The 69,821-nt window shown below is 32.9% G+C and overlaps 2 protein-coding genes across 3 annotated transcripts; both read right to left on the reverse strand.

Moving 5' to 3' along the window:
- Nucleotides 1-14,054: 14,054 nt before the first annotated feature.
- LOC139516021 (fos-related antigen 1-like) lies at nt 14,055-17,537 on the reverse strand. 2 transcript variants are annotated; one of them, XM_071305826.1, is made up of 4 exons: nt 17,235-17,537; nt 16,386-16,730; nt 15,368-15,475; nt 14,055-14,885 (listed from the first exon to the last, which is right to left on the reverse strand). In XM_071305826.1, the coding sequence occupies exons 1-4, from the start codon at nt 17,334-17,336 to the stop codon at nt 14,460-14,462; spliced, it is 981 nt and encodes a 326-aa protein (XP_071161927.1). In that variant the 5' UTR covers nt 17,337-17,537; the 3' UTR covers nt 14,055-14,459. The 2 variants fall into 2 exon arrangements, with proteins under 2 accessions (XP_071161927.1, XP_071161926.1); XM_071305825.1 differs by lacking the exon at nt 17,235-17,537 and adding an exon at nt 16,908-17,033.
- A 27,111-nt stretch (nt 17,538-44,648) lies between these two features.
- Nucleotides 44,649-60,199, reverse strand: LOC139514231 (cyclic AMP-dependent transcription factor ATF-3-like). The gene is made up of 5 exons (XM_071303096.1): nt 60,044-60,199; nt 59,187-59,360; nt 56,224-56,501; nt 49,556-49,663; nt 44,649-47,971 (listed from the first exon to the last, which is right to left on the reverse strand). Exons 2-5 carry the CDS (start codon nt 59,356-59,358, stop codon nt 47,846-47,848), a joined length of 684 nt encoding a protein of 227 aa, XP_071159197.1. The 5' UTR covers nt 59,359-59,360; nt 60,044-60,199; the 3' UTR covers nt 44,649-47,845.
- Nucleotides 60,200-69,821: the final 9,622 nt, after the last annotated feature.

The raw sequence follows: 69,821 nt of genomic DNA on the forward strand, positions 1-69,821 counted from the left end.
TACCCCAAATAGACTTTAAAGGGTATTTACTCTTATTTGGGGTTGTCAAATGAATTTAAGGTTGGATTGCACAATCACAGTACAAATTGGTCTAGTTATTTGCCCAAATCGGCAAAGGAGAAGGTATCTATAATAAGGAGCGTTTTTGGCCCCCTCTCAAAAGATGTCTTAATTCATACCATTGCCAGCTTAAGTATAGAAACCTAAAAAAAAATGATTTTTTTTTTGTTCCGGTAAAAAGAAGGTTGCCTAGCAACCATTTTTACTACATAATATAATTAGCACATACAAATTGCTGTATCTGTACAGATAACCATATTTTCCAGATAAGATGGTTGGTTTTGAGAAGAACTTGAAGTTACAAATAAACAGTCACTTCAATTTGAGTTCACAAATTGCTTAGCAACCACTTAGCAACAGAAATAATCCCGAGCAACGGTTAATAAAAGGTGAGTTGTGTCCTTTTAAGTATGAGTCTAGCAACATAAACATGATAAATTTCATAAAAAACAATTGTTCTTATTTTTTTTACTAAAATTTTTCTTGGGGAGATATTTTTTCAGTAAAAAAAACCATACTGGACTAATAGGGATTTTTTTTAAAATTATTACTTGTAGCAAGAAAACGAGTTCAGTGACACTATTATTTCTTTTTATTTTCTTAAAGCATATGATAAAACCTATATTCCCACAATTATTCAAATTATATCTCAAAGAATTTTTTTTATGCACAGAAGTGTGTTTTTTCAGGAATAATGTAATCAAATTTAGGCAATTTTCAATGACTCGTATCTTGTAAAATAGCACGGTGACCCACCCATCCGTTTTACTATATTTCTAAAAAAAAAAAAAGCATGGTAAAATCTGTATTTTAGCAAATTATAAGAAAATTCTGTCTCAAAAAGTCTATACTTATGATCGGATGAGTTAAATTATTTGAAATCGTGCCTTGATGATAATTTTTAAACTTCTAGTTTCCTTCTGCTATAATATGGTATTTTTGATATTAGGCAAAAAAGCACAGTCTTTAAAGGGCAATAACTGCAATAAAAATCAGCTGATGATTTCGACGAAGAAGATCTAATGCTGCTGATAATCTATTAAATTTAATGTTTCTTTTTCTCTTTTATTGTTTTCAAGATAATAGGCAACACAAAAAAAACATAAATGGGGAATGTGTCCGTGGAACACAGATGATGCAATTTTTTTGATGATGGACAATTTAAACTTGCATTTTATTCTGTTATTCTATTTAAGCCATGTAAGCCATCATGGGATACATTTTAATGTACATTATAACTCTAATGATGATTGTGTCCTGTGGAGGAGTCCGGTTAAAAGATATTTTTTCAAAAAATGTTACATTTTAGACACTTTAACCAGATGCTCCGCAGGGGGCAGCTTTATACGACCGCAGAGGTCGAACACTGAACAGTTTGGGCAAATATGGACACAACATTTAAGCTTGATACAGCTCTGAATTTGGATTGTGATTAAATAGTTTACACAACATAGGTTTCTGACACAGAATGAATGTGGTCTAAGAACTTAAACTTAAAAACTTAAATTTTTTAAATTGGACATTTACCTATTATGGTCCACTATCCAAAATCTAAATACATGGTTAGATTCAGCATATCATAGAACCCCAAGAATTCAATTTTTAATGAAATCAAATAATGTTCAATTTAAAACCCTTTAGACCTCAATGTGGACCAATTTGATAACCGGGCCCAAATATTAAAAATCTAAATACATGGTTAGATTCAGCATATTGAAGAACCCCATATATTCATTTTTTGTTGAAATCAAACAAAGTTTAATTTTTGACCCTTTGGACCTTCAACGTCAAGTTCTCTAACCACATAAACCAAATAATCGTCATCACTTTCTTCATCAGAACTTGTCAGAGTGCTATCATGAAGACTTGGCGTTGGTTGTGGATCTGTTTCCCTATTCTTCCTGGGTCTTAATCGTGGTGCAGGAGTAGGTCTAGGCTTCTTCTTTTCTTCATCTTCATCGATGGAAACTGGACCAATAGGCAACATTATGTAAGGTTCTTTTTCTTCCATGTCCGCTTTCCTTCTTTACTGTTAAGACTGGAATAGTGGAGTTAGGCTGGTCTAATATGACGTAACTGTCATTTTCCCTTTTATCAGATAGCTTGTGTTTTCCATCGAAACTCAGAATCTTTACAAGTACAAAAAATGTACTCGGTCGCCTGGATGTAATATGGCTCCACGCACTTTGTTGTCATAATGTTTCTTCTGACGTCCTTGCGCTATCTTTGCTGAATTCGTAGCTAACTCATACGATTTCTTGAGTCTTTCTTTTAAATTCCCAACATACTTTTGTCTTCTGTTCTTTCGTTGTTTCTATTCCTAGTGCAAGATTTATAGGTAGGTGTGGTTCTCTGCCAAACATCAGAGCAAATGGTGAAAATCCTGTCGTTTCCTGTTTAGTGCTGTTGTATGCATGAACAATTGGACCGAGGTATGCTTTCTAATCGGCTTTCTGGTGATTCTGTAATGTGCCAAGCTTATTCAATAATGTGCAATTGAAACGTTCGCATTGACCATTACCCATGGGATGGTATGGTGTTGTTTTTTACTTCTTGACACCAGTTATACTGCAAAGTTCTTTCATTAAACAGCTCTCAAAGTTTCCTCCTTGGTCTGAGTGTATGCGTTCTGGAAGACCATAGTGTACCACGTAGTTATTAAAGAACGCTTCTGCTGTTGTTCTTGCACTCATGTTCTTAGTCGGTATCGCCTGGGCATATCTTGTAAAATGGTCGGTTATTACCAAGATGTGCTGGACACCACCTTTCGAAAGTTCTATAGTGTGAGGAAATCCATACAAACAATTTCCATTGGTTGTGTTGTTCGGATGTTCGTCAATGGAGCTCTTTGGTTGGGTAGCTTAAAAATCCACACTACCACACATATTTGTTTATTTCGTTTGAATTGTTTTAAACTTGTGATTTCGGGGCCTTTTGTAGCTGAATATGCGGTATGTGCTTTGCTCATTGTTGACCGTATGGTGACCTGAAGCTGTAAATTTCTGTGGTATTTGGTCTGTTGTGGAGAGTTGTCTCATTACCAATCATACCACATCTACTTCTTTTTTTTTATATTGAACAAGAAATGTTAACCTTGATCATGGATTTCAATCATTAGGGAACAACCATTTAACTTCCAGGAAGGGGTTGTGTATGGGTTTTTTTTCTTAAAAAATATATTCTAATCCAGTTGATGACAAAAACATTTATTCTGAATGCAGATTTCCACCCTGACAGTGTTAAATATTAAAAAAAAATCTGATTGATACCGTTGAAAAAACAATGTAAATCTTTTCGCGCCTTGCGTGCTTTTTTCTTTCATTAACCACGCTCCTCCCCTTTGAGGCTAAATGGTTGCTCCCTTATCAGTGTGACATTCACAGCTATTTATTTTGATGGAAAATCGCTGAACCATGAGAATGAGGTCAAGGGCGATGGCCATATGACAGATAGGAACATCGCAAAATAGTGTGCCAGATTTGTTGCAGTCAGGCCTTCTGATTTCTGACATATGACGCCTCATTCAAATAGTTCAAGCCGCCATGAATTTCCATCCCTTGGTCTCGCATTTCGACGATTCTAAAATATCAATGTGAATTTATAGACTAAACATGCTAATCCTTCTCACATACATCCAATTTCGCGGGTGTCGCTGTTTTTTATTTCTTATAAAATTCTAAGTTGGTATACGATTTAGTTATATCACATTTGTATGGAATCCAGGCGGCGTTTAGGTCGCACGCCCCCATCCCACCTACGATGGCCCTAAAAAATTAAATGCTTAAAATTGTCTCAAATCAGGGGCGTAGCTAGAAATAAACGATGTGGAAGCAACTACCGCCGAGCGGAGCGAGGCTAAAAAATTTTGGGACCCTATTATGCAGCAATTTTTTTTTTTCGGTTTTCGGTCATATGACGGTTAAAAGAGGAGCTATATGTAGATAAAAATTTATGAATGTAAAACTATTACTAAATCTTCTGAATATAGTAATACATAAACAACACATATTTGTGATACAGAATTTACTCAAAATTATCCAAAATCTGCTCTTCGGGTCTGGGCAGAAACAAACTTCTCTATTACTTTGTCAACATTCACTCTGAAATCCCGATGAATATGCAGTAATGCTATGTAACTTTCGTTGTTCATTGTCGATCGTACATTTGTTTTCAATTACATACGTAGTGCCGTGACTGATAGATCTAAGGGCCATCATGGCATGGTAGCACTCGCGAGATGTTATAAACCAGCGTACGTGTTCGGCATCGAGCGACCTCCCAATTGAATTCGTCAAAATTACATGCTAGGTCAGTTTCGTATGTTTCAGACAATATTGAGATTTGTTCGTTTGTGATATTTCCTACAACACGATGAAGCAGATACAGCACAAAGAAGCGATTTTCTGATAACTTGACGTGACCCCACTCTCCATTTGCCTTATCATATGGTCTATGAACTCAAAAAATAATGAGACTTTCCAATACTGTTTTGGCGTGGTTGCAGGGTGATTGGCTCCGGTAGTCTGTCAACCACATCGCCTCTGCATATTTTCAACGATATCGAAGGGATCTGATAATTCTAATGCCGATTGGTACATCTCATTCCAAACTGATGAACTGTACACTGTAAAATGTGCTCCAAAACTACATATCTTAGACTGAGTATTACAAATTCAAAAGTAAAAATCTTGTAAAAGATACAAGTAACCTTCCGATTTTGTCATAATCTCCAAAAAAAAACCAATTATTTTGAAACTAAATGTCGTTATTTAATGATATTTCATCAATTAAAAAAAGTGACAACATAGTTGTTTCCTTTAACATTCAATTTATAAATTTTTATTTTGCCATTTCTTTTTTTGCATGCCGAATCAATGTGCACGCAACTTCGGAGCTACGATCTTTTTCTGAATGAACAGCTTCATCAACACTTGTAACTAGGTTGTCAAACTAATATCCGGGATAGACGGAAAAGACACCAACAGTCTCCGATTTCGATTGACCAACTCATCTCTCTCTCTTCTGCTTTTTTTTTTTTTTTTTTTTTTTTTTTTTTTTTTTTGTGAAAACGACGTGGATGCACGTGCTGTCGTGCCTCCGGGTAGCTACGCCCCTGCAAATACATTTGTCTTCTTATTATGTCTTATAATAAACACTTAATCAGCCTTAAGAAGATCTATTTTAATCGATTATAAGAAAGATTACACCCCTTGGTAGTGGGTAGTTTCGTTTGCGCGAATTCGTCCTACGTTTGCGCGAGTAGATTGGATTACTTATAAAGATAACCATCTTGTTTTGCATGAAATTCACATATCAAATGTGCGTGTTCAATTGTTAAGATCGTAAACTGTAATTTCAAGTTTGATCACTTACATTTACATAGTTCATTTAAAAACGGTATAGAGAACTTAAATCTCAACTTGCGTTATAACCATCATTTCTATAAATTTCGCAGTTAAGATTTTTTTTTAGTTTTAATAAAGTAGGAATTCAAGTGTTTACATATTCAAATAAATAATAAGTTGTCCTCTGAAAGAAATAGTTTTCCAACAAGCCACCAGACTCCTTTTAAAATGCCGAAGTTTAATTATATTATGCAATTATGCATTTTATTTCTTTGACAAAGCTGGGTTCTACCTTGAAAAATCTAGGACAAGACCGGGTTGTACATATTGCCCAAACCGGCCTCTTCCATTTTGGCATGACCCATTTCTTTCATTTCATACACAGAAATACAAATATCGAGGTGTTCGAAGTAGCTAGTTTGCAATCTCCGTGTCAATATCTTTCTTTTCATACCTTTATTCCTGTACAATGTGAACAATTTAACGAGATATTAAGCAAATTCAAGGCAAGGTTCACTCAATTCGTCATTTGACATGCATTTTTACTTATTTTTCCGTTAATATAGAACGGTAACCGTTGTAGAAAATATTACACCTCACAATAAATAATATTTTCGATATCATAAAAATAACAAATAAATAAACACTAGAACACACCCGCAAAATCGCGGGCATAAACAGCTTGTAAACTGTTGTAGGATGAATTTTTGAAAAAGATATTATGTCTGGAGAATTTCACATTTAGGAATAGAATGCTTCTTTTTGTAAATTTATTGGGGTGTAAAAGCGTTGACCGAAGTACATTTTGTATGAAGCGCGGAAGCGCTTCATTCTAAAAATGTACGCATGGTCAACGCTTTTACAACCCTATAAAGTTACAAAAAGAAGCATTCAATACTTATAATTACATTTTTTTTTAGCTATGATCAAGAAAAAACGAATTTTATATTGTTTTTATTTAATTCACCTGTGCACTTTATTGTGGGACCACGTTCTATCATGAATGAAAAGTTTTATTGAGTGATACAATTGCTTACGGAATAACACGTGATGTGCTGTTAGCTAATCAGAATAAAGTATTATAATGAAACATACATATAAGGTATTAAAAGCCCTCTTTCAAAAGTCCGTTATTTGTTTCCTTTCTGTTAAATTCAATTATTTTCGTGTTTCTGGCCTTATACGACAATTATTCTTCCACTTTGCTTCAATGCATATTTTGGTAAAACTCAAATTAAATTAAAAATTTGCACCGCTTCAAACATGAAATAAATGAAACTGCGTATAGACAATTATTATTCTAATAAAATATGCTTCTAGGACAATCCATCAGTGTTTTTTTTCTCTCCTTAATTAACATGCCAATGGTAGGATTTGAATCTTGTAGAAATGACTAAGGCTAAATTGAGGGGTGGACGGAGGTGCCCTGATCCCGAAATCCCGGGCTAACAACATTAAAATCCTGAGGTGCATATTTTAACGAAATTCATATCCCAACATCACGAAATTCGAGAGAAAAAAATCCCGGATCCTGGAAGGATCAATCCCGAAATCCCGAGCTTAAAATAAATAAACGAAACCACCCTTTTCTCTGTCTATATTAATTTTCCGTCACCGTGCCCAAGGATTTGTATAGTAACATCTTACTATACAAATCCTTGCCGTGCCGGATATTAGATACCATCTAGTCCAAACATTTTTGCCGGTGTGGTTTAGACCAGAGACATATATACACAGAGACATATATACACAGAGATTGGCAACTCCGTGAAATCCCGTAAAAGATCGCGGCCCGGGATGAGATTCTCGTCGATAAATATTAGAACATGTAATCTAGTCAGGGATGAATAACCTCGATAGATAATCAAGAAAAGCAATGGGAAAATTATTTCAGATCATATTATAATTTCTTTTAAAAAAAAATACTTGAAATCGTTATATTCATTTTTATGTATTTATTGAGAAAAATATTTTTTTCTGCATTTCATATAATTTAAAAATTCAAATCTGGTAATGATCAATTGTTATTACAAGAAACTTTTCTTTACCGCATATCTTTGCAATAGTTTGCTCCTTAATTACACAGTGAAATTGTGTGTGTCCGATTTTCCAGTAATTAGTCCCTTAGAGTTGTGACTGTTGATTCACAGGTGTGCGATTACGCAATTTATTGCCCTCCGATCACCTGAATCTTGCCGGAGGTGAAGTTTTATATGGATTATTACTTGGTAATTGTTTTTAAAACTAAACAAATTCTGACATATTATTTTAACCATGACCAGAACTTTATTTTAACAGAAGCACTGGCCAATACTATAGTATTCAATCAGGAAAACAAAAAGTCTTTTAACATGTCAAAAAAGAAATGAAGCAACTTTTTCATATATACAAAATATGTAGCCAGTAGAATTTTGTATAGTGAGAAACTGATTTTATCTGTTTTAATTTAATTTTAATTTTTAATTGTCGATTTGACCTAGAATAAAATTATTTATGGAACCTTTGCATAAATTTGATTTTCCTAAATGCACGTACATTATAGTGGTGTCGAAATCACTATTTTTGCTGCCATGAAATATTGAATATGAATCTGTCATTATTTGTAGTTTTTTTAAGACTTATATTTAATGATAATAAACAAAAATAACTAAACAAAAATAAGCAGTTTCACACAGTTAATTCTAATATTGTGAATATTGTGTATTGCAGTCATGTTACGATATTGGAGATCTAGAGCTTCTTAAAAACACCATAGGCCCATCGGAAATTAGCCGAGACCTGAGGTTGTTTTTTTCATATTTTCAACCACTTTGATGCAATTTACAATTAAAAATCAGTATTCTGGTTGTCGGCCATGTTTTTTTTTTGGCTTCAATATCAAGACAGACCCCTGTCTGTTTACACTTTATAAACTTTTCCGTCTTCAGAGAAATATTGTACCCAGCACATGCATTACTTTCCTATGACAAACTGGATTGGGATATAGAGGTTGTTTTTTTCATATTTTCAACCACTTTGATGCAATTTACAATCAAAAATCAGTATTATAGCTGTCGGCCATGGTGTTTTGCTTCAATATCAAGAGAGACCCCTGTCCGTTTACACTTTATAAACTTTTGCATCTTCAGAGAATTATTGTACCCAGCACATGCATTACTTTTCTATGACTTTGATGCAATTTACAATTAAAAAGAAGTATTTTAGGTGTTGGCCTTGTTCATTTTATTCAATATTTAGAGAGACCTTTGTAAAAGGCTACAGATTATAAACTTGTCAATCTTTAGAGAATAAATGTACCAATAACATGAATAACATTGCTATGACATACTGGATATGTGTACACAAGTTGTATTTTTCATATTTTCACCAACTGTGATGCAATTTACAATTAAAAACAGTATTATAGCTGTCGGTCATTTTAATATTCTTCAATATACAGACAGACCCTGTCCGTGGCTACAGTTTATAAACTTGTCCATCTTTAGAGAAAAATTGTACCCATCACATGATTTAATTTCACAAGACGCTGGATTTGTGTATAAAAATTCATTATTTCCACCACTTTGATGACATTTACAATTTTATATATATATATATTTACATTCAGTATCTGACAGCTTTTTTTTAACAGGATCCTGCATGTTATAAAGAACAAAGATGTTGATCAAATTTTCCTAACAGTGCAGCATACAAGAGATATAATATCATACATGAATGTAGGACTCCCAAGTCTTTCTGATTGAAAATAAGACTCCCTGGCAAACAGGAACAACTATTAGTGATGACTTTATCCAAATGTGATACTTAACAATGGTTTTGTAAGAGAGAAAATTACATGTGCTTATCCTGACTGTAAAAACACCATACGTAACTATTGTAGTTCATATGCCAAACTTGATGTACATGTGTATGCGATTTTTGTGCAATTGATGACGAGACCATTGAACTAAAAACAAATACAAGACTCTGCATTCAATCTATTGAATTTGAAGCAGAAGTAATACAGTGGCAGTTGTGCAGATGGATAAAAAAGCAAATAAATATCTTGTGTTCAACTTCAATTGTCTTCTTTATGTTTACAAAGTATACATGTACATGTATAACAATATGGTGATGTAGTATGATTGTTAATGAGACAATGATTTACATGTATGACTATCATTGGAAGGCCACTCTATAATATCTTTGTACATCATGAGAATGGACAATGCTACCCTTGTAGCATAAAGGTAGCATAATGTAAAAAAAGAGAAACTATTCATTTATCTTACAACACCCCTGTGATATATCTTGACAGTACTAAATAGCAAAATATTTCGTTTCACAAATTCCTTCCTCTCCATGGAAAGTAACATATTTAATTGTTTACATGAAATGACAAAATGTGTAGAAAAAGAAGCAAAAAATGTTCACTCTACTACTGTACACTAGTCGCTCACATTGGTCACCATCTGTGTTTGTTTCAGTCCTTTAACAAATTGTCAATGGTGCTTATTTATATTTATCTGTTTCAGTTTTACATGTCCTCATTCTGTGATCACTATTTCACCTCTCCTGTTTTGAAAAAAAATGTTTATGCTAATATTTTCTGCAATAAATTGAAAAGGCACAGATGCTATGACTAAACAGAAATGTGAGGTATATGTCATTGAGACAACAACCCAACGACAACAATATTCTTTGCACATCTATGAATGTTTAAGAATTCTTGTGAAGGTCAAAAGCACATAACATGTACTTATATATCCATAACCTGGTACATGTATGTACCTATTGATGCATTCCGTCCTAAACATAAGTTGTGTGAAGAGACCAAGCAGTTTATATGCTTATAAAAAAGCTGATATTAAAATGAATTACTGTATAACAAATTCCGGGAATGAGACTATTTTATTTAAAACAGATGACATCTGTTTTCATGCGCGTAGCTACGTTTACGTCAAAACGCCCGGGCGTACACTTGAATTTTGAAAACGAAAAAAAAATAAATAGAATAAGAAAATCTGGTTAAAAGCACATCAGCCATGTGGTTCTTTCTGCAGTGGATTGTAATTGTGAATAAAAAGGGACTGGATTTACTTTAATCAACTAGATCCTATTATATATTTCTTCCAATTTTCTGTCAAAGTCTGAATCTACTTTGAATTCTGCGTACTTTTCATATATTTAATGCAATTCATTATCTGCTGAGATTCGATATGCGGTTTGCATTTTTTGTCGAGCCTGTGATGTATGTCTCAAAAGCGAGTCAAAGCGTCGTAGGCGGCGTCAATTAAGGTTCCGAATGGATAAAGTGTATTGAATGGCACTCCGTGAAATTTTACGAAAGTTGGAAAAAAATGTTAAAATGATCAAAAGAGTATCCAGAGCAATATAATAATGCTTTAATTTTCCTGCATTTAACGGACAAAGGGTATTCTTTCTGCAATTAATAAGTGGTCACAGTTTGGGCTTAAAGTTTGTTAATTTTCAAACACATTAACTACTTTATCGAATTTTATGAAAGTTTGGAAGAGGTTTTTTTATGATTAATGTCTGAAGCAAAAAAAAACATTTGTTTTCGTTCATTTTTCTGATCTTTACCCATAGCCGGACTTTCTTTACGCAATTAATTGTTTTTTTCATGATCAATTTATAAAACTTCATAGATTGTCATGAAATATTGGCACACTTAAATATGATCAAGAAAAATTATAAAAAGAAATTTTTAAATTTTTTTATAAACCTTTTATAAGGGACTGATGAATCGATTCACTTTTGGTGGGAAGAAATCATAGGTGTTCCAGGGAATTTTTATATTGCACCTGTTAGAAATAAATTTTCATGTCCATTAAAAGGTGCTTTTGCCGATTGTATTCTCACTCCCGGCTCCCTTTAAGTATATTTGAAAGTAATATTGATTTAAACGTTTTCTCTAAAACCAATGACCTCTAGCTTCCAGTTCAATACGATAAATAAGTTAAACATATTTCAAAATTAAACATAAAAAATACACCAATTAGATTCAAAAGTATGTTGCTGTTAATGAATTTTTACTGACAGGAATGGTAGATCTCATTCTCGATAACTCGATAGCTTTCGAGGACTTCGTCCCCTGGAACCCACTACCAGCAGGTGCTTTTGACATTGAGCGGTTGACACCCCTCAGACCCCTCGCCAAGGTTCGGGCGTACACGTAAAAATGACCCAGCTACGCCACTGGTTTTAAATAAAAGATATTGGTGGAAAAGGTTTAAACAGAAGCAGGAGATGTCAAGGGGCAATACAAAAAGTACATGGTCGTGTAACAGAGGAAAAAATAACAAATGAAAAGAAAGTAACTGCACCGAAAATTATCTTGAACAACATTAACCCACAAAAGATCAGAAAAAACGTGTGCACAATTTTAAATCTTTCTTATTTCAAACTCAAGTTTCACTACCCGATAGGAAAGAGTAAAGATAAGATGGTGCAGTATTCCGGTGATCTATGAAACAAAACATTAAAATTCTACAGTTCTCATTTTTATGTACTTCTGATACAAATTGTTTTTAATCAGAGTCTGTGATATTATGATAACCAGATGCTCCGCAGGGCGCAGCTTTATACGACCGCAGAGTTTAATACTGTGCAATTGAAAATTTCTTGCTATTGCACAATACTTAATATAATAATTTTGGATCCGGAACTTGAAAACTGGGCCAATAATCAAAAATCTAAGTACATGTTTAGATTCAGCATATCAAAAAAGCACAACAATGTTTGTTAAAATCAAACTAAGTTTAATTTTAGACCCTTTGGACTTTAATGTAGACCAATTTAAAAACGGGTACAAAAATTAAGAATCTACATACACAGTTAGATTTGGCATATCAAAGAACCCCAATTATTCAATTTTTGATGAAATCAAACAAAAGTTTAAATTTGGACCCCCATTTGGACCAACTTGAAAACTGGGCCATTAATAAAAAATCTAAGTATATTTTTAGATTCAGCATGTCAAAGAACCCCCAGGATTCAATTTTTGTAAAAATCTAACTAAGTTTAATTTTGGACCATATTGGACCTTAATGTAGACCAATTTGAAAACGGGACCAAAAATTAAGAATCTACAAACACAGTTAGATTCGGCATATCAAAGAACCCCAATTATTCAATTTTTGATGAAATCAAAACAAAGTTCAATTTTGGACCCTTTGGACCCCTTATTCCTAAACTGTTGACACAAAAACTCCCAAAATCAAACTCAACCTTCCTTTTATGGTCATAAACCTTGTGTTTAAATTTAATAGATTTCTATTTACTTATACTAAAGTTATAGTGCTAAAACCAAGAATAATGCTTATTTGGGCCCCTTTTTGGCCCCTAATTCCTAAACTGTTGGGTCCTCAACTCCCAAAATCAATCCCAACTTTCCTTTTGTGGTCATAAACCTTGTGTCAAAATTTCATAGATTTCTATTTACTTTAACTAAAGTTATAGTGCGAAAACCAAGAAAATGCTTATTAGGGCCCTTTTTGGCCACTAATTCCTAAAATAGTGGGACCAAAAGTCCCAAAATCAATCCCCACCTTCCTTTTGTGGTCATAAACCTTGTGTTAAATTTCATAGATTTCTATTCACTTTTACTAAAGTTAGAGTGCGAAAACTAAAAGTATTCGGACGACGACGCCGACGACGACGCCAACGTGATACCAATATACAACCAAAAACTTTTCAATTTTTGCGGTCGTATAAGAACACCTTTTTAATGACGTGACAACTTGAAGGGTCACACCGTATAACGAGTGTAAAAGTATTTAAATTAAACATGTTAATTACCACGACAATACGTGTATGGTATGATCATAACCATACGAGTATGGTCCGAAAACTCATATGGTCCGGAACATAACCATTAGGCGAAACTGTCGGACTTGCAGGGTTATCTAACCTTTACCATATTTTCATGTTTCAGAAGTTAGCATTATGTTTTCATGGTTAAGTTTCTTTTTCAGATACTATCAGGGATAGTTTATATATGTGGTGTGTGGAATGATTGCAAGGTGAACATTTCGTCTATATAATGCAAGGAGTACATGTTATTCTATATCTATCACCAGAAGTGGTATCACAAATTGAAATTTTGAAATACATTTAAACAATAATACCGAATTATCCCTGCTCACTGTAATGTAGATTGAGCTAATATCCAAGGCTATTCTACATGTATACAGTGGCGGATCCAGGGGGAGGGTTCCGGGGGTTGGAACCCCTCCCCACTTAATTTTGGGCGATCAATGCATTTGAATGGGGACATATAGTTGGAACCCCCTCCTTTTGTCCTGGGTTGGGACCCCCCCCCCTTTTGTAAAATGGCTGGCTCCGCCCTTGTGTATATATGGTCAAAATGGATTTTCATTCAGAATACTACTTCATAATTTGTCGGAAAAAATATATAATAGGTTTTGAACAAATAAAGCATTATGCCTTTATTTATTCTTCCTTTTTCTGTCTTATTCACAAAACATGTGTGTGAGAATTTTCTTTTGTCACAGTACACCAATAGTGTGGCCATTTGAAGTGTCAAATGTAACCTTTTCCAAACAGCACAAGTAATATCATTTATTCTATGATAATAATTACTGCTGGTCCACTTAATAATGCTGTGTATTAATATAATGATACTAATTCAGTTAAATTTATTTATTTGTGAAACATAAATAATAATGAACAGCATATTTGTAGCATTTGATAAGAATCATAACACAAGCACCAACAAATTAAATGTAGAAAAATAAGTAGAAAATTTAAAAATGAACACTAAAAATATCAAAATTCTTCATGCATAGATCTTTGTACAAAAATAAATATTATTTTGCATGTTTATGCTACACACATTAAGTTTGTTTTGCATCCTCTTGAATCCAAGTCATATGTATTTTCATATTTGTATCTTTACACCATAAGCATCATTCGTTTCAACTGTTACTCAATATGATAGTGATGCTCCCGAAACAAAAACTTATTTAACTTGTATGAGTTAATCTCAAAACTGGCAAGACATTGTCCCAAAAGTTTGTGTTAGATTGAAAATTATAATGAAATTAGTGTAGGAGAATTAACATTTTCAGCACTACTGTCACTCGTTGTTCTTGATGCTTCAGTACTGCATGTATTTGGACCATTAGTTATTGGTGTAAGGCCAGTATGATCAACCATATTGTCTAATGTGAAATAAAATCCGTTTGATGGCGTTGTAATTGGAATGCCCATAGCTTTTTCAGATTTAAAAGATAGAGTACTTGGTCTTGTTGAAGCACATGCATTCACACAACTGCCTTCTAATGGTTCAGATTTGATTTTAAGTGTACGGGGACTATACTCTTGCTTATCTTGTTTTTCAACCTTGCACACTGGTGTGTGAGCTTGCAAAATGAATTCCAACTGATCCTTCTCTTGCTGAAGAGACTGAATTTCTATTTCCAAATTATCTCTTTCTTTTTCCAATCCATCAGTTTCCTATGAGAACAATAAAACCTATTAAATCTAGAGCAAAAATTAATCTAGACTAGAAGATGGTCAACCTTTTTTTTCGTTGGTCATATAATTTTATGTCATACTTATAAACATATCCCTCAATTCAAAACCTGAAATAATATTATCCATGTCTGAAATATTCATATTTTGTTGCTCCAAAATAGATTTGATATTTTGTTAAAAATTCCAAAGCTTATTTGGACCCAGGTTTGGACTCATTATCTGTATATTACATGTAAGAAAAGAAACATTTTTTTCTCCATCTTGTTTTATAATAATTAAGTGCATGTGCCATCATCCTTTTCGGTCACTTTGTGAATAGAAGATGGCTTTAGTTATTCTGCATGTCAACAAAGGTATGACACCCTTTCATTAATTGAAATCAATATTTTTAAGTTTTGTCCTATGTCCAGTAAAACTTCTCTTTTTAAAATCATTCCTGCACAAAATTTAATTAAACTTACATTTACAAGTCTATTTGTATGGTCAACCCTTCTTTGGCGACACTTAGCTGCAGCTAGTTTGTTTCTCTCTCGTCTAATCCTTCTCCGTTCTTCTTCCTCTGCTGATAACTATAATAAGAAAGAAACAGGAACGATTAAGAAGGTGAGAGATTGTTCAATCGGTTTGTAAACCACTTTTAATACTCATATAGCTTGTTGGCATGCGTGCCGATGGTGTACATACATTTTTGTATTTCTACTTCTTTATTTGAATGATAGGTTATATTACGAGAAATATACTATAAAAACAAGCAATCAGTCACAAATGAAAATGTTGACATTAAAATGTATGACTCGACATGAGCTTGCGGGCACTTGTTATGTAGACGACACCCGGGAAAATGAAAGTTTTTAAAAATTAATAGCACGTAAAAGTGTCAATAAGACGGATGAACTACGGTTTCTCAAACATGATAAACAGAAACGGAAATTGTAATAGTCTTATCTTGTCGGTTCAACGTCCGCCTCTTATTAACTTGTAGCATGTAACTGGTATTAAAAATATATTAACTTGTAATCCGGATAAAAGTGAGTACACACAGGAACGTGTGATATTTACAGATTTTGATAAAACATTTACGTGTATTAGGGAATATAAAATATGCATGTATTGTTGGAGCTATCAAATTCCAACTGTAACTTGAATTGATTGGTATCTGGCTGCAGCATAATAAAGACAAAATTATATTGCGTCTAACTTGATATAAAGATAGATAATTTGTAAACACTTCGAGATCGGAATTTTCGTGCTCACTAAATCTTTACGATCAATAACATGAATATACACGGCATATATTCCGACATTCAGACCCGTATTTATTCTTACTCTTTGATACCTGGCAGGTGATTTGTTCTTGCTTATGCTTGGCACGGTGAAGCAATGTAATAATTGTCATTTAATCTCTGACAGAATATTCATGGTTCGCATGCTTATAATGCGGACTTGTGAGAGGTACATACGTGATATTTATATACTTACATTTTCATCATTTCTTCTTCGCCCTCCTTTGCGGCCAGGTCCACTTGACATCATATATGAAGTAGTGACATGAGAGTCTCCTGATTCTGACACTCTCGATTTCTTACTAGGAGTCCAATCCGAATCGCTGCTATCGCCATAATCATACCCATCATTTGACCTGTCGTGTAGGTCAACAACTGGTGGTAAAAATCCACTCTGAGTTAAAGGGTTTTGACCTGAATTAACAGGTACTGATTGTAATTCTATGAATGTTTGTTCAAGGTTTGATAATGTTGAAGGCGTAAGAAGCGATGTCGGTGTTGAAGCTGATGTAACACCATAAGATACTGAAGGCACAACATACTGAAAAAAAAGAAGTAACAATATTTGACTATATACCATTAAACTACAATAGCGACACGTTTTACTTGATTACTTTTTTTTCTTCCCGAGATCATATAAAAACCATCTTAAATCATACATTTAATTGTACCTTCATATACGGCTCTGAAATGCACCTTAACAAATTATGATACATACCCGTGAACTATTTCTTCCATAAAAATTAGAAAAATTTTGCCACATTGCGAGTTAAATATTGTAAAGCTTATGTATACATGAAGTTGTACATATATATATACTAAATTATCAGTCAAATTTGTCACGTGTAGTCTAAATTTAGCCGATTCGGCGCATGCGTTTTAGCCTTTATGTCTTTAGGGGGAACAATACAATCAAGTTCTTTTTTTTATTACATTTGTATGCATTAAATTAAAATTAGTAAAAAAATAAAATAAATACTTTGTTTAGTACTTTAATAACACAAATTATGGCTATCAAATAAAAGACACGAAAGTTGATACTTACTGAACTGACTGATGAGGCGTTAGACATGTTGGAAAGAATCTTCGCCACGTATTTTGATTCTTCACTATAGTTTTCTCCTTTTTCGGCTGCACTATTGTACATGTTACTTTAAATCTTATAGTTTTCCTCTTGGTTGAAACTGAATAAATTTGGTAATACGTTAATAAGGCCGATATAAATTTCAAATCTTTTATCCAAGTATATTATGACTCACGACTAGTTGTGATTCGTATATGACAGGGAATATACCAGTTGGTCTTATATACACAAGTGAGTCACAATGAATCATGTTCCCAAAATAGTAACATTACTCATTCGCCGTGTGGAAGTTTCGGACTTTACAATCATATGAACCAAAAGACGAGAGAAGTCTAGAAAGTAAAGTTTAAATTTAGACACTCCTTATTTGGCGATACTCTATTACGTCAATCCACTGTTTACGTATGTTTATAAAAACAAATATCTAGAGCGTGAAATTATTAACAGGTTAAGGCTTTCCTGCCTTCGTGCATTGAACCAGAGTCCTTTTAAAATAAAATTGTATTAAATATCTCTGATTAATTATTAACAAACACTCTGGTTTACATTTTTATCGTAAGTTTATAGTTCAAGAACAAAGGAAAGATGCCTGCATGTCGGGATATGTGAGGGCCTTGATAGTATTAAATGGCGACAAAAATTAATGAATACAACAAATTGAATGAGCCTAAAATATAGGGAAAAGAGAATGAATGGAATGCAAAAAGATAACAAAAAAAAAAATGACTGTGAAAAATAAAAGAGATTTACCTACATATTAATTTCGGACTTTGTAGTGTTTGAACGACTTCCATGAACTGTCCAAGCTGGGACCATAGACATAGATGTACATCTATGCTGGGACCTATACAGTGTACCATAAGAATAAAGATACATACAGATGTATCGAAAGTTTCTGTCCTTTTTTACGTATAAAGAGACACAATAGAACTGTATTCAAACATAATCATTATCAATTGAAAAGAAAAAAAAATTTAAAGATTTAATATATATTATCCGAAAGACTAGAAACAAACAAAATTTTCAAGAGTTATCTTTCTTTGTTTGCAATAAAGTAAGTTATTGAAAAATCCATAATATTTTAGTTTTTTTTTATACGCCCGTCAAAATTTTGACGGGACGTATTATGGTATACAAATGTCCGGTGTCCGTCCGTCCGTCCGTTCGTCTGTCTGTCCGGCGTAAACATGTCGCACCGTAACTTGAGAACGACTTATCTAAATTTCATGAAACTTGATATAGTTGTTTTTTATGATGGTCAAATGATCTGTATACTTTTTGGTGAAAATAAGATTTAAACTTTTTGAGTTACGGCACTTTGTAACTAAAACAGGGGTGTGTTTTTTTTTCACATGTATCTCAAAACCGATTCTTGATTATTGCTTAAAACTTTACACACTTCTTAGTTATGTTAATCTTAATATCTGTATACTTTTTGGTGATGATTCAAAATTTCATTTTTGAGTTATTGAGTATTTTGTAAAAAAGGGGGAGGGTTTTTTACATGTCGCGCCGTATCTCAAAAACGATTTATGATTATTATTTAAAACTTTACACACTTCTTTGTTATATTAATCTAAAGATCTGTATACTTTTTGGTGATGATTCAAAATTTTATTTTTGAGTTATTGAGTATTTTGTAAAAAAGGGGAGGGTTTTTTTACATGTCGCGCCGTATCTCAAAAACAATTTATGATTATTGCTTGAAACTGTACACACTTCTTTGTTATATTAATCTAAAGATCTGTATACTTTTTGGTTTGATTCAAAATTTTATTTTAGTGATATTTAAGGAAAAAAACAAGGTGGGGGGGGGGGGGGAGGGGGGGTTCACATGTCCCGCCGTGTCTCAAAAGCAATAAATGGTAATTGCTTAAAACTTTCCAGAAACTATTTATGAAATTGCATAAAACTTTCACACAAGACGTCGGGCGTATCATGCGCTCATGGGCGCAGCTGTTTATTTTAGATGAAGTCAGCTCAGACCAAAAGGATGGATTTTTATACATATATTATTTCTATGGTATCTATAGGAAAGAGCGGCTTTCTATTTCATCATAGAAGAATGGTTATGGCCTTGGGGACAAGATACTGATGATCTATTTTTTTTAAAAATAAAATGAAAGTGACATCACTATTTTTGTCAGAAATCTGGAAAGGTGACTGTGAGGAATTCAAAATAAACGGATTTAACTTAATTTCAAAATGTCTTATTAGGGGACGACCATTTGATATTCGGGGGGGGGGGGGGGGGGGAGGAGGATTTGTTTTTGATTTTTTTTTAAACTAAATGGACAGATTATTCATTTTCTGCACTATTGAAGCAAGATTTTTCATTTTCATGAAAGCAAGGGACTGATTATTCATTTTTACAACTATATTTATGATATTCGAAAACATACAATTTTTAAATGATTTCAGTTTATTATTAATAATACATGCATAGTCAACAATGGTCAAGTCATTATAGAAATGAATCTTTTATATTCCCAACTGCATATACATGTATTGCATACATACATTTAGTATTAAAGTTTGGTTGTAACTAGCCTCTTTTAAAAGTAATGTCATGACAAATGTATTTCGCGGAGCGAGGCAAAACAAATTTTGAAGGGTTTTGGAGCCACTTTCAAGGCCCAAGAAGCTATAGAACAAATGATGCAAAATCATGCCAAGGTGTTCCGAAGACCCTATCATAATCTGAAAATGCAAGTTTTGATTTAATTATATTTTGAAACTATATATTGGTCTCAAAGCAAAATTTCAGTAACAATTCAGTGTAAGACTTAAGTTTCTAGAAACAACATCAAAATACCAATGTGCATGATAAAGCAAAAATGGAATTCACATAGTTAAGTCTGTGGCTGCTGTGTTTTTTTTTAAACTCATGATCAAGTTCGTAAAAAAATTACTAGATTACAAAAGAAATGCAACACTAACAGAATACAGAAGGGCAATCGATGAACAAAAGACAAATAAGAAACATTGATCCCGAAAAATCAGGGCTACGTCTGAGGAAAAGCAGAACTTGCTTCTTGTAAGGCACTCGCCGTGAACACAATTTGATATGGAGACAATCGTTTGGTTTTGAAATTTCCTACACAAGGCATTTGCCTCTATGTAGTTACGGCCCTGTTAAAATAAAAGTGAGGTAAGGTTTCTTGAGACAATATACCTCAAGTTAAATGAAATCAATTTTCAGACATTTAAAGTATATTTAAATGATTTTATACTTTTATCATTAAAAAAATTGGGAAGTGTTTCCCGATTTTTGTTGGAAAAAAAGATGAATTTATGAAGAATCTGGTGCCATTGTAAGAGATAAATTTGTCCTGGTAAAATATGTCTGGGCGGACACATATAACTAGTAAAAAAAGTCCATGGTTACAAAATTTACTAGTATTTTTTGTCTGATGTTAGTAATTAATGTCCTCAGACTAATTTTCCTAGGAATTCTAGTCCATGTCATTAATATTCATAGGTAAAAATGTCCATACTCTTTTTATTGGAAAAATATATATTAATGAATCAAATCATTTACCTTTAAACAATGGAAACTTATGAGTTTTGTATTTATATTTTTAATAAAATGTATGTCCCAGACTAATTTTCCTAGGAAATCCATGTCATTAATATTCCTAGGTAAAAATGTCCATGCTCTTTATTTGAAAGGTAAATAAAAATGTTATATTTTGATATTGTTATAAAGAGCTGTGTATCAATTCTTTTAATAAAGTTTATGTTCCCAGACTAATTTTCCTAGGAAATTTTGTCCATGTCATTAATATTCCTAGGTAAATTTATCCATGTCCTGTATTTTAAAAGGAACGTTTAATGAAACAAATTATTCACATGGAAATGCAATTTTTATGTTTTAAAATATAGTTCTGTTCAAGAGCTCGGGCATTAAAAATTCAACGAAATGAATGTCCCTAGACTAATTTTCCTAGGAAATCATGTCCATGTTAATAATATTGCTAGGTAAAATGCCAGACCTTTATTTTGAAAGATAGAGTTGTGTTATAATATTTTAATACAGTTGATGTCCTCAGACTAATTTTCCTAGGAAAATCGTGTCCATGTCAATAATTTTCCTAGGTAAAATCGTCCATGACCTTTATTTTAAAAGATCAATATGAATTTTATGTTTCAATTTTCGGTTATACAGTTTTGTATTAATATTTTATTAAAATCTGTGTCCCCAGACTTATTTTCCTAGGACATCCTGTCCATGTCATTAACATTCCTAGGTTATAACGTCACTTTCCTTTATTTCAAACATTGTCAAAAGGGAAAAAAATAATAAAACTTTCAATTCTAAACTAAAAATATGATTCTGTTTTCATTTTCAATAATTGTTATAATATGATAAATATTATTAGTATAATGTCTTAGGACAAATTTTCCTAGGAAAATAACAATATTTTGCTACCTATGGACTTATTTTCCTAGGGAAATTTGTCCTGGGACTTACATTCCTAGTAAAATTATGATCATGGACTTGATTTCCTAGGAAAAAAATTCTGGCGGACAGATTTTACTACCGGCCCAATTTTACTGTTACACCAATTCATACTTTCGATTAGACCTGTTGAGTTATTTATTTTCAATACATTGCAAGTCAAGTAATTTATTTTCAAACTACCACAGAACAAACCATTTATTTTTGTGATTATCAAGGCTGAGTTATTCATTTTCAAAATTCTCTACGATATAGTTGAGGTATATAATAATTTATACCAGAAAAGAACCGTTGATATGAGAGTATACGTTATTTATAGGCGCTTCTTTGTCAGAACATATAGTTATGATTGAAGGTGGACAACTACTTGTTTGGATTATCAGATGACATTTATATATGTGCTTCTTATATTCCTCCATTTTCATCTACACATTTTGAAATTACTTTATCATGCATGATCATGCACACTATCTAGGAGATAGCATCTGTATAGTATCTCGCCACAATGCTCAGATGAAGACCGTTTCGTGTTTTAATAGTCCGTAAAAAAAGATTGTTGTTGAAGGATTGAAATTGATATTGGAGTGTCAATCCAGTTTAGTTTTAACGTTTATCGAGGATTTCTATGTTTGTATAAATAACCAATAGGATTGGATACAAGTTATGGGTACAGCTGAACATAATCCTCTCCAAAGAAGTACAATACACAAAATGCCAAGATGACAGCAATAACTAGTATATAATTCAGCTATATGAAAAATATATACAATAACTATATTATGTATAAACAGTAACAGATGGATACGAGTATATTTTAAGATACAGCAATATTTATCAAAGAACTGTTTTGTATGCTTCAGAAATTACCTCTGTTGAAATTCTGCAAACATCCCATAGAGGATAGAGCAAGTTACATGGATGATTCAGTAATATTGACCATTTGGTATATGGCGACACGTACATGAAGGTCATAAATTAATTTGTTGAATGAAATCAAATCTTTCAACTCTAATAGGTGCAGTAGGAGGTCAACCGGAATTTTTATCGAGGATTTCTTGGCATGGATTAAAAAAAAAGAAAAAAAATCAGGGTTCAAATTCATAGTACTTCTATGTGCATGCCTTCGGACTTTATGTTTTGAAATGTAGTTTCACTTTCCATATCCGGTATTTCAATATTCTAATGTAGGCTTCACGTGGTAAAAATCACGTGATGAATGAATAAAGTGGCTTGGATTTAAACTGTTTCTTTCTTTTCGGGCGAGTACTCCAAGCAAACACGGCACTGCAGATTTTCTTATTAAATAAAGAAAGTTGCCGGTCCGGTAAACGAATAGATCGGTTAGAGAGCAAGATTTTAATTAGATTGGTAAGCTTAATTCGACGGTTGAAAATCATAGTGTAGAGCACAAAAAAGGGGGAGGGGAGGTGTTCTACAGTGAATATTTTTAGCTTATGAACTCTCCATTTGAATTTGAAAGGTTTATTATTTCTTTATTTAATTAAAAAAGAGAAAAAAAAAACAAATGTAAGACGGTTTGTGAATTGTCTTTCTTCCTGTCTCCCATGCCAAGAAATTGCCTCCGTTGAAATTCTGCAAACATCCCATAGAGTAAATTACACGGATGATAAATATTGACCATTTGGCCGTGTTGTAAGCGACACTTACATGAAGGTCATACATTTAAAATTTGTTGAATAAAATCAAATCTTTAAATACTAATGGGTGCAGTAGGAGGTCATCCGGAATTTTTAACGAGGATTACTTGGCATGATAACTATGTATGTATATTTCTGAAAAGATTATGTTTTGTTCCACACTAATTTCTTCTATTCCAAATAAAATATGTTCTATGGAAATAACAACTAAGTGTTTGATATTCACAACGAGTTGATTTCTCAAATTTATGTAGAGTGGAAATTCTAAGATAAAATGAATCGAATCTTCTAATGAACACCCTCATTTACTAAATTAAGTCTGTACAAATAAGATTTTAAAGGACCAATTCTGTGTCGTAATTTTGTTGGCAACATATTTTCCATCTTATTTTCAAAAAAGTTATATTTAAGGTTCTAAAAATGAAATATCATTTTGCCGGATTGTTATTTTTAAAATTTGGAGATGATTTAATGAATCTAATATCTAACGGCAAAAAAATGCACGTACAAATAGAGGAAGGGAAAAAAGATTTAGAAAATAGATCTAGAATCATATTCATATCAGCGTAGACAACCGCAATACTTTTAATATGTTGGTGATAATTCTATATCATGCATTTACCGTTAATTTGTTTGTCATCGGCTATCGAGAACAGTGATGTTACGCTCACTATGTCTGTCAGAATCCTTCCAACGGGGATTTACATATAATAAAAGAGCAAAGTACAAGTAGGCAAAATTAAGAGAAGAAAAAAAAGAAAGTTTAAGTATTCAACATTTAAATCAACACACAATGTTAAGTCTTCTACTAGTTATTCGTATTACAATGTATTTGATTTAGGCGTTTATAACCTTAGGCGAACTGACAGTTTAAACGTATATAACAAGGATGATCGATATGACAATTGGGTGCTACGTTCACCTAATCCGAACCCGCTAAGAAATGGTTTAATCCATGCTGTTATGAAAATGATTCTTTTTCCAATCTACATCTTGGTACTCTCTCTATATATATAGTGAGAACGGTTTCTAGTATTATAATAATTATCATCTGCATAATCTTTTATATAAAATCCATTAGATATTCTGGAACATTATTATCATGTACTTTGTGAAATAATCATCATCTACGTCTGTTTCTTCTAGAACTCAAATGTTTCGATCCAGTTTCAAAAAGTAGGGACTCTTGCTTGCAAATGTGGAAGTCCAAAAATAATTCTGGCTGCCTAAAGCTGCAAGTATTCAAATTTTTCATAATCTCTAACACAGCATCCATCCCAAATTCATATTCTCAAAGTGGAACTTATGCATGTGAGATAAATCTTATTAGAATTGTTTCTGATAAGAATATATTTCAATTTCTTGAAAACAAATATTCGTAAGGGACCCAGTGTCTCGCCTACTGTTGCTTTTAATCCAAGGCTCAATAAAAATGAGGAAAAAAAATTAATAAAAATATTCCTCTGGATACTATCTTTTGAGTGTAAGAAGCTTCTGTCCAAGTTTAGTAAAAACAAGAATGTGTCCACAATACACGGATGCCCCACTCGCACTATCATTTTCTATGTTTAGTGGACCGTGAAATTGGAATAAATTCTCTAATTTGGCATTAAAATTAGAAAGATCATATCATAGGGCACATGTATACTAAGTTTCAAGTTGATTGGACTTTAACTTCATCAAAAAGTACCTTGACCAAAAACTTTAACCTGAAGCGGGACAGACGGACGAACGAACGGACGGACGAACGAACGGACGGACAAACGAACGGACAGACAGACAGACAGACGGACGAACGGACGCACAGACCAGAAAACATAATGCCCCTCTACTATCGTAGGTGGGGCATAAAAATCCAGGATAGTTTATGAGCCTCATAAATGCTTTAAAAACTTTAACTGCAGACTGTATGTAATGTTAACTGAAAGAAAAAACTAAGTAAAATACTAAGTAAAAAACTAAGTAAAATACGAAAAAACAGGTACACAGTTTTTTACAAAATTTCATTCTAGATACTTGATGATAAAAGTAAATTAAATTTTTATAAAGGACTTGATCCAAATCTATTGATCAAACCTTACCTCTCCAACTCCAACTTTGAATTTAGAAAATTAATTACAAAACTTAGAATCAGTGACCATTCATTATTAATTGAAAAGGGAAGGCATTTTCAAATTCCCCGCGAAGAGAGATTTGGCAAAAAATGCAAAGTAGTAGATGATGAGAAACATTTCTTAATAAATTGTTCTCACAATTCAAATATTAGATTAACATATTTTAATTGCATTAACAGAGAAAATAATTCATTTGCTAATTTCACTGACAATGACAAAGTTATATATATACTTAACTCATCAACACCAACACAAGTGAATAAACTAGGATCCTTTATAAAAAAAAAAGTCAATGGAACTGAGGACAGGGGACCCTTTAATATTTACCTGAATTTCGCTTAAGGAATGACAATTATTTGTATGTCAGATTGTTTGAGGTTCATGAATATTGATCTTAGAGTAAGGTCACGTCTACACTATAAAGCAGTTCTAATTCAGGCCAGACATTGCCTTTTGATGTCATTTTGAAGAACAAACCAAAAACAGTTACACAGAAACATTTTGAATATCTATGCGCTTTACATGTACTATTATTGTCGCCTTTAATTTTTTCCGTATATCTTGTTTATCCGTTTTATCCGGTACGCTTGCGTTAGGTGTCGTTTTATGCGGTACTCGTCCATTGGATGAACGTTAGACATCTGTTCTGTCCGGTACGTTTTCGTTTCTCGTACGTTGCATATCAGGTGTGTGTCCGTTATGCATTCGTTGTACGCGTCCGTTTTATTTGGTCAGTACATCAACGGACTCCCAACGGATAACAATTTTGTCAACGGACAACTTTTATTTTCGTCCGTTCGTGCTATCCGGTAAGGTGTAACCGAGGCTTTAGACGTGCTGTAAAATCCGATTCAGTATGTGAAGGACAGGGTGTTTTAAAATGTGGATGTTGCGGTTAAAACAGATGTGAAACCAACAGATGTGCATGTAGAAAAGCAGGGCAAGAGTGCAATAGTCGGTGCCATCCAAATTTAGTTTGTAAAAATAAATGATTGTTTTTGAATATTGGCTCAAGACATTTTAAAATATTGTTTATAGTCTAGTGCCTAACATTTTAAGAATCTAATTCACTTAATTATTCTGCATAAAAGAAGAGATACACCTAATAACATGTCGTAATTTTATAATTTTCAAGTAATTTCTGAAATAAACGTCAATTTTACAAAAACTGCACCGTACGATTTTGTGACGACCGGACAGAGCTCTTAGGATTATATTGGTGTCTCGGGTTGATACGAATGCGATATTGAAAAAGCCATATGATATACACTTTATTATATATACATATACCTCAAGTAGATGTTTTATGTGACATGACGTCATACAGATAAGGAGGTTTGAAATGACGTCAAAAAGATTATAGGTTTGACATGACGTCATACAGATTAGGGATTTGCAACAGTGACTGCAATCGATGACGTGACGTCATACAGATTAAGGGTGTGATAAAGCCTTTGCAACCGTGCTGATATCGATATCATCACGGGTGGCTGATACAGCACGCTTGTCAATGATTGTATAATATTATACATACAATTTATCTGTATTTACTACTAAGTATATAATAAATTATATTATCATATACTTAGAATAAATAACATATGATTTTAACCGTATGATAAAATCATTAAATTAACGTATATTCCATATTTTTCGAATTGGTGCTTAGCGGGCTGATATGAAAAGTTTATTATATGCTTCGATTGTTATCACATGCCTTTCCGTAACGTTATCGCATGGCATTCTGGTGATACTCGGCAAATACACATCAATGCTACGTTTTCAGTTAAAATCATTACAAAGTAGTGTACTAAACAATTATTTGGATACTGAAAAGTCTGTTGTGTAAAATAATTTAAAAAAAAATGAAAGTAAAAAAAAATAAAAAAATTATTAAATAAATGCATTTTTTTAAAGTTTCAAACATAATTTAGAAAGTTTCTTTAAAAAAAGTTGACTTTTCCAAACAATGTTCATTTAATATGTATATTTTTTAATTATTTTTTTGTCGATTCGTCCATATTAAAATGTTGTTTTTTCTCTGTTGAGGCATATGATAGAAAGATTTCATATCAAATGTATCAAATTTGGGGTCCGACGTCCGTGAACTTTCCACTCTTTGAACTTCTTTTCGGGAATCACGTAAAAGGATCAATATATGAATCTGTTAGTTTTCTCTACTGTTGAAGCGTATGATAAAAAGATCACGAATGCGGCCACTTTCATTTAAGACGGAAACCGTTTACAATTTAACTAAAATGCTAAAATATTGAAGATTTCAGTAATTTAGAATGACTTAATGATGCTTGTACCCGATATATAAGCATTGCATTGTAAAAAACAGCCCATATTTATGTAGCAGAAGCATTCTACTTTCAAATGAATAGCTTAAAGATTACATTTTCACAGTTTTGTAAAACTGCTATATTTTTGGTTCAAAAAGGGGCTTACTGAACCTACTCCTTTGCAGATATATGTTAGTAAATGCGTGCAATCAGTTGATAGTTGAGGGGGCGCCGAATGGGACTTAAACTTTTTGTAATCAAAATCAATTTTGTGTACACAAAATTCAATTCTGTCATAACAAAATCATTTTTGTCTTACAAAACTATGTGATACAGACTTGTTTTATGAGTACTTCAATTTTATAATGACAAAATTGAATTTTGTAGACAAAATTGAATTTTGTAGACAAAATTTATTTTTGTCATGATTTGTCAAATAGGTATGCAAACTTACTTAAAATTGAATTTGTACGCAATTAACATGTTGATTAAATTAGCATCCTGTGATTTTGTAATTAAAATTTTTTTTTTTTGTGTAGATAAACTTGAGTTTTGTTAGACAGAAGTGAAAATTTAACACAAATTCAATTTTGTCATCACAAAATTGAAGTTCTCATTAAACAAGTCTGTATCACATAGTTTTGTAAGACAAAAATGATTTTGTTATGACAGAATTGAATTTTGTACAAACCCACTAGAGTCAAATTCGGCGCCCCGTAGTTACACCTCTACGACTGATTTTATACATCGGTTCACCAGTGATTGTGATAAAAGGCTGAAAACATTCTGTTTATATAATTCGCTTTAAAGTCATAAGAAACCTCAAATTAAAAAAAAATTATGCATATGTTTTTTATAACTAAATGGTTAGTTTTCATTATAAAACTTATGTACATATACTTTTTTTCTGAGTAAATTCTTTAATTTGTTCACATTTAGAAGAAGTTTACTTATCAGGTCTTTCGACCTTTCCGTGTGGAAAGACCTATTGATTTTGTTCTGATTATTATTAGGTCTTTCTACTTTTCGTGGAAAGACCTTTTGTTTTTCTTCTGATTATTTTTAGGTCTTTCCACTTTTCGTGGAAAGACCTTTTGTTTTTCTTCTGATTTTTTTTTGATTTTTTTCTGCCGTTTGAGATGCTTTTTTGTCTTACAACATATCGAATGGATTTTTGGCCATTGATGTTGTACAGTAATGGGGGTTTCAAAACTCACCCTGTGTGACCGAACACTTATTCTGATAGGAGTTATCTCCCCACGTTCCCCTTTTCTTGTTATCGCTATATCTCTAAAACCGTAAAAGATTTTAGCAAACTGTTTTCAATAAATTGTTTGTCTACTCTTAAGAATGATTTGGTTTATTTTGACTTGAGTGATCGAAAGACATCTTATGGGAGTTATTTCCCTTTGAAAATTTAAGATAGGCGATTTGTTGAATAAATTCATACGTTATAAGTCGTAGAGACCTACAGTCTTATGATATGAAGTCCTTGGTCCATTTGAAGGAAATTGAGGTCAAGGTCAAAGTTCAAGGTCATGTTATAATTTTTTTTTTTTGAATTTTGCTTGTTATCGTTATTCAAAATAAACTGTTACAGTTAATGATATGATGTGTTTGCCAAGTTACTGTTTACAATAAGGCGCAACTTCAACCTATTTCAGTCGAAGTGTTTTGGTTAAGCCTTATAGGAGTTTTCTCCCCTCATGTATTTGAAATCATTATTTCTCAACAACCATACAAGTGATTGACCTCGGGCCTTCCGATTTGAGTTCACTGACCTATGACCTTGAAATTGAGGTCAAGGTCAAAGGCCAATTTGACGTTCTAGATTTTGACCTTTCCTAAAAATTCTTTCTGGTTCATTATAAAACAATTAAGTCTTCTGCATGAACCTATTAATCTTTTTTTTTATCAGTTTGATTTACCACATTACATCAACACGGAGTAACATTTTCTCACAAACGTTTTTTTTAAATTTCATTCTTATTATCGAGGTGGAAAGACCTTCAATTGTTCTCTGAAGAATTGGTTTTTAATATTGTTCTTACATCTCTTCTGAAAAAAAATTCCACATGTTTGTTATCAGTTATACTCTGAAACTACAAGTGCAATCGACCCCAAACTTTGCAGTCAGCAGGGCATACATGTACCAAAAGTTCATTAAACAACGTGGTGCAGATATCTCTCAAGAATTTTCCTAGAGAAAAGAAATGGCAATGCCGTAAAAATCGCTTGCTAGGTCCGTAAATCTCAGTGAAATCCTACAATATGTCCGCTCCTAGATTGAAATACTAATCTGTGTTACAAACAGGTGCTGAAAAATGTACATTATCAGAAAATAATCTTAAATGTGTATTAAAATTACACCGGATCAATTAAATCCAAAACATGCACTGCTGGTGAACTGTGATCAAAATGTCAATTTCCTACAATGACAAAAGAAATAACATTGTGTACATTCCGTCCCTATACATGTTGTCTGTTCAACGTTCCCACCTAAAAAGGAATAAATATACTTTTAGTTATTATAAACCCGCGTCACGTGATGTCTCCTCAATCTGGCTCGAGAAGTCGCGCGCTGAACCTGAAATAAAACAAAAAAACTTTCCAAACTAAACATGAATCTTCGCCGGTAACACAATAACATAGACCCCTTACAAAAACAAACAAACAAACACACACACACACGTTCTAGATTTTGACCTTCGCTTTTTCCTCTTATATATACATGACAAATCCATGGGACTTTTGGCAAAAGGTTGCAAGCAATGTGACCTTGAAAAAGCCAACCGGAAGTGACCTTTTGTAAACCGGAAGTAGCCATTTTTTGTACTAATTTAATGTAAAAGTATATAGAACCATCTCTTTTTGGAATCAGTGTCAAGTAAACTATCAAAACAGACCGGAAGTAACATCTTTCAAACCGGAAGTAAAAATGATCTCCCTTATTTATAACTTTTTGTATAGAAATCATATATTTTTGGAATCAGCGTTCAATAAGCTGTCATTTGACGCTTAAATTGACATTTAAAACCGAATTTTAATATTTTCATATAAAAAGGATCCTTACTGGTGGAAAGACCATCAATGGTTCTCTGAACAATTGGTTTTTAATTTTTAATTGCTAAGCTATTCGCCGACCTATTTTCCGTATGTATAGTGACCTGAGCATAACCCTCCTCGTAAAAATCCGGTAGTCGCAATACGCATGGATATGTCACTAAAATAAACAATTATCTGATTGTTCATGTTAAACACGTGCTTAAAAACCATGCTTTTTATTATTTGTGTACTATAGTGATAATCGGTAAACTTCGGCTTCAAAACACGGCATTTAATGAGTAGCCATATTTGTTCAATCATAACAGACAGAGAGAAAAAAAATTGACGATTAAACAATATATATGAGTAAACCAGATGCTCCGCAGGGCGCAGCTTTATACGACCGCAGAGGTTGAAGAACCCTGAACGGTTGGGGCAAGTATGGACACAAAATTCAAGCTGGATTCGGCTCTAAATTTGGATTGTGATTAAATAGTTGACACAGCATAGGTTTCGGACACAGAATGAATGTGGTCTAATGAACTTAAAATATTTTTTTTGCCTTTGAGCAATTCACTATGCTGTTGAATATTAATCCTCTCAAAAAATTTTTGAAGAAATTTTCTTTTTATTTATGAAATCTGAAATGAGAAAATTTAACCCCCCCCCCCCCCCCCCATTTTTTTTCACACCCCTCTTTCCCTTTTTTCAAAACTGATCTCAATTCAAATTTCTTATGGAGTTTGCAACAATAACTACTCATTTAAATACATCACAAAATATTAAAATGTAAAAAAAGGTGCTTGTTATCACTGAATGGTAAAGATTGTTTTAATTTATCAGTTGGTAGTAAAAGTGAATATACATTGTATATTGTATAAAATAATGATTTAAGTTGATTCAACTACTATTCTGGACAAAGACAGATAACTCCAATCAATTGAAAATTTCTTGCTATTGCACAATATTGTGCAAGTAGATATTTCTTGCTATTGCGCAATACTGTGCAATTGAAAATATTTGCTACTGCACAATACTGTGCAATTGAAGATTTCTTGCTATTGCGCAATACTGAGCAATTGAAAATTTCTTGCTATTGCACAATACTGTGCAATTTATTTGGCGTTAATATTGAGTCATTGATAAGGTCTTTGCATCGGAACTAAACACATTTATTCTAAAAACAGTTGTTGGCATGACACGGGTTATGTTCTTCTCATATATGTTATGATGGTATGATACTAAACCCCTAACGGGAAGGATTGTGCCTGATGTTCATATGATGAAATCATAATCTTTCAGTCAGTTTAGTTGAAGTCTGGAGCTGGCATGTCAGTTAACTGCTAGTAGTCTGTTGTTATTTATGTATTATTGTCATTTTGTTTATTTTCTTTGGTTACATCTTCTGACATCAGACTCGGATTTCTCTTGAACTGAATTTTAATGTGCGTATTGTTATGCGTTTACTTTACTACATTGGTTAGAGGTATAGGGGGAGGGTTGAGATCTCACAAACATGTTTAACCCCGCCGCATTTTTGCGCCTGTCCCAAGTCAGGAGCCTCTGGCCTTTGTTAGTCTTGTATTATTTTAATTTTAGTTTCTTGTGTACAATTTGGAAATTAGTATGGCGTTCATTATCACTGGACTAGTATATATTTGTTTAGGGGCCAGCTGAAGGACGCCTCCGGGTGCGGGAATTTCTCGCTACATTGAAGACCTGTTGGTGACCCTCTGCTGTTGTTTTTTATTTGGGCGGGTTGTTGTCTCTTTGACACATTCCCCATTTCCATTCTCAATTTTAATTGAAGATTTCTTGCTATTGCTGAATACTGTGCAATTGAAAATTTCTTGCTATTGCACAATACTTTATATAATAATTTTGGATCCTGATTTGAACCAACTTGAAAACTGGGCCAATAATCAAAAATCTATGTACATTTATAGATTCAGCATTTCAAAGAACCCCAAGGATTCAATTTTTATTAAAATCAAACTTAGTTCAATTTTGGACCCTTTGGACTTTAATGTAGACCAATTTGAAAACAGGACTAAAAATTAAGAATCTACATACACAGTTAGATTTGGCATATCAAAGAACCCCAATTATTCAATTTTTGATGAAATCTAATAAAGTTTAATTTTGGACCCCGATTTGGACCAACTTGAAAACTGGGCCAATAATCAAAAATCTAAGTACATTTTTAGATTCAGCATATCAAAGAACTCCAAGGATTCAATTTTTGTTAAAATCAAACTAAGTTTAATTTTGGACCCTTTGGACCTTAATGTAGACCAATTTGAAAAGGGACCAAAAATTAAGAATCTACATACACAGTTAGATTCGGCATATCAAAGAACCCCAATTTTTCAATTTTTGATAAAATCAAACAAAGTTCAATTTAGGACCCTTTGGGCCCCTTATTCCTAAACTGTTGGGACCAAAACTCCCAAAATCAATCTCCAAACCTTCTTTTAGTGGTCATGAACCTTGTGTTTAAATTTCGTAGATTTCTATTTACTTATACTAAAGTTATGGTGCGAAAACCAAGAATAATGCTTACTTGGGCCCCTTTTTGGCCCCTAATTCCTAAACTGTTCAGACCTCAACTCCCAAAATCAATCCCAGCCTTCCGTTAGTGGTCATAAACCTTGTGTTTAAATTTCGTAGATTTCTATTTACTTAACTAAAGTTATAGTGCGAAAACCAAGAAAATGCTTATTTGGGCCCTTTTTGGCCCCTAATTCCTAAAATGTTGGGACCAAAACTCCCAAAATCAATCCCAACCTTTCTTTTGTGGTCATAAACCTTGGGTTAAAATTTCATAGAATTCTATTCACTTTTACTAAAGTTAGAGTGCGAAAACTAAAAGTATTCGGACGACGACGACGCCGGACGACGACGACGCCAACGTGATAGCAATATACGACGAAAAATTAAAATTTTTGCGGTCGTATAAAAATGAGAAATTCGTGCACAGAGGACTTAGTTAATGATATATACATGAATTGGTTCAAGAATAGACTAAACATTATTTTTCACTACTCACTCGTTTCATATGACTTTAATATCAGGCCAACAATGTTAGATTTATAAATTTCGAAATCACGCTACTGATCGTGGCACCAAATCGCCTTGCACTGTGCCCGATTTATATAGGTAGAATTTACTTTTTAACTATTTTGATCTTTTGGAAAATGTTTTTGTGCTGTGTTTAGATGTTTTGCATGCACACGTTTAAAAATTGCAGTTTTTATCCAACGCAATCATAGATTTGAACGTTGTATTCAATTTAGAATTAAACATATTATAAATATATTTAGATACATATAGTTATTAATTAATAAATTCCGTTGTCCGCTTTGCTTGCTGGGCTATCGGTAAAAACTATATATAATTGATTTATTTATGCCATTATAAAATAAGGGCGCAAGTTCCATATCAGGAAAGTCGCCTCCCAAAACATCATTATAGAATAATAGATATGAGCGTATACTCATCGTCACTTAGTTCTGAAACAGAAAATATTCAAATAAATATGTCGCTCAACAACGAGAAAGGTATAATCGTGAAAGTTGAACTTTACCTTCATTGAGTCACAGGAAACAACATAACTAAATATGAAAAAAAAAAATCGCCCAATCTTTTTATGACACGTACTGTTTCGTAGCCGCCCGCCTGCCATACATCCCCATATCAATAATCGATTTTTCCTTCAAAAATCTGGTTAAAATGTACTTGATATGCGCGATGACACAACTGTTTAAATCAATGTACAAAATCAGTCATTAGTCAGTCGAATTTTAAAACAATTGCTCAGATTGTGGTAAAAGCATAAAATTTGGCAGAGTGTTAGTTGATGTCATAACTAATATTTATAGCTATGGACCCAATTCAAACAAGAGGCTCTCAAGAGCCTGAATCGCTCACCTTAATTCTTTTGGTTAAATCTCTCATCAATGATTATTTTGGCTTTTCAATTTATTTAAATGTTTTTTGGATCGTCCTATTTTCTTCAAAAGCCAAAAAAAATAATCATTTTCTCCTATGTTCTATTTTAGCCATAGGAGCTATGTTTCTTGACATACAAGGAAATAAAATATAAAATTTATACTAGATACTCTGAAACTCATTTAGCCTAAGTTTGGCTGAAATTGATACAGCAGTTTCAAAGGAGAAGATTTTTTAAAGTAAGTCAACATGATGAACAAATTGTGAAAAAAGTCTTTAAAGGGCAATAACTCCTTAAGGGGTCAATTGACAATTTTGGTCAAATTGACTTAATTGAAGATCTTACTTTGCTGAACATTATTGCTGTTTACAGTTTATTTCTATCTATAATTATATTCAAGATAATAAACAAAAACAGCAAAATTTCCTTAAAATTATCAATTCAGGGGCAGCAACCCAATAACAGGTTGTCTGATTCATCTGAAAATTTCAGGGCAGATAGATCTTGACCTGATAAACAATATTACCCAACGTCAGATTTGCTCTAAATGCTTTGGTTTTTGAGTTATAAGCCAAAAACTGCATTTGACCCCTATGTTCTATTTTTAGCAATGGCGACCATGTTTGTTGATAGATCATAACTTCGGATACAATTTACAAACTAGATACCCTAAGGAACATTCCGTTAAAGTTTGGAAGTATTTGGCCCAGTAGTTTCAGAGGAGAAGATTTTTGTAAAAGATTACTAAGATTTACGAAAAATGGTTAAAAATTGACTATAAAGGGCAATAACTCCTAAAGGGGTCAACTGACCATTTCCGTCATGTTGACTTATTTGTAAATCTTACTTTGCTGAACATTATTCCTGTTTACAGTTTATCTCTATCTATAATAATATTCAAGATAATAACCAAAAACAGCAAAATTTCCTTAAAATTACCAATTCAGGGGCAGCAACCCAACAACAGGTTGTCTGATTCATCTGAAAATTTCAGGGCAGATAGATCTTGACCTGATAAACAATATTATCCCATGTCAGATTTGCTCTAAATGCTTTGGTTTTTGAGTTATAAGCCAAAAACTGCATTTGACCCCTATGTTCTATTTTTAGCAATGGCGACCATGTTTGTTGATAGATCATAACTTCGGATACAATTTACAAACTAGATACCCTAAGGAACATTCAATTAAAGTTTGGAAGTATTTGGCCCAGTAGTTTCAGAGGAGAAGATTTTTGTAAAAGATTACTAAGATTTACGAAAAATGGTTAAAAATTGACTATAAAGGGCAATAACTCCTAAAGGGGTCAACTGACCATTTCCGTCATGTTGACTTATTTGTAAATCTTACTTTGCTGAACATTATTCCTGTTTACAGTTTATCTATAATAATATTCAAGATAACAACCAAAAACAGCAAAATTTCCTTAAAATTATCAATTCAGGGGCAGCAACCCAACAACGGGTTGTCTGATTCATCTGAAAATTTCAGGGCAGATAGATCTTGACCTGATAAACAATATTATCCATGTCAGATTTTCTCTAAATGCTTTGGTTTTTGAGTTATAAGCCAAAAACTGCATTTGACCCCTATGTTCTATTTTTAGCAATGAAGACCATGTTTGTTGATAGATCAAAACTTTGAATACAATTTATAAATTAGATACCCTAAGGAACATTCAGTTAAAGTTTGAAAGTATTTGGCCCAGTAGTTTCAGAGTAGAAGATTCTTGAAATAGTTTACGACGACAGACGACGACGGACGACAGACGACGGACGACGACGGACGCCAAGTAATGGCATAAGCTCACTTGTCCCTTCGGGACAGGTGATCTAAAAATGGCGGCTCTGAGCGGCCATTTTTAAATCATGTCCAAAAAAATAATAAAAATTATTAGTCTAAAAAAAATATGAAAAATATATTACATTACCAATTTTGATAAACTTTCGTGTATCTTATGACAAAGGATATCAACTGAGGACTATTGAAGTATTAGGTGGCCATCTTGAATGGTGGCCATTTTGGAAACGTAAATTTCAAATATATCATTATTCGCTATCCTAAATTGTTTTTGGAATTAATACTAAGTTTTATATGCATTTACAACTAGTTTTTCTAATCATTTATTTATATGACTGTTGCTATTCATATAGGATATATTCAACAAGTGCTGAAATAAGGCATGCATATGTTAACTAATATATGTATTTAAAAAATATGCGTAAATTCTTTTAATTGCAGTTTAGCATGTAGGGCTAAGTTACTTTTTTACCACCAAAATATGCGTATATACAATATAAGTTATGACCACTGTATGTTGAAAAGGAATAATACATAGGTATTAAGTCAATGGAGCTGAACAAATAATAAATAGACTGGAAAGAATTCCGTAAGGCCAAGAGAGGACACATGAGGATTTACTATTACAATCAAATACAAAAAGAGCAGACAAAGACATTTGAGGTGGTAATCAGCCATTTTCTGTAAGCATAAAACTGTTTCAAGTTGATGAAGGCAATGTAATGGGAGAATCACAAGGCAAAAAGTACTTATCCTGTCAAAGCAAATCTTAAGATCAAAATATATTTTGTCAGGAAAAAACGGAAAAAGTCTAAGATGAGTCACGGATTGAAAATAACAGTAAAATAACCAGCCACGGTTGTGATGAATTAACAAGAACAATATGATAGCAGGAATTTTTTTCTTTCATTGTGATGAGGTATCTGACTATCATCATGAAGCCTTGACAATTATGATCGACAATAGAGTATGTGACTGTCACTTGAACTACTTACCATTGTTCTTATAGCAAGACTAAGTGCTGGAGATTAATATTTCAGGAGCAGATATCATGCTAAATGTTTGTTTAAACTGCACGACAGGGCAATTAGACAGAATTCGAGACACAGAAAAAAAGTCAAGAATCTGTTATCCATGGAATGGGGCTCGCCAAATTGATAGAAAACAGTGACGGCTTACACTATGGAACAGATATTGTTTTAATATTTGAAATTGATGATATTGGTAAATTGTACAGTAAACGTTCTTAGTAAGTATGAGTTGTCATGGAAGGAATGATTAATACAACACCTTTAAAAAATTGAATACTAGCTGCTATAGATGATATGCAAGCACAATGAAAGGTTGCGTCTTTCTCCGGATTCTCAACGAATATGTTTGGGAAGTTCTGAAACAGGCCATTTCTTTTAGTCGTGATGATGAAGGCCTCTTCATACTCAAAGTAACTAGAAAAGTTTGAAGAGTAAAGCTTGTTACTATAAAAAGGTTCACAGGGACATTCAATGTAGGCTTTCCAAATGCATCAGTTTCACAATCTTTGAGGCATCTTACTCTCTATCTGAGGACTGATAAGTTGCAGTTGTATCCTTTAAACGACGAGTTGCACAATTGAACTATTATAGCTGAGAAATGGTAAGTCTTGTCTGCCACTCAACGATATTTCTGGACTGTGTCTTGATGTTTGGCCATCCTGTGTCATTCTTGCTAAGGAAACTCATGTCTGTTGAACTGCTTCGTGTCAACAGCTGTTATTGAGTGTGCCTGTAAAGTTATTCTTAGTATCAAGCATATATATTTTGCCTGCTATGGCTATGGTGATGCCTTCATTTTTACCCTTTTCTATTAGTTCTGTTTCAGAGCTTCACGATTACATTTGTTGAAAATCAAGAGCACTAATTTATCTTGCTTGTATGCTTATAGATATCCTATAGCAGCTACCTTCCAATTTTGTTAACTGCGTTGTATCAGTTCTTCCTTCCATAATAACTCCAAGATCTTCCAGGCGTTTACTGTACAATTTAGCGCGATTTGCAAGCATAGAGATTGGTACAATACTTCTTCCAGACCGTGTGCCATCAATGTATTTCATTATTTAGGAAAGCACAACTCCAAGGATAAAAGATTCCTGGCTTTCTTTCTGTGTCTTTTATTCTGCCTATTTGCTATCTTGTCAAGTTTCATCAATCATCAAGCATGATACTAGTGATTTGACATCTCCAGCTCTTACTTTGGCTAAGGGAATATGTCTTTTAGTACAAGTGTACAGTCATGCCCTATTTTTGTCGATTTGAAAATGTCGATGTATCATGGACATCTTCAGATACATCACCACAGAAAAAATACATTGCAGTCATTGTTCTTTTTATCCAGTTCTACTTTACAGTGTCTGGGTACTTATTGTTTCCTTTCAATTGGCAACTTATCTTCCATATCAGAAGTATGTTTTCCCTTTTGCTGATGAAATATTTTGAGGTCTGAAAATTTGTTTGACATGGTTTGTGCCATTTTGCCTTGTGATTCTGGAGGGCTTCTGCAGTTCCATAGCCCTCATTCAACTGTTTCGAATTGAGCGAAAGGAAAACCAATTCAAGACCCAACATATTCGTATGGTTGCATCAAAGGAGTGATTGCCAGCTCAAATGCCTATGACTGTTCTGTTTGTATCTGCTTGGCATTGCAAACCCTTACATGTCCTCTCTTGCCGTTTCACACATTCCTTCCAGTCTAATTGCCCATTATGTTTTTCTTATATCTAGTTCCAGTGTTTTCGAAATCTACAATTTTGATCTTTCCCCAAAAAAAACCTTTCGGTCATAAAGTATATAATTTATACGTAATTTCTATTTTAAAAAGTTACTTAGGCAAACGTGTAAGTAATAGAAATTTTGATACTGATATCTTAATTTTGTAAACATGTGCATGCCTTATCTGACCTCTTTGTGAATATCCAATATAAATAAACTCATCATAGATACTTATAAATTAGTAAAAAAAGTATGAATACAAACAGTGAATTAATAAGATTAGCGAATAATGATATATTGGAAATTCATGTTTTCAAAATGACCATCATTCAAGATGGCTACCAATAAATCAATATATATGAAGTCCTCAGATGACAGTCCTTGTCAATTGTGGTGACTGTACCATATGACTATATAATAATTTCCTGCAGCAAGCGCTTATTACTTATAAGTCAAAGTGAACACGGTTACTAAGGAATTGCAAATGTGTAAAGCAGTATTAAGGTGTACTACTCTATGTTAATGTGGGGGACAATGTGATAGAATATGATAAACAGAGTGTGGTGTGACAGAACATGTACATGTACATTTCATTTATTGTTAGATATTGTTAACGTCAATTGAGAACATTTGAGCAGTTGGTGTTCTTATAACATTACTTGTATGATATAAAATTCATTATGTCTGCAATCAAGGTTTTTGAAAGTTGTTTCAAATGAACAATATCAACAAAACGAATTATCCAGTAATCAACCAACTATTATAAACGACAGGTATACAAATATTTTCTTGCTTTATTTCTACGTATAAAATAAAATTCTCCTGTTATTCTATGTTGAACAAGCAGTTGCAAGAATATTGCTTGAAATAGTTCATTTTATTATCCTCTTCGTGTCGGCGTTTTAATGATTTTGTACCCGCTACAAAACAGAAGAATAACTCGGGGAGGGGGATAGGCTAGTTTTTTGTCCTGTTTATATAGCTCAAACAAATACATTTGTATATATCTTCCACAATGCATTTTTTTCATTATTTCGAATAATGACTACTTATTTTGGCTTAAAAAAAAAAGAAGAATTTTCAAGAGGGCCGCCATTCAATATGGGTAATATTTCCAAAACTTTTGTTCTACAAGACAACTGGATTCAGCACTGTTATTCTATCAACCAGATTTCATGTCAATATATTCTCTAATATCATTTTCATGATTTTCTATTATTAATCTATTGAGATCAAACGGCCGCCATTTTAAAATGGCTGCCTCTTCCGCCAATTTCGATTTTCAGATTGGGTCCATAGCTTAAAATGTTGTCCATGACATATACTACTATTATGCCAAATTTCATGCTTTTACCACAATCTGAGCAATTTTGTCAAAAATCTGCACAAATCGACTGGACTACATCCATCATCCACTAACATAAGTTAACAACTTTGCAAATGAAATTTATGATATTAAGCTATCCTCTCTAAGGGATTAAAATGTTGCATTTCTATATTGTAGTAACAAGTTTAAAAAAAAATCACAATTTTGCAGCTGAGAAGGCGCGAGTACACATAAAAACGTTTGTGCTTCTCCTCTTAATAGTATAACTAACTTATAAATAAGCCATTTCAGTTGAATTCCAACTGTTGCATGAATTAAATGCCTCAAACAGAATAAAATAATTTTGTACATCAACACTAAAACCATCAAAAGTACATGGTATCTTTGCAAATCTTATTATTTTGAAAATCAACAAGCATTCTACGAGTATTACATAACAATACATAGGTCCCTAACGGACAAAAAATACATAATACTTGTACATGACGTAAACAAAACGAAAATATCAAGTCATTACATTTAAGCATGACTAAAAACAGTGAGAATAAAATGCTTCGCTGAGCGCAGCCTGAGATACGATCGCAGAGGTTGAACCCTGAACAGTTGGGTCAAATGTCGACACAATACTCAAAGCTTGATACTGTCTGAATTTGGATTGTTATCAAATTTTTAACATAATATAGGTTTCTGACAAAAAACATATGTTAAGATCTTACAAACCTATTGCGCAATACTGTGCAATTAAAGATTTCCTCTTATAACTTTATAAAAATTTGAAAAAAATTGAACCCCTTTAAAAAGTTGGAACCCTCAAAACTTTTTGACCCCTCCCCCTTTGGAGCAACTACCCCCAAACTTGATCCCTGCCTTTCCTTTGTAGTATGGATTCTTGTAGTACAATTTCAGAGAGATCCATACACTTAAACACAAGTTATTATCTGGAAACTAGATATATGCTCCTGTTTGCCCCTTAGTCCTGCATGAATGGGGTTATAACCCCCAAACTCAAGCCCAGCATTCCTTTTGTGATATGGAACCTTATGGTACATTGTCAGATAAGTCCACACTCTTACATACAAATTATTGTCCAGCAACTACAAAAATGCTTGTTTTTGACCCTAAAGGGAAAATTCGCGATTTTTTACTTATGGACTATACAAATCCTTGGTTTAAATATGTTCATTATGACATAATATATATATTCACGAAGTTTAATGCTATATGTGCATTAATAAATGAGAAATTTAATATTTAATGAAAAAAAATTAACTACTTCCTGTAGGTCGTGACGTTTTCTCCTGGTTTTTGCATGCCGGGATTTAAAATGGAATCATTAAAAGTCTTGGTTTTTAATCATATTTTAACGTAATCTTAAGCGCGCCGATGACTAATGATATATCTAATAACCATCCGATAATAAGACAATAAAGCGCACAGACGTGCAGTTGTACACATTCGTGAGATAAATTTTCTATGTTAAACGTATATAACCGCCGTGGTGTAGTGCATCGGACTACTAACACAAAGGTTCCTGGTTCGATTCCCGTCTAGGATGAAAATTTCAGGGACTGAATTTTCGGCGCTCCCTTGACACCATTTGCGAGTATGGTCTTGAGTAAACGATGATAGTCCGTCGGAAGGGGACGATAAATGGCTGACCATATCTCTTGCACGTTAAAGACACCCTTGTAGATTTCGAAAAAGAGCAGGCTAATGCCGCTACAAGGCAGCACTCGCACCCGCAACGTGGAAAGGGATTAATATTAGTTGCAAAACTTGTTTCCCAATCCACTTATTTTTGTAGACAACACAAAAAGTTATATATTGTTTTTAATTAATGCTTTTTCGGACTAATTTAAGTACATTTATCTGTAAAGACAATATTTTCGTGTACTCTAATTGACCTTTAACTATCTCCGCTATGACTATGACGATGTGTGTATTCACGGTTCTGTGGCAACACTCGTGGAAGGCTTGTCTAAAGGTAAATTGTTATTTGCACTTCGGTATTTAACCAGGCCTCTAGGGCACACCTTGCCAGGTGTGACTGTCTATTCGGATCAGTGGATTATAAAACAAGAGTGACAAATAAAAATAAATCGCCGTGGAATTATTTGAATATATTTGGTGCTATTATTTAAAATTAGTGAATTTACTAAGAACAAAGTATGTACCGAAATTTTCTAACTTGACGATTCTTAAATTGCTTTAACGAAAACGTTTCTAAGACAAAGGGAACAAACAGTATGGGATTTATTCGAAAGGTATAGGAAATTGTTTTGAATTTTTCAATCCGTTTTTCAGAAATAATAATAATTTATCAAATTTTATTCGTACAAAACAAAGTAGTTTTATTAAGAGTGATGCATGTTGAATTTGTAAAGTTTGAATGTTTCAATGAAGTACACTCTGATATTTTATGTTCTTTTACTTCTTATAAAATTTAGAGTAAAATGGTTTTCTCATATTTTTTAAAACTTCAATAGACGATGTCTTTGATCGCCGCTTGTGAGATCTATATTTCGAAAACTGGTATATTATTATTGTGCATATGTCTGAAGTTTTCTTTTGTTGTTTAAATATATTTATAATTAAATGCAAATTTTATTATTTTCTAAATGTAACTGTTTTAAAAGACTGTCTGTTAAAGCTAATAATTAACTGTAAAGAATTTATAACGTTTTTTTCATCCCAAGTGCTATCAAGTCTTCATGAAACAATCCTTATTAATTCTCGAGTCGAAATCTTGACAAACAATGTTTGCTTTATTTTTTTTCGGTTTAATGTCCAGTCTGTATTTATATCATATGTTTGTGTTTACTCAATATTTTCTAATACATGAATGTATTACTTAGTAAAATCTTATAGAAAAGGGCCGTAATATTATGCATATCCCAGTGGCGGATCCAGAACTTCAGAACTTTTCCTAAGGGGGGGGGGGGGGGGGCGCTTACTTACCTAAGGGGGGACCGCTCCAGTCATGCTTCAGTGATTCCCTATATAATCAACTAAATTTTCCCCACGAAAGGGGGGCGCCCCCCCCCCCCCCCCCACCTTGGATCCGCCTATGTATCCGTACCCATTACAGAACACATGACTGTGCAGTTCGTAAATCTTCAACTTTAATACCAATTTACCTTAATACATATTTTTTTTTAAATCAATATTTTTTTTCTTAAAAAATATTACAACAAAATATTAAGAATATTAAATGACGTTTTTATCATTAATATCATATTAAAACTATTTAATTTTAATTTTAATTTTTTATTGAAATTATTGTATTTTTTTTAACATTTTTCTTCAGGAATTATAATATTTTTATGCTATAAAGGGAAATTAAGGTCATGTGTGCTCTTATCAAACTTCTTTGAGGTCCTTAGTGCTCCTTTGTGCTCGTTTGTGCACAAAGGGGGTCCTTAGAGGTGTTTTAGAGACCGAGTAAAGGGTAGTTCGTTCGTTTGTCCGTCCGTCTGTCCCACTCCAGGTTAAAGTTTTTGGTCAAGGTAGTTCATAGGCGGATCCAGGGGGGCCCCGCCCCCCCCCCCCTTTCGTGGGAAAAATTTGGTTGATTATATAGGGAATCATTGAAGCATGACTGGAGCGCCCCCCCCCCCCCCCTTTAGGTCAGTCAGCGCCCCCCACCCCCTTAGGAAAAGTTCTGGATCCGCCACTGTACATGAGCTATCACATAGCCCGGATATAAAGTCGGTTCCAATCCGATACCGGTGATAAACACCTAATCGTACATTATACAAATCGCAATTTTTTTTTAAATTATTTATTTTTTTACATTTTTCTTCAGGAATTATAATATTTCTATGCTTTAAAGGGAATTTCAGATCCTTTGTGCTCTTATCAAACTTTTTTAGGGTCCTTAGTGCTCCTTTGTGCACAAAGGAGGTCTTTTGCAGTGTTTTTAGAGACCCCACTTTATTGTAGTTTTGAACCAGTTGAACTTATCACAAACTTAAATACGTCGTTAAATGTTGGGTGTAAATATGTTTATTAGTAAATTAAAACATAACAAATATATACAAATATTCATAAAAATGGACCAATACAACTACATACTAATACACATTTCTTGATTCCTAATAACTATTAAAGTCATAAAGACATAAGATCAACTTTATAATCAAGTAATAACAAGATTTTTACTATGCCTTGCGTCTATGTTCAGTGACCTTAAAATTAAAGTCACGATTTGACATAAATTTCAAAATTTCAAAAAGTTCGTCTCATAATAAACATGTGTACAAAGTGAAACTTTTAAGTTAATGCGACCACAATTTCATGGTAAACTACTTTTACCAACAACTTTAACCTGCAATGGAACGGCCTATCAGACAGATGGATACACACACCAGAAAACTTAGTGCCACCCTTTATCGTATATGGGGCATAAAACAGAATCAGATGCTCCGAAGGGCGCAGCTTTATACGACCGCATAGGTTGAACCCTGAACGGTTGGGGCAAGTATGGACACAACATTCAAGCTGGATTCAGCTCTAAATTTGAATTGTGATTAAATACTTGACACAGCATAGGTTTTGGACACAGAAGGAATGTGGTCTAATGAACTTAAAATAAGTTTTTTGTCTTTGAGCAATCATTATGCTGTTGAATATTAATCCTCTCCAAAAAATGTTTGAAGAAATTTTCTTTTTATTTATGAAATCAGAAATGAGAAAATTACCCCCCCCCCCCCCCCCTACCATTTTTTTTTCACATCCCCCTTTCCCTTTTTTCAAAACTGATCTCAATTCAAATTTCTAATGGAGTTTGCAACAATAACTACTCATTTAAATACATCATAAAATATTAAAATGTAACAAAAAGTGCTTGTTATCACTGAATGGTAAAGAGTGTTTTAATTTATCAGTTGGTAGTAAAAGTGAATATACATTGTGCATTGTATAAAACAATGATTTAAGTTGATTCAACTACTATTCTGGACAAAGAAAGATAACTCCAATCAATTGAAAATTTCTTGCTATGGCACAATATTGTGCAATTAGATATTTTTTGCTATTGCGCAATAATGTGCTATTGAAAATATTTGCTATTGCACAATACTGTGCAATTGAAGATTTCTTGCTATTGCACAATACTGTGCAATTGAACATTTTTTGCTATTGCACAATACTGTGCAATTGAAGATTTCTTGCTATTGCTGAATACTGTGCAATTGAAAATTTCTTGCTATTGCACAATACTTAATATAATAATTTTGGATCATATTTGAACCAACTTGAAAACTGGGTCCATAATCAAAAATCTAAGTACATGATTAAATACAGCATATCAAAAAAGCCAAAGAATTCAATTATTATTAAAATCAAACTTAGTTTAATTTTGGACCCTTTGGTATGTAATGTAGACCAATTTGAAAACGGGACTAAAAATTAAGAATCTACATACACAGTTAGATTTGGCATATCAAAGAACCCCAATATTCAATTTTTGATGAAATCAAACAAAGTTTAATTTTGGACCCCGATTTGGACCAACTTGAAAACTGGGCCAATAATAAAAAATCTAAGTACATTTTTAGAATTCAGCATATCAAAGAACCCCAAGGATTCAATTTTTGTTAAAATCAAACTAAGTTTAATTTTGGACCCTTTGGACCTTAATGTAGACCAATTGGAAAACAGAACCAAAAATTAAGAATCTACATACACAGTTAGATCCGGCATATCAAAGAACCCCAATTATTCAATTTTTGATGAAATCAAACAAAGTTCAATTTTGGACCCTTTGGGCCCCTTATTCCTTAAAACCTGTTGGGACCAAAACTCCCAAAATCAAACCCAACCTTCCTTTTATGGTCATAAACCTTGTGTTTAAATTTCAAAGATTTCTATTTACTTATACTAAAGTTATGGTGGGAAAACCAAGAATAATGCTTACTTGGGCCCCTTTTTGGCCCCTTATTCCTAAACTGTTCAGACCTCAACTCCCAAAATCAATCCCAACCTTCCTTTTGTGGTCATAAACCTTGTGTTTAAATTTCATTGATTTCTATTCACTTATACTAAAGTAATTGTCCGAAAACCAAGAATAATGCTTATTTGGGCCCTCTTTTGACCCCTAATTCTTAACTGTTTGAACGAAAACTCCCAAAATCAATCCCAACCTTCCTTTTGTGGTCATAAACCTTGTGTCAAAATTTCATAGATTTCTTTTTACTTAAACTAAAGTTATAGTGCGAAAACCAAGAAAATGCTTATTTGGGCCCTTTTTGGCCCCTCATTCCTAAAATTTTTGGACCAAAACTCCCAAAATCAATCCCAACCTTCCTTTTGTGGTTATAAACCTTGTGTTAAAATTTCATAGATTTCTATTCACTTTTACTAAAGTTAGAGTGCGAAAACTAAAAGTATTCGGAAGATGACGACAACGCAAGACGCAAGACGACGACGACGCCAACGTGATAGCAATATACGACGAAAAATTAAAATTTTTGCGGTCGTATAAAAAGGAAACGCTCATCTATTAAGTCAAGCAAAAAGTTCTTAAACCATAATAGTGTAAGCGTTCAATAACAAATTTCATAGGTACATCTGAACAATGGTTTCTATTTTGTCCTGACAAAACCATGTTCAAGAAAAATATAAATCTATAAATAAATATGTATAAATAAATTCAGAGGATATTTTATACGTCACATCTTTTTTGAAATACAAATTACACAAAGGAACACGAGAGTGCAACACATAAAAAAATACAGAATAATTTTATAATTCAGAGTGTTTATTTCACTGCTCATCGCTTTAATATTGTTTTATTTGCAGTTGGTGTGAAGCAAAAACAAACAATCAATCAAAACACTCGTGTTTTTTAAAGGAATAACTACAATATTTTTCTGTCTATGAAGAAACAAATTAAAAAATGTGGTGCAAATTCACTCATAGTTTATTGCCATGGTAACTTGGTTTATGTGAATTTCTAAATAGCTTGTACCTTAGTCTAGATTGGAGTTATTTAAGAATTTGTATGATAACTTTTGAGTTTGCAGTAAAATATGGGCCATATCCATATCAGATCCTTATTGCCTCTTCTCCTTTTCCATTTCTGTTTTATGGAGTAGAAATTAATTTTGATAAATATGACAGATGGACGGAAGTTAACCAAATCATAACATATAATGCCCCCTCCCCCAGATGGATGTTTCTATGACTATCTCAACTTAGGACACACTGTTCTATGAATTTTAACTATTTCTTCTAATTGTTCTTTTTCTTGTTGAAGTCTTTCGATTTCTTGTGTCAACATATCTTGTTTGTTTTCCAATTTCTCTGTCTCCTTAAATAAACAAATAATGTACTTGAAGAAATGTGCTCATGTATAGTTATGAACACTAATCATGTTTCTTCAACATGTTGATAATATGCACCTATATATTTTGACATTGCAATGTCGTATTTTCCTCAGACTGTAAATACGCCTTTCAACTAAATCCGTTGGATGCGCGGGTACTGATTGGAATACTTTTGTCTTTGAGAAAATGGTGTTTTTATTAGTTGTTAGTAAATGTCCTTGAACTAGCTTTAAGTAACTGTGATTAGTCTTAGATAAGTACCCTGTGTTGTCTTGTGTCTTATTAGTAGTTTTTATTTTGCTTAGTGCCAAGTCACTTCCAACTACCTTGTTACAGTTTGTACTTATGTTGTACCGTTGTATATGACTGTCCCATTGCAGGGTAGGTTTACAACTAACTACCTTGTTACAGTTTGTACGGTTGTATATGACTGTCCCATTGCAGGTTAGGTTTACAACTAACTACATTGTTACAGTTTGTACTTATGTTGTACCTTGTATATGACTGTCCCAGGTTAGGTTTACAACTACCTTGTTACAGTTTGTACTTATGTTGTACCGTAGTATATGACTGTCCCATGTTAGGTTTACAAACGTTTTTAACCCCACACTTCTCTTACCTGTCTGTTCCAAGCAAGGAACTAATTAATTCAGTTGTTCTGTCATTTTAATTCGCTTTTCGTTTACTGTTTTTTTCAAAAATCATTTTATATTAGTTTTCTCGTTTGAATTATTTCACAGTTTGTCGCACCATCGCCTATTATAGGCGACTACAATAGTAACATTCTATGGATTTGTTCATTGTCAAGACCGTACAGATATCTATAGTATACAGTTATTTAATATGTAACTATGCAATAGCCAACGGCTGAGGGCAATAGAACAATGAGCTGATCTTCATACCGTACAGATATCTATAGTATACAGTTATTTAATATGTAACTATGCAATAGCCAACGGCTGAGGGCAATAGAACAATGAGCTGATCTTCATACCGAGGGAAATAATATGTTTTGATCTAGTGCACTGTTACACATTCAATAATTGTTTTATTACCTAATACATACTGAGTAAGTTCAATTTTGATTAGACAACATGAATACCTTTCAACTAATCAGAATTCAGAATAAGAGGTCATAACAGGTCAGTGCAATAGACCACACACCGGTGCAATAGAACGATAATTTCCATGCTCTTCAACTTCGTACTTTATTTTGCCTTTTTAACTTTTTTGGATTCGAGCGTCACTGATGAGTCTTTTGTAGACGAAACGCGCGTCTGGCGTATATACTAAATTTAGTCCTGGTATCTATAATGACTGAGAGCCATGTCGATAATATGACCATGACTGATAGCTACGTGTTGAAATATTTTTTTCTTCAGTTCCATCAAATAAATGTAAGTCGGTTATCTAGCATTCCGACATAAATTTTCCGATTTTGGATAGTTTGGTGCTCATTTAAACCAGATTTATAATTCTGACATTGTTACCATTGTTTAATGTATGAAATTTAAAGAACATCATTATAATTATGACTAAGCATAGACACAGAATGATTAACTACTTACGTCTTCAAGAGATTCAGTAAGTTTTCTCTTTCTACTTCGACATTTCTGAGCTGCCATTTTGTTCTTAGATCTACGGATTTTTCTTTTCTCCTCCTCATCCTGTGTCAGCTGTAATAATACACCTCTATAAATTTTCATAAGTAAAATACATAAAACTTATTTTCAATTTATTTGTTTTTAGTCATCTAAAACATACTTCCCATTCAATAATAATAATCAACGGAGAATATAGGGATGAAGCATCATATGTTCATGTTAAGAAAACTAATATCAAGAATCAAAGTTAACCTTGAAATCATTTTATATCAGAGCCTTTCTTATATGGTATTGTGGTTAAGTACACAACACTTTGTAGTCAAAGGCCTCTGTCAAAATTAATAATAATGTTGAGTCAGAAAATGATCATGTCACATAAAAAGTCAATCTATAGTTGAGATCAGAGATAAACTTCTTCCGGTAAGCGGCCACCGTCAACTGGTTGACTATTCTGCCACATTTAGGAGTGAGCACATACAATTGTTTTGAAATTTAATAAACAAAAAGAATGGGTACAATTTAATATATACATATGTGCAATTTAAAAACATGTCATTTAAATCTACTGACGAAGCTGAGCCTTGAAAGATTCAGGACTCGGGGCGGAGACAGTAGAGTTGGGCAAGGTTTTCCACTCTCTGATTGTTCTTGGATAGAACGACTCCTTCAGTTGTTTTACATGATGGTATTCTTAGTGCCTTTTCGTTGTTATTTCTGGAAGGGCGTTCATTCGATATTGGCTTACTGGATGTATCGACTTTGACAAAGTTGTTCTGTAGCTTATACATCATTATTAAGCGGCTATGTTTCCTTTGTTCTTGTAGGGTGGGTCATTCAAGATGATCAAGCATGCTACTAACAGATGAGGTGTTGGTATGGGTCCCATACTGCATATTCTAAAGTAGGCCTGACAAGGGACATATATGCTTTTTCTTTAATTGACTCGTACGAATGATTGAATCCCTGGGGCATGTCGTTTATATAAAACAAAAACAGGCTAGGTCCCGGGACGGATCCTTGTGGTACGCCGCACTCTACAGGTATTGAGGTCGATGTTTCACCCTCTACAACTACTGACTGTATTCTATCACTGAGGAAGGTGTCTATCCACTGATTTGTTTTACCGGTTATCCCATAATGCTTCAGTTTGTAAATGAGAAGGCTATGACTAACCTTATCAAATGCCTTGGAGAAGTCCATAAATTATGAGACAATCTGTTTGTTCCCCCAGATCTAAGTTTCTAGTTACATCATCTATAAATTCGATCATTTGTGATTCGCATAATAATCCCCTTTGGAACTCATGTTGAAGTGAATTCATGATGTTGTGTGTATCTGCATGAGACATGATATGGCTAGTTACGATGTGCTCCATTAGTTTACATGCTATGCAAGTTAGAGAGACCTATAATTTATCGGATCATATTTCGTACCTTTCTTGTACACTGAGCAGACGTTGGCAGACTTCCAAATACTAGGTACTTCGCTTGTCTGATATTAGCAGGTGAATATTATTGTCAGGATTGGTGCTATGTGTACTGCTAGTTCCTTTTAGACTATTGGTGTTATTTCGTCTGGCCCAGCTGCCTTATTTGGGTTAAGGTTATATAGTAGTTTGTACACACCATTTTCTGTTATATTGATGTCCAAGATTTGTTCAAACTTTCCAGGCATGTTACACTGTTCTTTAAATTCTTTTTCAAATATGGTGGTTTTGTCTTAAAAGGCTTTCTGGAATTGGCTATTGAGTATGTCTGCTTTATCTGTTGGCTCTGAATGTAAAGTTCCATTTGATTTTAAAGGTGATATTTTACTCCCATCTGACCTTTTGTGTTTTATAAAGGTCCAGAACCTTTTCATATAGTTTGATCTTTCTTGGGGTTTAATTAGGTCTGGTGGTGAAACTATACTGTCGATGTAATTCCAGTAAGCTTTCTTCATTTCTCTCTGAATACGACGCTTAAGTTCTTTAAATTTGCCTCTATCTCCTCCATTACCAGATTTTTTTCATTCTTTTGAACCATCTGTTCCTTTTTCGTATGAGGCGCTTGATGATGTCAGATGTGATCCAGGGACTACCATCCTTTTTCCTAGCTGTCTTTTTCGGTACATTATTCCCAATGCTCTCTTCAAGTTTGCTTTGGAAGTGTGTCCATAATTTATTTATTCCTGCCTTTTGCTTATTCATAAGGGTGACATCTTGGTGTAATTCATTCAGATCTAGTTTCATATTCTCCCAATTTGCTTTTCTATATAATGGTATAATCCTTGGTTTTTGAATAGATTTCCTGGGGTTCAGGTTAACTTCTGTGAAAACGATTTCATGGTCGGAGAGCCCAGGTAAGGTTTCAACTCTCATGAAGCTTTCCGGATGAATTGTTACAACAAGATCAAGAGTATTGGGTCCTCTGGTTGGTTTCTTTACAATTTGTGTCATCCCATTGTCATCCAATATATCAGCAATTTTTCATGATTTGTTGCACATTGGGTGTGCATCTTGATCTCTTTGGTAGTCCAATCCCAGTCTGGTAGGTTGAAATCACCAGCTGATATGATGAATGAATTTCGTATTAATTTTACTGGCTCTTTCAATGCTTATTCCATATTCATTATATTCCTTTTCGTTTGATGTTTTGGGGTTGTAGTAACTGGATAGATAGATGTAATGGTTTTATGATGCCAGATGTTGGACTACTGATTGATGTATTTGATAAAATACTGAATTGATTTGAAGTGCAGAATACCAAAGAATAGCAGAAGGTGGAGTAATTTGAACTTAGGTCGTAGGTCATTTCAAGTTGTACGCTGTACTTCTTCTTGAGCATGTTGAGCAGTGTAAATTTAAAATAAAAATTAATGTGAACTAAGAGCTTATAAATTTATAAATGTTTAAATTACTATTGAAACTGGTCAAGAGTTAAGCAATTTATATTAAGTATAAGACAAGTATTGTTTTTTGTCATTTTGTTTTGGAAACAACTAGAACCATAACCCCAAAATCAATCCCAACCTTCTTTTTGAGGTACAGAACCGTGTGATAAGATTTCATAGAGATCCATAAACTTATACACAAGTTATTGTCAAAAAAAACCCAGAAAAATGCGTTTTGTCCACCTTTTTTGGCCCCTAATTCCTTAACAGAGAACACTTTTCCCTCAAATCAATCTCAACCTTCTTTTTGTGGTATGGAACCTTGTGGTACAATTTTATACAACTACAAACCATTATACTCAAGTCATTGTCTGGAAACCAAATGTCTTCGGATTTCAACGACATTTGTTAATACCTCATCAAGTATTTTTATAAGAAAAATTGAAAGGAAATCATAATCAAAATATTCTTTCGGATACTAGTATACTGGATAGTCCACATGTAAAACAATTACTTTAAGGATGTACTAAGGTGAAGTTTTGGAATTTGTGTCAAATGTTCGGCCTCCTTGGTGTTTTTCCATACAATACAAGGTAAAATATTTTGTCCCATAACACCCATTTATTTTTTCATACAAGACTTGATAGCTCATGAAAGGTCATTTTCCAAAATTTAAGAAGATTCTTGATTTTCTTTCTTTTGTTTGTAAAATTTCGAGTCAGACTTTTCCCGCCATATTTTAAATCTCAAATATCTCGCAAAGGAGGTCCATGACCTATCAATATTTTTAGCTTATTTTCATCCTTCAAGAATGCTCTACCAACTTAAAGTATCAATTTTAATTTCTTAATTTCTTAATTTTCACCTAACCTCACCTAAGTACATCCTTAATACATGTGCTTCCACTAACCCTACCTACCCTAATTTTGGGTGCCTACCTTAACATTTTTTATGCCATTTTTTTCCCCTAGTAGTAACCAGCTAAAAAAAAAACAAGTATTCTATGAGTATTGCATGGCAAAACACAGTCTCCTACTGTTTAAAAATTCTAACTCGATCTATAACTTGTATATATAACAAATATCAAGTTAATATCTTCAAGCATGACGAAAAAAAGTGTTGTAACTTGTCATGATAAAACTATTTAACAAAAAATCAAGTAAATATCTTTGAGCATGACGAAACCAGATGCTCCGCAGGGCGCAGCTTTATACGACCGCAAAGGTTGAACCCTGAATGGTTGGGGCAAGTATGGACAGAACATTCAAGCTGGATTCAGCTCTAAATTTGGACTGTGATTAAATAGTTGACACAGCATAGGTTTCTGACACAGAATGAATGTGGTCTAATGAACTTAAAATGTTTGTTTTGCTTGTGAGCAATTCACTATGCTGTTGAATATTATTCTTCTCAAAAAAATTGAAGAAATAGCAATAACTACTGATTTAAATACATCATAAAATATTAAAATGTAAAAAAAAAGTGCTTGTTATCACTGAATGGTAAAGATTGTTTTAATTTATCAGTTGGTAGTAAAAGTGAATATACATTGTATATTGTATAAAACAATGATTTAAGTTGATTCAACTACTATTCTGGACAAAGAAAGATAACTCCAATAAATTGAAAATTTCTTGCTATTGCACAATATTGTGCAATTAGATATTTCTTGCTATTGGGCAATACTGTGCAATTGAAAATATTTGCTATTGCACAATACTGTGCAATTGAAGATTTCTTGCTATTGCTCAATACTGTGTAATTGAAAATTTCTTGCTATTGCACAATACCGTGCAATTGAAGATTTCTTGCTATTGCTGAATACTCTGCAATTGAAAATTTCTTGCTATTGCACAATACTTAATATAATAATTTTGGATCCTGATTTGGACCAACTTGAAAACTGGGCCCATAATCAAAAATCTAAGTACATGTTTAGATTCATCATATCAAAGAAGCCCAAGAATTTAATTTTTGTTAAAATCAAGCTAAGTTTAATTTTGGACCCTTTGGACCTTTATGTTGACCAATTTGAAAACGAGACCAAAAATTAAGAATCTACATAAACAGTTAGTATCGGCATATCAAAGAACCCCAATTATTCAATTTTTGATGAAATCAAACAAAGTTTAATTTTGGACCCCGATTTGGACCAACTTGAAAACTGGGCCAATAATCAAAATTCTAAGTACATTTTTAGATTCAGCATATCAAAGAACCCCAAGGATTCAATTTTTGTCAAAATCATACAAAAAGTTAAATTTTGGACCCTTTGGACCTTAATGTAGACCAATTTGAAAACGGGACCAAAAATTAAGAATCTACATACACAGTTAGATTCGGCATATCAAAGAACCCCAATTATTCAATTTTTGATGAAATCAAACAAAGTTTAATTTTGGACCTTTTGGGCCCCTTATTCCTAAACTGTTGGGACCAAAACTCCCAAAATCAATCCCAACCTTCCTTTTGTGGTCATAAACCTTGCGTTTAAATTTCATTGATTTCTATTTACTTATACTAAAGTTATTGTGCGAAAACCATGAATAATGCTTATTTGGGCCCTTTTTTGGCTCCTAATTCCTAAACTGTTGAAACCAAAACTCCCAAAATCAATCCCAACCTTCCTTTTGTGGTCATAAACCTTGTGTCAAAATTTCATAAATTTCTATTTACTTAAATTAAGTTATAGTGCGAAAACCAAGAAAATGCTTATTTGGACCCTTTTTGGCCCCTAATTCCTAAAATGTTGGGATCAAAACTCCCAAAACCAATCCCAACCTTCCTTTTGTGGTCATAAACCTTGTGTTAAAATTTCATATATTTCTATTCATTTTTACTAAAGTTAGAGTGCGAAAACTAAAAGTATTCGAACGACGACGACGAAGGACAACGACGACGCCAACGTGATAGCAATATACGACGAAAAATTAAAATTTTTGCGGTCGTATAAAAAGTGTTGAAAACTGATTATTTGAGTGAATTTTCTAAGGCCAGGGACCAGTACTCTGCACAAAGCTATCAGACAGGAACAGAATTTGAATTAGATAATGTGACTTGTCATGATAAAACTATATACCAATTTTCAAATCGATATCTTAAAGCACAAAGAAAATAAATGGGGAATGTGGGACACAGATGATGCCCACGCTTGCATATCATATAAAGTTATATAGAGACAAAACTCAAGAACATCTTGCTTGTACGCACCTAAGAGTATATATAATATTGTTTGAATTTTTCAGTGAACATTACATTGTATAAAGCATTGGTTCAGTTGATTCAACTACAATTATGGACAAAGGAAGATAACTCCAATTTTAATAAAAATCTTTTAACAATTACTTATTTTTAGAACAGATACAAGCTTTCTATTTTTCCATTTGTAAAGGGGCATAACTCTAAAACAGTTGAAATGACACAACCTAAATTCAAACTTGATTTGTATTTTGTGGTAATAAGCATTATGTATATAAGTTTAATAACATTTGGTTCAGGCAAACTAAAGTTGGAGAACGGAAACCAATTTACAGACGGACAAGGGCAAAACTTATATAAAATGCTCGTTCTGCTAAGGCGGGGCATAAAATGTGTGGAAAACTGATTTGGTAGATTGACAGACAAACAGACAGACTGAGTGCAAACAGAAAACTACAAAGCCTTGAAGGATCTATGCAGATTTGTTCTTATATGATATTAATAGGTCCTTCTGATTTTATGCTCCTCGAAAAATTAATATATTGTCTTTTCACTAAAGATACCTGTTCAGGTTCTGGATGTTTAAATTCAACATGTATGTCATCCTTGCCCTCTGCCATTCTTCGAAGTTTTATCTTCATTTTAACTTCTTCTTTTATGAAAGGTGTGAGAGGTAACTGATCTTCACCTTCTATCTCTTTCAGGAAAACTTCTGAAGGGTCAATGTTTTCCTGTTCAGAAACTGTTCGGGGAAATGGAAAAACTGTAGAGCTACAAGTAGATTCACCGCCAAGTAAACAGCTTACAGTTTCATCTTCTTCATAAAAAGAATCTGATGTGCCTAAATGAAACAACAATAATAACTTAATAAGTATTTAAAACAATTGACTTAAACAATACATAAAACTCAGTATCATTTATATTTGTCATTCGAATGTCATAATATCTGTGTAACATGTACATGTAATTAGAAAATTACATTTTTATTTGAACGTTGACATTATCAGTAGAAAAATTGAGTAATGAACTGGAGAAAATGTGCCAAAGGGACAACAACTCGACTAAAAAGCAGATTACACTCCAAGACAATGAATGGCTCTTCAACACAACGAGAAAATTTCCAAAGCAGGATTCAGCTATCCCCCTAAGGGAGCTACCATTTGATTTTTATGAGGAAGGGGTGCAAGGAACTATTTGAAAAAAGGCAGGGTGAGATACTTTGTAAAAAAACAGATGCTCCGCAGGGCGCAGCTTTATACAACCACAGAGGTCGAACCCTGAACAGTTGGGGCTAGTATGGACACAACATTCAAACTGGAGACAAGTCTGAATTTGGATTGTGATTAAATAGTTGACACAGCATAGGTTTCTGACACAGAATGAATATGGTCTAATGAACTTAAAATGTTGTTTTTTTTTGCTTTTGAGCAATTCACTATGCTGTTGAATATTAATCCTTTGATATTTGAAGTAATTTTCTTTTTCATTTCTGAAATCAGAAATAAGAAAAATTGAACCCCACCAATTTTTTTTCACCTCCCCCTTTCTCTTATTCCAAAAATGATCTCAATTCAAATTTCTAATGTAGTTTTCAACAATAACTACTCATTTAAACACATCATAAAATATAAAATGTCATACTGTCATGATTATGTTGATTTGACTACTATTCTGGACAAAGAAAGATAACTCCAATGGCAAATTTCCAATGAAGTTCATTAAACTAAAGTTGTTGGCAAATTTCCAACGGAATTTATTAATAACAAAGTTTTTGGCAAATTTCCAATATACATAATTTAAGAGCAGTTTATGTGAGATATTATTGCGAACCCTATCATAGTTTTCCATAGATTCATCTGCAAGTTACCTGTCCATTTAAACTTTTGTAAGTTCTATTGTCCCATTGAACAAATACAACAGGTATTGTTCTCTGTATAGTTTATTTGATGGGACCTTTAAATTTCTTCCAAGAGAAATCTATCACTAATCATTGATTAATTTGCCTGACCAAAAAAACATCTTCTTTGTTCACTGAAATACATGTATAAACTCACATAAACTGCATGTGATACAGTATTTATTCAATATCAATAATATATTTTCAATCTGTTCAATATAAGCACTGATTTAATTATAAAAAGTTTATTTCTGAATTTTTTTTAACTACTGCATGCATTTATGTTTCAAAGAATTTGCATGTTTTTTGTGGTTGTTCAGTTAAACTTATAAAGAATACATTTATGAAGACCTTTATTTAAACATTATCATTTCAAGTTTTTACTTATGAACAGACTAAAAAAAAAGCAAATTTTAATAGGTAAAATGTTGAAATTTGATCAGAAATCAACTTTTAATTTTTAAATCAGTGTTTATATCAAAAAAATTGAAAATGTGTTATTGATTGAATGAATACAACATCACATGCAGTTTCATAATTACTTATTTGTACATGTATTTCCATCATTGACAGTTCAATTTTTTGTTAAGGTAAATTAATCAGTGAGTGATAGATTTCTCTTGCAAGAAATTTAAAGGTCCCATTGAATAAACTAAACAGAGAACAATAGCTGTTGTATTTGTTAGATGAGACAATAGGACTTACAAAAGTTTAAATGGACAGGTAACTTGCAGGTGAATCTGAGGAAAACTATGATAGGATTCCCAATAAAATGAGTTTCAATTACCAACCTTACACTGCTTTTAAATTATGTTTTGTACTTAAGTAATTGTCCATTAACCTGGAAACCCTTTTCCCCCTTTTGCACCTTATTCCTTAATGGTTTGACCCATAACTCCCAAAGACAATTCTTACCATCCCTTTGTGGTAAAATGTATTCCAATATCCAAAATCTAAATACATGGTTAGATTCATCATATCAAAGAACCCCAAGAATTCAATATTGATGAAATCAAATAAAGTTCAATTTTGGACCCTTTAGACCTCAATGTGGACAAATTTAATAACCGGTCCCAGAGACATATATATGTCTCTGCCGGTCCTAAATATTAAAAATCTAAATACACGGTTAGATTCAGCATATCCAAGAACCCCATATATTGAATTTTTGTTGAAATCAAACAAAGTTTAATTTTGGACCCCAATTTGGACCAACTTGAAAACTGGGCTCATAATAAAAAAAACTAAGTACAAAAAACTAAATTCAGCATATCAAAGAACCCCAAGAATTCAATTTTTGGTTAAAATCAAACTGTTTAATTTTGGACCCTTTGGAGCTAAATGTAGACCAATTCGAAAACGGGACCAAAAATTAAGAATAGATTCGGTATATCAAAGAACCCCAGTAATTCAATTTTTGATGAAATCAAACAAAGTTTAATTCTGGACCCTTTTGGCCCCTAAATTATAATAAAAGTGCATTGCAGACATTTTATACAACTATTACAAAATGAAGGACAAAACATTTCATCCTAGCTCACCCTTAAACAATACTGCATACTAGTTCAGCAAAAATAGAATAATTATATTGTGGATAAAGGTTAAAAATATAGATTAGAAAATACTAACCATCTAATGTTATCGTTTCCTGGCAGAAGTCCTCATTCACTTCGAAAAAATATGCTTCATCATCCGAGACTCTCATTGTTGAAGATCCCCTTTCTTGCAAGATAAATTTATTCAGATCTATGTCAGTTCCAAGAAAAACATCTAAGATATCTCCTTCTGTTTGTCGAACCATAACTACAAAAATAACCATATTCTTATCTGAGATTCCTATAACACATAGCGGTATCTCAAAGCTCCGTCCCAGAAATATTGCTTTGACCCATTTTTTGTGTTTTTCTTTGCTGTTATAAAAATGTTAAAATTAAAGGTGGTCCCTCGCTTTGTTATAAAAGAAATTGCATGGCTCATTCACAAGCATAAACTAAAGCCCCCTTCGATTTCGTTGGCAGGGGATTAAAAACGCAAGCCCCTAGCTGATATAACTTGAAATATCGATATTCCACATGCAGGAGAAGAAAGTTCACAATAGTATAATTGATGAATTACTTAAAAGCATATTCAAACTGCACCAAATTTACCGTCAAAGTTTAAAATTAATAGTAAGAGCACGATTGAGAGAAATAAGTTGAATTTCTAAGACAACTTGAAGTTGTCTTTAAAATATAAAAAATAATATGTAATTCATTGACTGGCTTTCTTTTTTTTTTAACTATCTGCCAAATTAAATGTAAATGACATCGCAAGTGATAATCTCCTCCTTTAGTGTTTTAGTGTTTAGTGTTAGTGGTGTGTGTGTGTGTGTGTGTAAATGTATGTTTGTGTTTTCTTCTTCAATGATCTTCAATGTCTTTACTGGTACATGTCATATAAATTAATAAAGATAATTATCTAGAAAAGTAGGTAATAATAAACCAAACCTTTTACTGAATCCACATAGTTCACAGATTGAATTTAACTTCTGTTGTGAAATACCAATGCTATGTTAGTATGTAGTGATCATTGAGTTCTGTCAACATACTGTATACCGGTCTTATTTATAACCTGAGCATATGATCTATATTTATCTGAATTTCATTATCACATGACTGTGTCATAATGACGTCAAAAGTAGGTTAAATTCATTCATGTCGAAAACCCATTTTGATTTTGTTGTTAAGTTGATTTTAATTAAACAGTTATTATTAATTTAAGTTAATGAAGGAGCTTCCAAAGCCAAAAATAATGATCTTCCTCATTTATATGCAAAAAAATACCAAACAATTAAACAAATAAGAAGAATGATTCGCATCTACAGATAGATATCATGTATGAGATGATTCCACGTGGCTAATATTGACAATATTGATACTTTGTTTTAATATGAGTCATACAGTTTGGTTACTCATCTACCTAGTTTTAAACCTTATCGATTACGAAAGAGTAGGGGAGAGAAAAAAAAAGGGGGGTGTTAACCGTAATTTATATGGGATATGGGTCATTTACAAAAAATGTCGAATTTTGAAATTGAAAAAAATTTATTAAAGTTACTTATTCAAACAACCCATTACATAAGCAAATCAAAACAAACAGTTCTTTAAGAACAATATATTAAAAGATGCCTCTAAAAAATGAAGGTTGTAAAATTACCACCAGTAATGCAAGTCCTCAAGTGCAAGTCTAAGATAGCAATTTATATTGCTCGTCATTTTTTCACCCTTTCCAATAAATCCAACATCAAGTGAATCCCTCATAAGTTAGTTTACTTTTCTCTTTATTTCGGCATTGGTAACAGGAACGTACGTTTCTGATATATCACTGAGGGCCCTCATGGGGTTTTTGATTATGTGATTACTTGGCCGTTTTTTTAATGATTATTTGATTACTAAGGCAAATATTTCATGATTATTTGATTACCTAGGACTGTATTTTTAGTTTATGATTATTTGATTACTAAAGATAAGCAAATATTTAATGATTATGTGATTATATTGGCAAAAAAATGGTGATTATGTGATTACTAGGACCCCCCCATGAGGGGCCTCATCACTATATAAAGTCTATCCTGTTACCGATATCGGTATTGCACCTGCAAATGCTTAATTGGGAAGATTAAGACGTTATAAACTGAATTAAAGGGGCACTAGCTACGAGATATATAAAAAATCTAAAGTAAGATTTTTTTGTTCAATCAATAATGAAAGTGAAATAGTGAAATAATAATTGGCTTTTAGCAGCCAAAATGGTTCAATTTTGTCAAATTAAGCGAAGAAACATTGAAAATTACTTATTCACTTGCAAGTGAATAAGTCGACCTCATTAAATCCGTATTCATGTGAACTTCAATTTAACCCCTAGCTAGAGATTGACAACGCATGCATTGTACGTGTACTTGTTATTCAAAGAAAAAGAATGTCAATAAAGGCAACAGTAGTATACCGCTGTTCAAAACTCGTAAATCCATGGACAAAAAACAAAATCGGGGTAACAAACTAAAACCGAGGGAAACGCATTAAATATAAGAGGAGAACAACGACATAACACTAAAATGTAATACACATAGACAAAATCCCACGAGAATAACAAATATAACCAGAGACATACCAGAGACATATATGTCTCTGATATAACATATATATATAACATCAAAACCAAATACATGAATTTGGGATAGACAAGTACCGTGACACGTCTTATCGCAATGTGAATTTACACTAAAAAATAAGAGAAAACAAACGACACAACGTTATAATGTAATACACACAGAAACGAACTATAATATAACAATGGCCATATTTCTGACTTGGTACAGGGCAATTTTAAAGGAAAAAATGGTGGGTTGAACCTGGTTTTGTGGCATGCCAAACCTCGCACTTTTATGGCCATGTGAAATATAACATCAAAATGACAACACAGGACTACAATATAAATAAATTGGAGAACACAATTGACAAAGAATCACACGAACAACAGCCAACAAAAGGCAACAAGTTCAAAATTTTAATACGCCAGAAGTGTATTTTGTCCACACAAGACCTACGTGTGACGCCCAGATACAAAAGTTTGAAAGCCGAAACGAGTACAAAGTTGAACAGCATCGAGGACCAAAAGATCAAAAAGGTTGTGCCAAAAACGGCAAGGGTTTTCTGTTAGTTACCAGAAAATCCCTATAATTTAGAATAATTTATACTTTTGCAAACAGTAAATTTTATAAAATTAATATTCAAAAGATGAACATGATAAAACTAAAGTATTCACTAATTACAAGAAACATCTGAAATACATTTACATAACCAGACATTTGAAACACAAAAGTAGACACATCCGAATAAGTTTAAACCTCTACGCCAAGTGACGTCCTATTTGAAACTGAAAAATGACGAAAAAATGACGTCATTTGAATTTGTAAAACAGATCATCAAAAAATGAAAAATGACGTCACATAAGAATGAATAAGATAGAATTAGGATTGATTGAAGATTATATATTTGAACTAAATACTGATATTGCATTTAATAACAAAGCACATTTTAATACTTATTAATATCAAACTAAGGTAGCAATTAACTATATTATAAAACTATGTCCGGTTTGTTTTGAATCTAACTTCAAACGTAAAATATCGTACTGATTACGTTGAACGAAATCAAATCTGATAAATGAAGGCGGTGATTAATTTTCTTTACCATAACACATAAAAGACGTGAACACATTTGACAAAATCCGATGAGAATTACAAATATAACATTAAACATTTAAACTAACTACATGAATTTGGGATAGATAAGTACCGTACCACGTCTTATAGTAATGCGAGTTCAACAATGAAAGTGAAACTACGGTAAATCATTTGATTACTGATTCGATCCATATGAAATCATTCGTATACGGTTAAAAACAATGAGAAACATATATTTTTTATCTATAAAATAAACTCAAACAGACCTATAAAAATCCAATTGCACGTGTTGGTTTAATCTATTCATATCTTTATTTATGTTTACATCTCTTATATGGTCGTCTGAGGTCAAATCGATAGTTAATTAGATGAGCGTCTGGAATAAAAAAAACACACGAAACGAACCTTCATATTATCTACCCCATACTCTGTAAACTGTTTATTTTAGACTTTTGGTAGTTTGGATAAATGTTTTACATTGTTATAAATCAAATATGAGAATTTGAGTAAAATCGGTGACCATGAATTTGACAGCTAGTGCCCCTTTCATTTGTCACTCATAAATATTTCGTTACACATTTACTTTATAAAATATTTTGTCTCACAAAAACAACATAAATCGACAATTTAATATTCGTTTTCAGTTGCAAATTGATAAGCTTCAAGTGCTTATGTGTACACATACACGGTTGACACTCGGCTAACCGAGAGATTGTTCGGTTAATCTGTATTGAGTATGCGGTTATATGGGCGATTGGTCTGTTAATCGGGTTGGTTATACGTCTGTTAAGAGTAAAACGCTTAATTTAATGTTAAACTCTATTAAATATACAGATTTTTGGCATGTTATAAGAACCAAATCAAAAAAAAAAAAGAAAAGTGTCAGACAAAATGATATCTATCATAGAACATTTTGCACTTGTAAAAACATTTCTTAGTCTGCACAGTTTTCAGTAAAACTAAAAGGCGTCGCGCAAGAATGTAGTATTTATGCTTATTTATACGCATAGCAATTTTTTAATAAAAGGCGAAACAAACAAATTTAGATATCATTTAAAGGACAACAAATATTACTGTGGTTCTAAAAAATAAATTGACATTAGTAAATATTTCATAATTGTAAAATAACGTGAATAATGCACGTTTTAGTGAAAATTATGGGAATAAAGTCTGTTAATGGGTTGGACAATTGAAATTGTGTCAGTTAAGAGTTATTTAGCCAAAACAATAATTTTGCTACCTTTATATTTTCCCCATGAAAACATTAAGAATGAGATGTTCCTGAGTAAACAAAAATGACAATACGGTGCCACAGTATCCTAGAAAGAGCATTTTTATTTTGACTTTTTTTTGCATTTTATTGAAGGGTGTGTCACTTCAATATAGCGTGATATGGATTGGCCTCTGGAATATGCATGAAATTTTTATTGACGTTTTCAATCAGCCTTAATTTTTGTGGCTGTTCGAAGTAGCACGTTCTCAATTCCGCCTGTAAGTGTCTTTTTAATATAACACAGGGTACATATAACGTGTTCTCGTTCACATATGAACATGATATTTGTCACTGGACGTTAAACCCTAATTCGTCAGCATCATCCAATTGGTTCTTTTCTTCTATTACTTAATCATATTATGTTGTTTACAAATTACTCTAAAGAAGTAAACGGAAAGGAGCGAATGCAGCTACATTTGGTTATTTGAAGTTTCAATTCATTTTATTCCGTTTAGTTCCTTTCTACATAAGTGCAGAGGACAACTACAGTTGTCTATGGTGGCCGGTGAAGTCCATTTCGCGTTTTCACGATTTCGCCTTTCATATTATATAGGGCGAAAACGCGAAATCGCGAAATCGAAAACGCGAAGTCGAAAACGAGAATATGTAAGGCGAAAGCGGCAAAAGCGCTAAAACGCAAAATGGCATTACCCTGCCACCATAGTTGTCCGCATGTAAACTTCTAGAATTTGTCACCAATATAAGTACATCGCAATCCGTTAGTGTTTCAACAGCCATCGGTGTTTCATGTGTGTTTAATATTATTCTTAAACAAGTATTATTTTTCTCTCGTTTTTAGCAATGTATCACTCTCTACTGTCCTTATATATTATTCTATATTCTGCGTTTCCATCCAGATTCTCGTGTATACCATGAGGGTCCGGATTGGGGGTATTGTTTATTTCTGTATTCTTTAAATTGTTATGTCATTTTTTTCTACATTTTATTTATCTTACCCATTATTCTTTCTTTATTTTTCATATTTTGTCATCCCAATATATTTTACTTGATGATGTTTAGTTAAATTACGACGTTTATCTCTGATTTATATACTGGTTACCAATGTAGATGACAAATTTGTGTCATTCATGATGACAATTAAACAGAATCGACATGATATATGCGATCATTCTTGGATGAAATTAATATTACTTTAATATTACACTTTTTGCAACCATTTTTATCAATTTTCAATTTCATGTGTTTGTTTCCGTATATGTAATGTTTCATTGCTCATGTGTTGTTTTCGTATATTTTAGCTGCTCGTCTTGAGCCTACTCATTTGATCCGATAAAACCCCATATAGCTATAAAATTATACTTTTATTGCCATTCATAACTCTTAACAGACCAATTAACAGACCTGGTTTTATACATCCGACCTAATAACAGACCAGGTTTTAAATAAAGATTGATTTATGTCACCAAAATACAGATTTTCGTGTAGATTTTTCACACAATGATATCAATATGGTTAACAAACATAATGCCTTTCTTTTTTCGATGTTCAAAATATTGAATGCAAGTAAATCTAACCAATGTGTCATTTTGTGTACATTTTATGTGCGTAAAATGTGTATAAATTTATTGATGAGTAATCCGCCTTTTCACTTTATAGATCGTACATCGAAGCTAGAAAAATAATAATTACACCACCGAAATTCAGTACATTGAATTGTTTTGTTAGACATGAATACTTTTTATGATGAAAATATATTTAGAAATTTATACAATGAAACATGCTGAACTTTCAATGATTTTCTTGATATAGCCGATATAGCCGCACACTCAATGTAGATTAACCGACCAATCTCCGTCGGTTAGCCGAGTGTCGGCCGTGACATAGGAATTATATGAATATAATGTCGACTGAATCGAAGACGGTAATGTAATGTGATGATTTCCGGTATTTCACGATTATTTGCATGTACATATGTTTTATTGAATGATTCTTAGTTTAGAGTAGACGATATATAAATACTGCAAATAGTTTAAACATTGCATACTAATCCATTCTAAAGTTTAATTCACAAATACCGGTAATCGTATTACAAATTTCTTTATGAAATGAGAAAATATGCCATAATTTGAACCAAAAATATCGGATTTGTTTGTAATGTAAATGTTCCAGACCGTATGCGTATTTGGACCGTATGCGTACTTTTCAAAATACTCATACGGTCGGACCATACGCGTACGTTCTGACTGATATTAGGAAGTTGCTCAAGTTTATTAGATACAAATGCATATAACAGATCAACATAACTTAACTCTAAAATTAATTTTAAAAAGTTCAACGGTAACTGAAATAAAAACTTTATATTTTAACTATTTAATTCTGTTAGTCTATTGTATTTACCCGTATTTAGCATGTCGATCAGTAATACATTAATTGAATTATGATCACTGAAATCGAAGATATCGTAAGTAAACATAATGTGGAAGGACAATTGTTTTAGAATATTAAGCAACTTCACAAAAAAATGCAAATGCAAATTTAAGGAACATACATGAACTGCAAACATGTAAACGTAAAAAATATAACGTTACTTGTGGTAGCGAGTGTCACCTTGGGCGAGAGTACCGAAATAAGATTCAGATATACAATTAAACAACTATCTAACTTCAATTGTTCGTTTGTTCATTTTATCCATCTACTAGTAATTGTTATAATAACAACTTGTTAAACTAAAAGTAAAGACTGTGATAAATGTTTGTTTAAATCTAACCCAAATGATCCAATAACATGTATGGTCAGCTCGTACTAGACCATACGCGTATACTCATACAGTCCGACCGTACGCGTATGGTCGGACCGTACGAGTATAATATGTATACGGTCCGGACCGTACGCGTACGGTCCAAATACTCATATGGTCTGGAACATATACATACACAATTTGGCTTATCAAAATTATCTGCTCTTTAATTGGCTGCTGGTGTACCAGGACAACATTGCTGTCGTTCACTGTTGTTTGCTTGGCCTAGCTTTCCTCCTGTTCCTACTTCTGGTGGCTCCATGTTTATTAATTATTTACTTTTACGTATATATCATTTTTATTGTATATTTCATTTTTAGCTCACCTGGCCAGAAGGGCCAAGTGAGCTTTTCCCATCACTTTGCGTCCGTCGTCCGTCGTCCGGCGTCGTTAACTTTTACAAAAATATTCTCCTCTGAAACTACTGGGCCAAAAATAGAACATAGGGGTAAAATGCAGTTTTTGGCCTATAACTAAAAAACCAAAGCATTTAGGGGTAAAATTGTTTATCAGGTCTATCTGCCCTGAAATTTTCAGATGAATCGGACAACCCGTTGTTGGGTTGCTGCCCCTAAATTGGTAATTTTAAGGAAATTTTACTGTTTTGGGTTATTATCTTGAATATTATTATAGATAGAGATAAACTGTAAACAGCAATAATGTACAGCAAAGTAAGATTTACAAATAAGTCAACATGACCAAAATGGTCAGTTGACCCCTAAGGAGTTATTGTCCGTTATAGTCAATTTTTAACCATTTTTCGTAAATCTTAGTAATCTTTTACAAAAATCTTCTCCTCTGAAACTACTGGGCCAAATTAATCCAAACTTGGCCACAATCATCATTTGGGTGTCTAGTTTAAAAATGTTTGGCGTGACCCTGCCAACCAACCAAGATGGTCGCCTTGGCTAAAAATAGAACAAAGGGGTAAAATGTAGATTTTGGCTTATAACTCTAAAACCAAAGCATTTAGAGCAAATCTGACATTTGGTAAATTAATCTATTAGGTCAAAATTTATCTGCCCTGAAATTTTCAGACAAATCAGACAACCCGTTGTTGGGTTGTTGCCCTGAATAAGTAATTTTAAGGATATTTTGCAGTTTTGCTTATTATCTTGAATAGTATTATAAATATAGATAAACTGTAAACAGCAATAATGTTCAGCAAAGTAAGATCTACAAATAAGTCAACATTACCAAAATTGTCAGTTGACCCATTAAGGAGTTATTGCCCTTTATAGTCAATTTTTAACCATTTTTCTAAAATTTTAGTATTCTTTAAAAAAATTCTCCTCTGAAACTACTGGGCCAAATTTAACCAACTTGGCCACAATCATCATTTGGGTATCTTGTTCTAAAAATGTGTGGCGTGACCCTGCAACCAAGATGGCCACCATGGCTAAAGATAGTACATAGGGGCGAAATGTAGATTTTGGCTTATATCTCTGAAACCAAAGCATTTAGAGCAAAACTGACAGGGGAAAAAATATTTATCAGGTCAAGATCTATCTGTCATGAAATGTTCAGAAAAAACAGACAACCTGTTGTTGGTTTGCTGCCCCAGAATTAGTAATTTTAAGGAAATTTTGCAGTTTTTTGTTATTATCTTGAATATTATAATAGATAGAGATAAACTGTAAACAGCAATAATGTTCAGCAAAGTAAGATCTACAAATAAGTCAACATGACCAAAATTGTCAGTTTACTTCTTAAGGAGTTATTGCCCTTTATAGTCATTTTTTTTAACAATTTTCATAAATTTCTGTATATTTTCCACTGTAATTACTGGGCCAACTTCATTATAGATAGAGATAATTGTAGCAACAAGAATGTACAGTAAAGTAAGATCTACAAACACATTACAATCACCAACACACAATTTCGTCATGAATTTAGTTTAACATGCACCAAGGTGAGCGACACAGCTCTTGAGAGCCTCTAGCTATATTTATTTATTCTTTTATTTTTTATTTTCTTTATTTTTAACTTATTCATTTCTAGATTCATTATTCTGAGACTACTATATAGTAGTCTCAGATTTATTTGTTAAATTTTTTACTCTAGTATATATATTATTTTTATTATTTTTCTTTTTGCCATTATAAATTATATCAATTACCATATTGTGGTAAAAATTAAATATGTAATGCCCAAAAAGGCGGAAGCCAGTGCAACCGTGCAAGGGCTGTACAGCCAGTCCATTCATTGAAAACATCCATTGGTTGTTGTATTGACGTTACAGTACCCAAATTGTTCATCCAAATAGTTACACCCAAAAATGCTCCGCCCTATCTTGCATCGGTCCATCCATCTGATAAATATTGAACGCATTCTTAAATAAAGATTTTTTCATTCAAATTTGACAAAAAATAGTGTAGAAATCTATTGAAATTTTCTTTTTTTTATTTGAAATTTCCGTTTACCAGAGACCAGACAGGGGCGAATCCAGTAAAGGGGGTTCCCCAACCCAGGATAAATGGGTGGTTTGGGGGGGGGGGGGTCAAACTATATGTATATCCCCATTCAAATGCATTGATCGGCCAAACAAAAGGGGTTCCAACCCCGGAACCCTCCCCATGGATCCGCCACTGCAGAGACATATACACACATGACCTCTGTACTAAGTGATATCGAGATTAATCTGTAATTCATAGTGGACATAAATGAACGGAGGCCAGTTCATACATATATACAACTAGAACACACCCGTGATATCGCGGGTCTGTGGCTGAATTAAAGAATATAACTATGCGTAAGCCTTATTTTAGTATTGGTATTGTCATCTGATAAAGTCATGCCGATTATAAGATGCACAGTTTTCTCTGCTTTCAACATCTTTCTGTTTGAACCCGTCGACCTGGAACTTATCAATTATTGGTATTATTAATTTTATTTGGAAAACAAAAGTCCCTGGAAAGGAGTATTTTTTTATCAACAGCATTGTCCTTAATGAGTTATAATTAAAGTTGAATTTTTGATTCGCTGTTTTACGTCATTCCGGCTTACAAA

The sequence above is a fragment of the Mytilus edulis genome, chromosome 3 (assembly GCF_963676685.1).
Source record: "Mytilus edulis chromosome 3, xbMytEdul2.2, whole genome shotgun sequence".
Taxonomy (NCBI): Eukaryota; Metazoa; Mollusca; class Bivalvia; order Mytilida; family Mytilidae; genus Mytilus; species Mytilus edulis.

Excerpts from the sequence above, each read along its gene's own strand:
- LOC139516021 (XM_071305826.1), bottom strand. The coding sequence starts at position 17,336 with ATGTACAATAGTGCAGCCGAAAAAGGAGAAAACTATAGTGAAGAATCA. Across the intron at positions 16,731-17,234 it reads ACGCCTCATCAGTCAGTTCA|TATGTTGTGCCTTCAGTATC; the intron begins GTAAGTATCAAC and ends CTTTTTTTTCAG. Across the intron at positions 14,886-15,367 it reads ATACAAATAGACTTGTAAAT|GAAACTGATGGATTGGAAAA; the intron begins GTAAGTTTAATT and ends TTGTTCTCATAG.
- LOC139514231 (XM_071303096.1), bottom strand. The coding sequence starts at position 59,358 with ATGGTTCGACAAACAGAAGGAGATATCTTAGATGTTTTTCTTGGAACT. Across the intron at positions 56,502-59,186 it reads GGAAACGATAACATTAGATG|GCACATCAGATTCTTTTTAT; the intron begins GTTAGTATTTTC and ends TGTTTCATTTAG. Across the intron at positions 49,664-56,223 it reads AACATCCAGAACCTGAACAG|CTGACACAGGATGAGGAGGA; the intron begins GTATCTTTAGTG and ends GTATTATTACAG.